This window comes from Thamnophis sirtalis, unplaced genomic scaffold (genome assembly GCF_051295495.1).
Source record: "Thamnophis sirtalis isolate CommonGarterSnake01/CBP01778 unplaced genomic scaffold, rThaSir2_p1.2 scaffold_3, whole genome shotgun sequence".
NCBI lineage: Eukaryota > Metazoa > Chordata > Lepidosauria > Squamata > Natricidae > Thamnophis > Thamnophis sirtalis.
In genome coordinates this window covers 157,573,296-157,634,243 of record NW_028261383.1, presented here as the reverse complement: position 1 = coordinate 157,634,243, position 60,948 = coordinate 157,573,296, and the positions used below count along the sequence as shown (strand labels likewise).

The following is a 60,948-nucleotide window of genomic DNA, read 5'->3' as shown; positions in this document are numbered from 1 at the left end:
TACAGCTGTCAAAGGGTCACCACCTTCAATATACACTGCATAAACATGACCCCCCAAAAATGTATGTACCCACATACCAGAAGTGGGTTTCTGCTGGTTCAGCCCAGATCGGGCAAACCGGTAGTGGCGACGGCCACCCGCCCAGATGCTTCTTTAATTCTGTTAAATTATTTGAATCCCACCACTGGATGGAAGGCTGAGTCAACCTTTAGCCTGGTGAGATTCAAACTGCCAAACTGCTGGCAGCTGGCAGTCAGCAGAAGTAGCCTGCAGCACTGCAATCTAACCACTGCACCACCACAGCAAATGAGAAAACAAAGCGAGTATGAATTTAGCTGTAATTATCGAAAAGAGCCAGAGAGCTCTAACAGTTGCCTGTCTTATAACCAACTCTCAGCTGCTCTCAATCAATGTGACTACAGTTGACTATATCAGTGGAATCAGTGACTTCACATGCAAGGACTACCATAAAAATAAAAATTTCTAGGCCACCTAAAAGATGAGGAAGTTTGCTACTTAAATAGCCAGGCAGCAGTTTTTCCACACAACATACAACAACATATAAGGCCCCAGATGAGACAGCAGTCTAGTGTTTAGTTTTTTGTTAATGATCTCATGAGCTCCATGAATTTGTTTACACGTGGCCGTTGCTGTTGCACCTTTTGTTTTCTATTTACCTGGTGCTGGGTTTTGACCTTAATTAAAATTTTGTTCACTAAGGTTTTTCTGGCCTGACATGCACAAGAACAACTTTCCACCTTACATTGTCGGTGAGGGAAACTCCGTTTATCCAAAACCCAGCAGAGGAAGCAAATTTGCCTCAAACCAATGGTGAGGCAGAGCCCAGCCTAGTGATCTCTAACACGTCTTGACTTCCTTCCTTAAAGAAAAAAAAATCAAACCACAAATAAAGCTGATGCTGAAAACAGAAGTTGCACAGCAAGACTCAGCCATGGCAGAAGGGAAAACAGGAGGTGCCGGCCTGTTTGCCAAGCGGGTTCAAAAGCAGTTCAGCCGAGCTCAAGAAAAGGTATTTATCTTGAAATGTTCTTTCACGTTACTAGTTTTATTATGACCTGAAAATGATATCGTCTTTTTTTGGATTCTCCTGAATTGTCCCACCAAAATTAGATAAAGTTGAAAGGGAAGTTGGGTTGCTCTTCGTTTCTGCTTTCTGGACATTTTGCATATTGTTCTGAATATTTTTCACATACTGGAACAAGCCGGTATGCATATCGTATCAGTATACTCCAATTTTATCTCAACAATAAACTTGTAAATCATGTAGGCTGGTCTAAGAAGCAATGATTGGGTCAGAAAATCATTCAATCATCCAGGACTGAATGAGAAACTGAAGAAAATGGATTTTCTCTAACCCTCCCCATCCTAATATAAGATCCTAATCATCACAACTTATCAGTTATCCTCTAAGCCACTCTAACGTTTTTGCTCTCCTTCTTTCAATAACATCGCAATTAAAGAATAGATTTTTCTCCTATATATCTGGAACAAACAATCTAAACCACCACTGTAATTATGACTGTATGGCCGGGAGGGGAGTAGTTTTCATATACTAATTAATCTACAGAAGGATTAGCACAGTTATGCTAAAAAGTTAAACTAGCCAAATCACTACAGGTAGTCCTTGACTTACGACCACAACTGAGCCCAGCATTTCTGTTGCTAAACAAGGCATTTGTTAAATGAGTTTTTCCCCGCTTTCCAAACCTTCTTGCCACCGTTGTTAGGTGAATCGTTGCAGTTGTTATGTTAAAAACACGGCTGTTGAGTGAATCTGACTTTGCTTGTCAGAAGGTCACAAAAGGGGATTATATAACCCTGGGACACTGCAACTGTCACTTGCAGTGTTGGCAAGCATCCAAATTTGATCACATGACCACAGGGATGCTGTTGTGGTCGTAAGTGTGAAAAATAGTCAGAATCACTTTTTTCAGTCTGACTTTGAACAGTCACTAATTCAAAGGATTGTAAATAAAGCGCTACCTATATTCCCCACCCCCACCAGAGATTTAGCAGCTGTCATTCTATCAAGCAGGATGGTGATCTTTTCCTGGAAAGTCTTGATCTAAAGCGGGCCCTCCTCTGGCAAAGGTTCTATCTAGGGCAGGGGTATCAAACTTGATTTCATTGAGGGATGCTTCAGGGTTGTGTTTGACCTTGGAGGGCCAGGGTGGGTGTGGCCAGCTTGACGTCACTCGTGTCGGAGGTGCCTGTGGCAGCCCGAGCGCTCTGCCAGCGAAAATGAGCTCCCGAGTTCCGTTTCCAGCTGCAACGGCCTCCTGAAACCCTCTGCCAGTGAAAACGGAGCTTGGGAGCCCAACTATGTTTCTGCTAGCAGAGGCACAGCAGGCCGGTCATTCATTGTTTCCAGGTCGGCCCCACTGGCCGGATCTAAGCACCCCGTGCGGACCTTAAGTTTGACACCCCTGTTCTAGGGTGAAGGAGAGAACCTTGAAAGAATAAAACAAATACACGTAGCATAAGCATTGCTATCTTGCAGGCAACAGCTGAGGATTCACGCACATTCCCATATAAAGTCAGTTTTCCCACAACTCATTTTGAAAATAATTTCATCTTGTAAGAAAGAAGAGGCATTACGTTGTCAGAGAGATTTTATGTGAAATGTTTAGAAATATATCGTCATGCATATACTATTTCTGTGACATGGGTAGCATGTCTATGTATGCTGGGCCTTCTCTGTGGCTGCCCCGGCCCTTTGAAACGAACTCCCCGTGGAGATTCGAACCCTCACCACCCTCCAGGCCTTCCGCAAAGCCCTTAAAACCTGGCTGTTCCGACAGGCCTGGGGCTAATGAGCTTTTGTCCCCCCTCGAATGGTATGGTTGTTGTGTGTTTTAAATTGTGGTATTGTTTTGTTCGTGTTCTTTTTCCCCCCTTATTTGTAAACCCCCCCCCCCCTTGACTTGGGTTGTGAGCCGCCCTGAGTCCCCTTCGGGGAAAAGGGCAGCATAGAAATATAATAAATTCAATTCAATTCAATTCAATTTATGCTATCCTGATTGGATGCCTTTTAGGAGCAGCATAGAATGTCAAACCACTTGCAATGGGGCATTTAAACAGAGGATATGCTATCCAGATTGGAGGCACTTCTGTATTTCTAGCTCTTTTCCTCTAGGAGCTCATAGCAGTTTGCAGGAGTTCTGTCTCTCTTTTCACTTTATCCTTATCACAAAGTCCAGCTGAGGAAGGTTGGATGGAAAGCCAGGGACTATCCAAAGTCTCATGGGGATTTCTATTCCCTAACTGTCAAATCAAATGTCAGGCTTCCTGGTCATAGTCCCACCCAGGTTTTGCCACTCTCTGCCTCTGGGGAAGCAAACTGTTGCTCACAAAAGCTTACGCCTTTGAATAAAATTTGCTAGTTGGAAAAGATGCTAACAGACTCTTACTGGTTTCTGGCCCAGGACCTTAGCCACTACACTACATAGTACTCAGGGGTGGGTTGCTACGGGTTCACCTGGGTTCGGAAGAACCCATAGCTAACATTATGGCCGGTTCGGAGAACCTCCAAATCCCACCCTTGGCTGCCCCCACTCCCACTCTGCCCCTCCCAGGAGTTTCCACACAGCCCATTTTGAATGCGAGGTAAGTGCAAGGCCTGTGCGGAGGCTCGGTGAGGGGAAAAATGGGCTTCCTCAAAGTTCCTGAAGGCCAGAAATGGGCCCATTTCTGGCCTCCAGTGGGTCTCAGGACCCTGGAGGAAGCACCCTCCCAGAGGCTTGAGGAAAGTTTCCAGAGCCTGGGGAAGGTGAAAATGCTCCCCACCCCCACATGGTGCAGGAGGCTGAGTAGGCCATGCTTACCATGGCCATGCCTAGCCAGAGAACCCGTTGCTGAAATTTTTGAAGCCCATCCCTGACAGTACTGGCTCTCAGGATTAATATTCCCTCCAAATCCATTGCTTTCTTCTAAATCATCTTAAAATTGCTATTACTTGCAAAAGAATTGGCACTGTGCGTGATTTCCCACCATGTCCACAACAACAACATACTCCAGCATCGCACAGCACAGCCTAACTGGCCTTGCCCCTCCAGAATTGTATAAAAAAAAGAAATCCGATCATCTGATGGTATAATAACTGGTAGGGGATTATATTCAGTCAAACAGAATTGAACAAAAGTGAGTAAATCCTGAACAGGAAAAACTCATAACGTATATATCTTTTCACATTCCCTTATGGCAGACGTGACCCGTCAAAAGCGCGGACGCCAAAAGCGCGATCGACAAAATCGCGCCTTTGACGTCATCACAGCGCGACGAAAAAGATCGAAAAATTCAAATAAAAATTAATAAAAATTAAATTAAAGCAAGCCGGTTCACATAAAGGTAAGGGTTAGGGTTAGGGTTAGGGTTAGGGTAAGGGTAAGGGTTAGGGTTAGCTTTAGAGCGTTAGCGTTAGCGTTAGGGTTAGGATAAGGGTTAGCGTTACGTTTTTCGTTACTTTAACGGTTAGGTTTAGGGTTAGGGTTAGGGTTAGGTTAAGAGTTAGGGTTAGGGTTAGGTTTAGGGTTAGGTTTGGGGGGGTTAGGGGAAGGTTTTAGCTTTATTTTTACATTTTTTCGATCTTTTTCGTCGCGCTGTGATGACGTCACAGCGCGCTTTTGTCGAGCGCGATTTTGTCCTACGCGCTTTTGTGGTGGAACCATGGCAGAACCTGGTCATCTGAGATCTCAAAGTCCACTTTCTACAATACTTTCGCCACACACACATTAGAAGCATAAACTCATAGAACTAAAGTGGTGAAACTAAAGTTCATTTAGCCCAGTCCCCTGCTTGGTGCAGAATATACTAAAGCATCTCTAATCATCCAGCCATGGGGTGAAAAACCTCTAGTGGTGAACTCATTGCTTCATCTAGCTGCCTGTTCCACTGGCTGCTACTTAGTATAGTCAGGAAGATCCCCCTGATTTTAGTCTGGATGTCTTTCTTTGCAGTTTAATCATGCTTTCTTGATGTAACAGAAGGTAAGTTTTCCATATAATCTATGTCATCAACCTGAAATTCAGTTTGGTAGCTCTATTCTCCATTCTCTGATTTCTTATCTATATCCCCAACAGAATTAATTGTGCTCAGGATCAGTGCATGTTGTCTGACGGGGGCAAGGAGGAGAGGCAGAATAGAGCAGTGTTTTTCAACCACTGTGCCGCAGCACACTAGTGTGCCGTGACATAGTGTAAGGTGTGCCGTGGGAAAAACACTTTATATATAGTCAATATAGGCACAGAGTTAATTTTTTTTTAACATTTTCTAATGGTGGTGTGCCTCGTGATTTTTTTCATGAAAAAAGTGTGCCTTTGCACAAAAAGGTTGAAAAACACTGGAATAGAGGAGCCGAGGTGGCGCAGTGGTTAAATGCAGCACTGCAGGCTACTTCAGCTGACTGCAGTTCTGCAGTTCGGCTGTTCAAATCTCACCGGCTCAGGGTTGACTCAGCCTTCCATCCTTCCGAAGTGGGTAAAATGAGGACCCGGATTGTTGTTGGGGGAAATATGCTGACTCTGTAAACCGCTTAGAGAGGGCTGAAAGCCCTATGAAGCGGTATATAAGTCTAACTATTGCTATTAGAATGGAAAACTAAGAATTGATGTGACACTTTCAGCTGACTTTCAGCTGACTAGCTGATACCTTAAGAGAAGTCTTTCTTTCTGCAGTATTTAGTCAGAAGTCTAACTTGTACAATGTGTTAAGATAAAGGAAGGTGTTGTGAAACTTTTCAGAAATTCAACCTTAAAGGCCTGAGAGACTTAAGGTTTTCCAATCTAGGCTGCAAAAATCTATCCATCCACTAGACGGCAGCAAAGGGGTACTGAATATCTTCACTTTTGGCCGCCATTTACAGCAAAAGTCTATAGTACAACCCCATTTGGGCATCAAAGAATAGCAAAAGTGAATCCTTAGACATCCTCCCTAGAGATGGAGAGTTGTAGAAATCCCTCAAGGAGGCTGAAACCATCCCTGTCTCTGATACTGAAGATGGTGCCCCCCCCCTTGTAGTTCATAGGATGACCATTTTATTTTATTTACTAAATTTACAACAAATGCCCAATTCCCAATGACTCTGGAGGACTTGTGAATTAACTTGTGTTTTTATCTGATTTCTAACTATCCCTTTCATCTTATAAGCTGCTTTGTTATTGGAATGAGAACGTGTTAATGGAATGAGAACATACAACTTTTGTTGCTGCTGATGTTGTGGTGGATTTTTACAGGGAATGTGTTTGGGAGGCTCATCCATCGCTCTTCTTAGTAGCATGCTTGTCATATTTCTATATTCTACTACAATGGACGTACCATAATCAGCTGTTGCAAATAGTTGAGAAGGGGCCTCCTCACTCATCTACTAAGGCAGTGTTTCTCAACCTTGGCAACTTGAAGATGTCCGGACTTCAACTCCCAGGATTCCCCAGCCAGCGAATGCTGGCTGGGGAATTCTGGGAGTTGAAGTCCGGACATCTTCAAGTTGCCAAGGTTGAGAAACACTGTACTAAGGATAATTGCTATGTGCCACCCAAACAGGAAAGGACAGCTTAGTTAGCATGTTTCGTTACCATATTTAAACAATAAAGTTTCCCTCCCTTGAGACTGGATTTGGATGACATACTAGCTTAGTTAATCACAAGTTACTCCATTTTGCAAACTGGATATTCCTCAAAGGAGTTACTTCAGTACAGCAACATGGGATAGGTGATTCTGATTCTATAGTGGGCAGGTCTTTACAGACTCCATATTTTATTGCTTTGCTTTAATAGAATTGGTAGCCCTAAGCTCTGCAAAACATTTTGAAATACAGTTCCCAGAGTCCTTTGCTCTAGGCTTTGACAACTGAGAGAAACTGAAGCTTAAGAAGCCTGTTTAATTGGTCATATTGGTCAGGTTAGCATCATGAAACCCCAATCATGTTCAGAAACAATATACTACTGAAAACCAGATGCTCAGGACAATGAACAGAGGAAGCCACATTTTCCTCAGCTTTGCTTTTGAGCACTTGGCTGCTGCAGAGCTTTCATTTAAGGGCTACAAGAATTCAGATAACAACTAAATACAGCAAAAAGATACAGCAGAATCTTCTACTGTTAACTATTGGCTGTCTGGATTTGTCCAGAGGTCGTAATTATGCATACCAGAATGTTCTACTGAATAGACCTTCATTTGTCTGCTGAGCCTGAGGCCGAATTCAGAAAGCACCATACTCTTAAAACATGTTTTCATAATTAATGCTTGGTTTGACTTTAATCTCCTCCGAAATATTCTGCTGGTCCTGATAGACACTGAAGGAAGTCCTTTTATAGTCGTAAAATGCATTTTACTTGTTTTTCTGTGTAAGTGTATTAATAGTATCGGATGCCCATGGGAGTGAAGGAAACCACAAGAAGAATGTTCCAGAATGCAGGGCTTGTCATCAGCATAGGGTGTGGGCCCTGCTGTGATCAAGCTAAAAAGAAAACCCCATACCTTTCCTTCCTCCCGCCCCCCCTCATTGCTACAAAAAGTAGCAATGAGTATTCCATCCAAGCCCTCATTAGATGCAAGCAAAATGAAAGAAAAGATACTCGCACACAGAATGCTGTGGAAATGTTCTGTTATTTGGCAAGGGGCATCCAATCTCTACTTCCTACCTTATTACTGTATTTTCCAGAGTATAAGACGCACCTTTCCCTCTAAAAAGAGGGTGGAAATGTTGGTGCATCTTATACACCAAATTTTTGGCCTCCCGAAACCCCGCCCTGCACCTCCTGTTTTTCGCAAAAATGGATGCGCAGAGGGTTTTGGGAGGCCTGTAAAGTGCTCATGGGGGCTGGGGAAGGCCAAAACGAGTGAAAAACAGCCCCATTTTTTGCAAAAACGGGAACTTGCAAAAAAACGGGGCATACAGAGGGTTTGGGAGGCCTGCAGAATGCTCCTGGGGGCAGGGGAGAGCCAAAAAAATGTTTTTTAATTTACCTCTTCAAAATCTTGGTGCGTCTTATACTCCTGTGCGTCTTATAGTCCAAAAAATATGGTAACTTGCAAGGCAGGAAAATGATCAGTGCCATCAAACACTGCAGTCTTAAAATTAGAGGAATGGGGTAGAATTGGTTTGCAAAAAATACAAGTAGTGCTCAACTTGCAACTACAACTGAGGCCAGAATTTCAGAAATTCTTAAGTGACATTTCGCCCATTTTACAACCTTTACTTGCCACGGTTGTTAAGTGAATCCCTGCAGCGGTTTTAGTTAGTAACACAATTGTTAAATGAACCCAGCTTCCACATTGACTTGGCTTGTTAGGAAGTTGCAAAAGGGGATCACATAACCCCAGGACATTGCAACCTGTCATAGATTTAGATTTATTAACATTTGTATGCCGCCCACTCCCTTGGGACTCTGGGTGGCTTACAGACAAGACAAGAAACATATATTAAAAAATTTAAAATAAGGATACAAGTATTAAAATTACAACAACATGCATACAGTTGGAGTGGGGCTGGATACTAATCAACAGCCCCAGGCCTGCCGGAACAGCCAGGTCTTAGTGGCTTTACGGAAGGCCGGAAGAGTGGTGAGGGTCCGGATCTCTACGGGAATGAATGATATGAATCAGTTGCCAAGCGTCTGACTTTTGATCACGTGACAATGGGAAAGTTGCAGTAGGGGTATAAATCGATCATAGCTTTGAGTGCTGTTGTAACTTTGAACGATCACTAAATAAACTGTTTTCAGTTGAGAACTACCTGTATGTGGCAGAATGTAGTAACAAGAGGGAGGGGTGCATTCCAGAGGAGTAAGAGGCAACTCAGCCCAGATATCATGCATGAGAGAACGAGAAGTGAAGACAGCCCCTCCCTAACAGTTCACAGATATATTGTAGAGGCAAACACAGTAGAGTGCTCAAGATTTGGCAAGATTTTGTCTGTAGGTATGAAATAAATAAATAAAAATAATAAAAATAAAAACTCATTGGAAGAATCTCCAAGTGTCATTTTTGTTTGGAGCCTGTCAAATCCGCTCTCTTTGCCTGGTGTGCTGTCCAAGTTCTCAGTGCAATCATGAGCTGTATTTGCATCTAACAGTATCTGTGTTGAAATAGACCAGGGATGTCAAACTCGATTTCATTGTGTTTGACCTCAGGGGGGTTGGGGGTGTGGCCAGAGTGGGTGTGGCCAGCTTGACATCACTCATATCAAGGGACCTCTGTGGTGGCCTGAGCTCTCTGCCAACAAAAAGGGGCTCCTGAGCTCCATTTTTGGCTGTGATGGCCTCCTGCAGTCCTCTGCCAGTGAAAATGAAACTTGGAGGAGGGGGCTGCAGTAGGCAGTCACAGCCAAAAACAGAGTCTGTGCTTGGCCCACCCGAGCTCTGTTTTTGCTGGCAGAGGCATCGCAGGCCAGTCCTTTGCTATTTCCAGGAAGTCCCTGCAGGCCAGATCTAAACACCCCACAGGCCGGATCCGGGCCCTGGGCCTTGAGTTTGACACCCCTGAAATAGGTCATTAATGTGGTTTCTTATTTGTTTATTTAAGTAAAATGTTATGCACAGCATGATACAGCATATGTCATGGGGTATATTCTTCTGGATCTGTGACTATCTATCATAGGCAGCAGGCCAAAACGTGTTGGAGTGGGGCACGTAAAACTATTTAGCCATTAAACACTAACAATGTTCTGCAAAATATGAGCTCTTACTGCAGAGAATTATTATTTCTCCACTGGATGGACCAAACCTTGTTTTGGAGAACAGAGTCCTATCACTGTGAAATGGCTCGTGAAGTTTACTCACTGAACTCTTCTTGTGCAACAAGAAATGGGAACTGGAAACTACTTTCAACATTACCTCTAAATGCTAGTTACTCTGGAAGTGCATGGCTTTTCCAAACTGAACCACTTCTCTTGATGTACTTCACTTTGTCAGTGACTACCGTTTTATCAAAGGACCATTTAACTCTTGCATTAAAAATGAAAGTGGCATGAAGAAGTCCATCAAGGCAGAACAGCAAAACCTCAAGGAGGATATAGAGATTTGCCTTATTCTTCTGTTTCAGAGTGGTTTATGCCAGCGGTGGACTTCAAAAATTTCAGCAATGGGTTCCCTGCCCGGTTGCTGGAGGGGCATGGCCTAATCTATGATACAGAGATATGCTTGTAGTTTTTCATCCGTATGTCAAGACAGTGTCTATTTTAGGGTTATCAGATCTGGGCTGCCAAAATGCAGATGACTAAAAGATAGCCACGAAAAGTTACAGAAATTCTTTGTATTGCCATCTAGTGATTATCTGCTAGCACTCCCCTGTTATGTAAACAAGAGTTACTCTTTTGGTAGATTAAAAAAAAGCCTGGGAGTTTGTATTATTGCCAGATGATAAGATCCCAGTTAAATATACCTGGCATTACACTCTTTGGATTATAGGCCTATCCATATGTTTTAACATCAAAGATCAGTTCATTTTACTTTTTTTTTAAAGTGGTGCTAATCTCTTTTTGAGTTAATTTGAATACAGTATAAGGAAGGTTGCATGGACAAACCAAGAGAAGGCAGGGATCTACCTACTCATTCCATGCTTCTTATCATATCCTCCATGTGGTACAAATATCTAAAAAAGAAAGAGTGCTGAAGTCATGTAGGCTATTCATGGGAACTGACAGCTGGGCATCGTGGTTATTCTAACAAGCTTCATCGCACATCTGTAATGGAGGGGGACACTTCGTTTCACATGGAAAATAAATGCATGCAAAAGAGTAGAGTGGGGTGCAAATGATTTCTAAAAGCTTCTAGCCTGGCAGCTCCTATATCTCTTTGCTGCCCTCTCCTGGTTAGCTGGGGTTTCTCAACTCAAATTTAGCACCTTTAAGAAAGAGACTCTGCCATCTCCTCCATATCACATAGAAAATTTGGAGGATCTATATAGGATTCCTGTTGGGTTTAAAGTTACTGTATGTTTATATGCCTGAATACCAAGATGTGTGGGACAGCTGATATTACTTCACCCTTTCTCATGGAAAGACTAATAGTTGGGGGCTTTTTGTTAGAAGCAGAACTTGACACAATTCTTTCAATGCAGTGCCATTAATGGAAACAAATGCACCACTCCATAGATGCATGTCTCTAAAAATAAGGTTGTGGTCAACTCACTGAATAGGTGAAGGACAAGATATACAATAACTGCTGCAGTTCTCTTTTCTTTCTCTGTCTCTTCCATAGGTTCTACAGAAACTGGGGAAAACCGTGGAAACAAAAGACGAACAATTTGAACAAAGTGCCTATAATTTCCAGCAGCAGCAGGTTGTACGATGGAACTGTGGGAGCATTTTCTGGAAATTGGGTGGGTGGGGGGTTGGATATACAAGCTTAGGTCAGGTTTACCTAGCACTTTTGGTATGCCAGAATCTGAAATGTCTCTATACCAGGTTTTGTTTAAGATTCTCAAAATGTTTTTATACAAGCTCAACCTGAAACTAAGCTGCTGTGAAAGCATCATGATGATGCTTTGTCTATAAATATGTGGGATGCCAAGTTTATGGTAATACAGTGAAACATATTTGGCAGAGACCTCTTCTCTGTAAGTTCCTGGATTGTAAGAACTTTGGGGGGGGGGGGTGTTCCTATAAAAACTCTAATACAATATTGCCCAAATTTGCCAGCTTCCAGAAGTATAACCTTCAATTCCTAGAATTTTCAACATTGTCCATGCTGAATGGGTAATTCTGGGAGTGAAGTTTACAGACCTGGAAATGACGGAAGTCCAGGAACAGTATTCTGATAGGAATGACATGCAGAAGTATACTAGAAGTACATCTTCCCTTTCTTTTCCCCCCCAGATTGAAGGGCAAAAACTCTACAAAGAACTGAAGGCTTTCCTCATTGCTGTGAAAGGTACAGAAAGCCCAAATTCTAGAATGACACATTTTCCAAGTTAAGCCAGCAGGTATCAGTTCTTAGCTGTAAGGCTCCTCTGTTTTCCCATCCCATCACTTATCTGATGAGACACTATCTGTAAAGAAAACAGATAGAAGCTTGCCTCATATCTCTGAGCCCTCGTTAAGGCCATTAACATCCTTCCATCAAGGTGCTTCTTGGCAGCATATATATCACTTTCAGGGGTGGACTGCTGGGGGTTGCAGGGGTTTAGGAGAACCTCTAGCTAAGATTCTGTGCAGTTCGGAGAACCCCCAAATCCCATTCCTGTCTGGCCCTGCCCACCCCACTCAGCCTCTCCCCAGAGTCCCCACATGGCCTGTTTTGGGTGGAGATAAGTGCAGGGCACACGTGGAGGCTCGGGAAGGGCGAAAAATGGGCCTACCAGAAGTTCAGCCTTTGACCCTTAATTCTTACACAAAATCCCTGTAAGTAAATGACCCAGGAAGTTTCATTACCGATATGGTTTCATGTGGTCTGTCACAAATGAGGATGAGAAGAACACTTTTAATTCCAATTTATGTACATTTATCTACCAATTAGCTCTCTTCACAAATACAGGATGGGAAGTTTGGGAAGTTTAGAAGCTGTACCAGTTGCCTCAGAATCAGTGGTGGGTTTCCATGTTTTTTTACTACCGGTTCGCTCATGCATGCACAGAAGCATCTGGGCAGGTGTGCGGAACTTCCTGCTGCTGCCGCTACCGGTTCACACGGTACCAGGAGCAGAACCAGGAGCAACCCACCTCTGCTCAGAATGTGGTTTTCACATTTTAATCACATGTAATAGGGAGATTAAATTCACCATGTAATCGCAAATTTCACCAAAGAGTTGAGGCTCCAGCAACTTGATTTTAAACCAAGGTCATTAATGAATGAAGATTTTTCCTCATTTTTCCAGTTCATATATCATGTTATACCATAAGAAAGCTTTTTTTTAAAAATAGTATGTTGCATGAATCCAGACAGTCCAGTTTGTAAACTGTAGTTTACCATAGTGGGTGAACCTATTCAGCTGTGGGTATTTAGCAAACCTTGGTTAAAACATGGCTTATTGTAATATGCAAATACAGCCATTGATTAGTAGAACATGCTGACTCAGATTAATAGTGATTTTTGTTATCATTTATTTTGACTTTACTAGGAATGCATGAAAGCTCCAAGAAAGTATCTGAAACACTGCAAGAAATTTACTGTGATGAATGGAATGGACATGAAGAATTGAAGGCCATAGTTCAGGTAATTATGATATATTCTAGGTATCAGGGCTGACTTTTTAAATTGAAACATTAGACTTCCCACTAGTTTCTAGTTGTAACTATTACAAGAAACCAACTCTCAGAACTTAGACTTCCATTCTTAATTTTCCAGTATTCTAGAATATCCTTGCAAATATGTAGGGCAGTGATGGCTAACTTTTTCCGAACTGAGTGCCCCCATATGTACCCCACCCCCTGTGCATGTGCATGCAGCCCCCCGCATGCACCCTGCCCCATGCATGCACACAGCCTCCCACATGCATCCTGTGCATGCCCACATGCCCCCCCGCATGCACTCCACCCAGAGGTGAGTTCCTACCGGTTCAGATTGGTTCAGCTGAGTAGGTAGTAGTTTGATTCTATTGGTGGGGTCGCCATCTTGATTTTTAGTTCTGCCCATTGCAAAAATGTAATTTTTCACGGAGCATGTGTTTGGCATGTGCCGAGTGAAGTGAGTGTACACAAAAAAAATTGCGTGCCAAACCAGCAGTAATGCCGGCAGCAACCCACTTTACGCGGCAGAGACCCCCCCAAAAAAACCAGCTGGCCTGTGAGAGGTGTGTGCTCATGTACGGTGGAGCTGAGCTGGGGCGACAGCTCACGTGCCCACAGAGAGGGTGCTGTGTGCCACTTCTGGCATGCGTGCCATAGGTTCGCCATCCCGGATATAGGGTATATTCAATATTTCAGTTCTAAATGACACTAACCATTCTTTTCTCTTCCTTTTGAATACTTTTTGTTCTGCTGCTCAATTAAAAAAGAAACCTAATGGAATAAAATGATCCAAAGGAGGAAACTAAACCAATAATTATTGTTTATTCCCAGTCTCTGTATAAAAGATTACTAATTTTATTTTTAAAGTGACTCTGTAAACTTCTAGGTTTTCATGGGAAAAAAGAATAACGACATAGGGGTTATTTCAACTGCACTTTGAAAAGTGTCTCCCTTTCCTTACAGAGCAATGATCTTTTATGGGAAGATTATGAGGAAAAACTGGCAGACCAAGCGATCAGGACCATGGACAACTACTTGAGTCAGTTCAATGAAATTAAAGTATGTATTGTACTTCTGGATTTGTGTGTAGATACGGCATCCACCGTCTAGAACAGGGGTGTGAAACTCAAGTCATCGCGGCAGTGTCAGGTGATGTATCGTGACTTTTCCTCCCTTTGCTAAACCGGACGTGGGCGTGGCCAGCGCGTGGTGCATCGGCCCGTGGGCTGTGAGTTTCATACCCCTGATCTAGAACAAAATTCAATGCCAAGAAGTTCAGTTTTTCCTGTTAAAATATTTAGAGTTTACATATAAAATTTGAACTTTTTTTGTGAAGAATTCATTTGAGCATTCTCTTCATCTAACTTCTTTTGGGAAAAAATATGTCACTAATCTCACAAGAAGGAGTAACTCATTCTTGAATCTTGCCTTTGTCTGTCTGTCTTTCTTTCTTTCTTTCTTTCTTTCTTTTTCCTTTTCCTTTTTTTAAATGCATGCATGTGTGTTCAGGCACTTTTTATTTCCATGCGCGCATGCACATCCATACTCACACATTTCTTTTTCTTTTATTTAAAAAAAATACTTTTTAGAAAAATATGGCAAAGTTTCTTCCCATCCTGACAGCACATTTCTTTTATATCCTGTTAAGTATTTTCTGTCTCTTTATTTCTGCAGTGGTATTTGTATCTAAAGAGCTTAGAAGTCAAGCAGGTAAAGAACTATAATTCTTTGCTAACCTGATGCCCCCCAGATGTGTTGGACCACATAAATTCCAAGCTGGCTGGAGGAATACATCAGGAAAGTGCCAGATTGGCAGAAAAGAAAGAGCATAAGGGAAAATGGTCTTTGAGGTCAATGGGAGAAGAACAATCTTAATCCTGTCCCAAAGGTGCTTTTTCAAGAGGCAACTGGACTTTCTTTGTTTTTCCTTGATGTGTTGCTCATGGATGAGAATGGATAACTTGGATGACAGAATCTCCATAGTTTAATCTTTAACCCTGATACCTCTAGTTTATGCCCAAAATGCTGGCCACCATTGACATCAATATTTATAAAATACATTCTAAACAATCATTTAATTGCCTTCTATAAATTGTATATCTTATTGTATTAATTTTTATGTTAATAATTCTTTTTTTAACTTATATTGTTATATTATTTTATAGCTTGTCTTACTTTAGCCATTCTCTGCTGCATAGGATATATAAATATTCAATGAATTCAATCTAATTTTCTTTTGCTGGTCAATGACTGAAATAAAATAACTATAAAAATAGGTGGACTACCTACACTTTTGCTACGTCAATACACCACCATCACAAATCCTGAATTATAAAAACCAGCATTCTGGAATCCAATGATGACATGAATTGCAAGGGAAAATCTATCAGAAAATGTAGACGTTCAAACTGAGCAGGGAAAACGTAGATAGCTTAGAGCAGTGTTTCTCAACCTTGGCAACTTGAAGATGCCTGGACTTCAAGTTGCCAAGGTTGAGAAACACTGGCTTAGAGTTTTGGTCTTTTACATATATTACTTGAATGGAATTTGTAATACCGAAGACACAGCCATAAATTTTTTCTCCCACATTTTCTCCCAGTCACTGAATGAACTTTCTGTAGGGATTCTCTAGATTATCTTACAAGACCTTGTGCAAAAAAAAATCCTTACCAATACCTTGCTCCTCTCCTACACACTGAATGGTGCCTTGAAGACTGATTACTTTGCAGATTCAGAAGAACTATTCAGCTATTCTTTTAAAACACTACACAAAGAATACTATTGTCTCTAGATGACCTTTGATGTGTTCTCTTCCTTTACAGGAGCGAATTGCCAAGAGAGGACGGAAACTGGTGGATTATGATATCAGCAGACATCACTTGGAAACCCTTCAGAATGCCAAAAAGAAAGATGAGGTTAAAATTGCTAAGGTAAAAATACCTCCTAATGAATCCAATTAGATTCAGACAGTTCAGATTCCATCTTTTTGGTCCCCGTCCTTAGGGTCAATATGTTGGAGGAATCTGGTTGGTGGAGGAGTTCTTGGTTCTAAGCAAAAAAGTGTGGCACTGACCTCCCCCTAATTCCTCCAGTATTGTTCTGACCTAGGCTTCACAAAATCACGTAGCAGACTCCTTGTCCTGACAAAACTTTTTTTTATTAAACTAATGTGAATTCCTCTCATTCATATCCAGCAAAGTCCTGGCAAACAGTCTTTTAAGGGTGAATTTACAACCACAGACCTTATCAGTCTTGGAGAGCTGCCAGGACGATATCTTCCAAACGCAATGCTGTACAAGGAAATACTTGGCAAGGAGTCTCTGAGAGCCATGAACAAATCTTCACCCTAATGAATTGAACTAATTGTCTCCTGCAAACTCCACTCCCCTTTCGCTCCTCTTTATTCCCTATGGGAGGGGCCATTCACTGTCCACCTGTGCCTTTACTCCCAAGTCAGCCCTTGTTTCTTAACTGTTCTCTTCTGATGGCAGTTCTGCACATGCGCACATCAGGAACAGGCTCCAGTTGTTCTTCTGCCCCACTGACTTCTGACTCCAAAGGCAGCTGATAACTGCCGGGTGGCCCTGCCCCCCTCTTTGCCTCCAATGCAGAGCACTTATCAGAGCCTTCCCCAGACTCCAGGACTGGCCCATGTTCCTCCCCAACCTCCTCACTGTCTGAGTCTGCCACCGGCTTTGCTGGTGGGCCACAACAAGTATGCCTAACCAAACATTTTAGACTTTTTTTTTTTTTTGCTTTTGCACTAGAGGAATTTCATGGAGAGACTAAGGGGACAAATGGATGAAGACATCACTCCTGAACTTCCTTCAGAAAGATGTTGTCTTGATCCATTTTGGGATTTCAGCTCTGGAGGTGGCAGATGTGCATTCCTATCCTACAAACATTTACATCAAAGGAGACTTTGCCAATTCCAAAAGAGATGTAGATAGATGAGGCCAGAGGAATAGCGGCTAAACGTACAGAGGAAATGGAACAATCAGTTGCTTTCCTCTACTTTTTTTTAAGTAATTTTTTTTATTTAAAACAAACACAATCCTTCTTTACATGCTGTAGAAAGTTGGTTACAAAAAGACTTTTGTGCATCTTTTCCACAGTCAACAAACATAATTCATATTAACTCAAGCATTTTAACTCAAATATTTAAACATGTCACCATCATCATATCTCCCTTTTCATTTGACTATAATTGTTTAAGCGTCCTTCATTATAAAATATACCAAAGTTTAATATAACCACATACTGGCCTTTCAATTACTATTTCTAAAATCCTCCACTGACACTAAATCCTTATGTCCTATTCTAGCTAAACATCCATAATATTTAATAACAAAGTTTTCTAATCCTCCTTTCCAAATCACTGTTTAAAATTTACATCCAGCTTCTATATTATACCCATATCTATATATACGTTGTTATTCTTATCCCTCCTTTATACTGTATCATAACATTTTCCCCCTAATAATCAAAACTTTAACTGTATCTAAGTTGGTTCCCTTTTTCATTAATCTTTATGTATAATCCAAAGGGATTTCTAATCTTCCTTACATGGGTATCATTCCATATTCATATCCAATTGTACTCATCATAACACTACACATTGTATACATTAGTAGCATTATCAATTATTTATTTAAACTATATCTATTGTCAATAAATTTCACTAAGTTTAACTAGTTTTAAATTATATTCTTCCATCTATCAACCTGTATCTTTCCAATAGCAAAACAGTCTCATATCTTCTGCCATTTGTGGTGCCAGTCCTCTAATCATCTCCTTGATCAACTTTGTATGGACTCCTCTTAGCAACTCCTTGCTTATAAGATCTCTCTTGTAATCTTGATGCCCTTCTTCTGTTTACTTAATCAACTTATCTTTGATTGTCAGTAGTGTTATCCATGCTATTGCTACTAAAATTTCTCTCTTTATATCCATAGATTCTTTGTTTTTTTCTTCTTCTGTATCTTGCCCTCTGGGATAAATTTCCCCTCCCTTTAATTCCTTTTCAGTATTCCATTCTTTCCATTTTCAGAGACCAGCCAATCACCATAAATATCAGCAAATTTAGTCTCTTTATATTCATTTTCCACTTTGATTTTTTGAGTTTTAACCACCACATTTTGCATTTGATAAACATCTTCAATTTCTTCATCATATTTTGCTGTTATGTGCTCTAAATCTTCCAGCTTTTTCTCTATCCTCTCATATGTATTTGATAATTTCTGTATTTCTGAGAATATCTTTTGCAAGCTCAAGGTTTCTGTTTGCTTTTGAAATTGTGCAATTCTCTCCAGCTAACAAACACAGCTACTCTAGCTTAGAAGGTTAAAAAAAATTAAACATAGATTTACAAAAATGTTTGTTTTCACTTTTCTATGGTTAGAGATATACTTCAAAGGAACATCTGTATGCTTCCCTTCTTATCACTCTCTATAACCAAGCAGTAAGACCTTGCAATGCCAAGCCAAAACAATCAGCAAAGAAAAAGAAAGTGTTCTATTTCAATACACAAACTCCAATACACAAACCCTCCAGCCTCCAAGCAGCAGTGTCTTATTAATCTTATTTCTTTTGTATCTTTTTTGTATTTCAAGTTAGAAAAAAGAGTCCAATCTTTAAATGAGTTAGAAAAACACCCACAGCAACGAAAGAGGAAAACTTTAGTCCATAGGTTACAGAAAAAATAGAAGAAAACTTAATCCACCCATTTAAAAAGGCTTGCATGAATTCCATCCATGAAGATAGCATTTAAAAAGTAAGATAACCACTGTCGAAAGCCATTCCAAATGTAATTCCACCGCTTGCTTCTTCTGTTCTCCATTTAAATTAATTGTAAGGGTTTTTTTATAGGCAGCCTCTTTTTAAAACAGTAAAAGTTCCTCAACAGCTGGAAACACTTTCCCTTTCTGTATCCTTCCATTTTGGAGCCGCCCTGACTTCATCGGCCTTGGCTGGATTTTTTGTTGCTGGCTTGAAGAACTTCTCTTGCATCGATCAGGGACTTTGCGATGTCCCTGAGATCAGCAAGACGGATTCTTCCTGTTCACCGTCTCTGTGGGACGGTTTAGGTCCGATTGGACCACCTAGCGGCAAAAATATTGGCTGTGGTCTCAGAGCATTGAGACCGCACGTCCATATCGTCGTGACGTTGGCTCCTTCCCCCCTTTCCTCTACTTTTTAAAAAACAGATTCTGTGTGCTTTATTGTTTCATTGGTCAGGAATTATCTCTTCAATTTTCAAAGAGGAAAACCAGGGGCAATTAATTGCTAAAGGAGCAATATAAGCAGAGATAAACAACAGAAAGAAAACGTTGTTCTGGTCCCATGTAGCCTGTGGAGGGGTGGTGGGGAAGCAACATGTAAGCAGCTTAAGAAAATCCAGAAGGCTGCTTCTGGTGGCAAGCAATGAGGAATAAAGAGCTACTGCCTTTTACTTCTTCTCTAGAACATTCTTTCTTAACTTCAGCAATTTTAAGACGCATGGACTGGGGAATTCTGGGAGTTGGTCCATGCATCGTGAAGTTGTTGAAGTTGAAAAACACTGCTCCAAGTGATTTGTTTTTCCTTATATTTTTGAGAAAGGGAAAACAGAAAGAACTAAGAGCTGAAGAAAAATTGAGTAGAGATCAATCTTACTCCAGCTGATCTCTTCCTTGTGTGTTGCCATGACTGTGTCCAAAACTCCCAGCTCACGTGGTGAAAGTGAGTTACAGCTCCAGTACATCTGGAAAGCATCAACTTATGGAAAGATAGAACGAAAAAATAGCAAGATGGAGAAAAGCAGCCCAGGGGCTCTACAAATCCCTCTGCTTTTCTGTGCTTCCATAATGTCAACAAATCATAGATAGGCTTACACACCGCTAACTTTTTGTGTAAAGAGCACAGCACAAAGAGACAGCATGAAGCCACCCAGTCCCACATCTTAGAAGTGGGTAGCTCTCAAATGCTTGGCGGCCTTGCAGTTTCTTTTTCCTCTAATTAATGTTTGGATTCCATAGGCTGAAGAGGAGTTCTATAAAGCCCAAACTGTCTTCGAGGAACTCAATAAAGAACTACGAGAAGAACTGCCGGTCCTTTACAACAGGTAATACACACTAGTTGCAACTGCAGAGGAAGTGCAGCTTTTATAGCATCATGTTTAAGATTGGGTTGCAAACCTACAAGTCTCGTCTTTGCACAGCTTATCTAGATTGCTAAATTCAGACTTGGGAGAAGTCTACTGGACATTTAACCAGCACAGGAAATAAGAATCTCTATTACAGACTCGACTGAAACTGTATTAAGATGCTGACTGCTCTCTGTCAACATGAGAGTACAATTCCCACTGTTTAAACCTATGGCTGCTGCTTCTGTCTTTTCTCATGTTCAAATGACTCTTTGCTCTGTGCTTCGTCTTCCTGAAGCCAAGTTATTTGGGGTTGTTGACATAGCTGACATCTCTACTCTGAAAATCTTTAGCTCCATCTCCACCATGCCTCTCGTAGGAAGAATTGGTGATTCAAAGGTCAAATATCCCCACAGACCACAAAAAAAGAGTTTAATTCTTCCTATGAGCCGAGGTGTTGCAGTGGTTAAATGCAGCACTGCAGGCTACTTCAGCTGACTGCAGTTCAGCAGTTCGGCTGTTCAAATCTCACCGGCTCAAGGTTGACTCAGCCTTCCATCCTTCCGAGGTGGGTAAAATGAGGACCCAGATTGTTGTTGGGGGCAATATGCTGACTCTGTAAACCGCTTAGAGAGGGCTGAAAGCCCTATGAAGCGGTATATGAGTCTAACTGCTATTGCTATTGCTATTCATGTCAGTGTTCAAACCTGGGAATCTATTTATGGACTGTGCAAGAGGCAACTGAGAAAGGAAAGATGGAGATGTAAAAACATTATTGGTGTCCTCGGCTTATGACCAGAATTGAGCCCCAAATTTCTGTTGCTAAGCGATAGAGTTTTTAAGTGAGTTTTGCCCCATTTTACAACCTTTCTTGCTGTAGTTGTTAAGTGAATCCCTGCAGTTGTTAAGTTAGTAACCACGATTGTTAAGTGAATCTGGCTTCCCCATTGATTTTGCTTGTCAGAAGATTGCAAAAGGTGATCACGTAATCCTGGGACACTGCAATTGTCATAAATATGAGCCAGTTGTCGAGTATCTGAAATTTGATCACATGACCATGGAGATACTTCAATGGTCGTAAGTGTGAAAAATGGTCATGTCACTTTTTTCAGTCATTGTAACTTGGAATGGTCACTAAATGAGGAGTTGTATGTCAAGGACCACGTGCACAACCTAACTAAGATGCCACTTAGTCAAAAGACCAACTCTCAATGGATGGAAGACATTTTTCCAGCGTCAAGGTTGACCTGAAAACAACAGTAGACCATCTTCAAACAGGCACAGAATTTGACTCCATGATTAAACTCAGCTCCTCAGCAACTTATTTTAAAAATATGTTGTAATTGTGGGAGAATGTACAGTTTTATAGATGCTCATATTATTATCTTGTCTTTAAGAATCCTTTTCTCCACCAATTTCTCACATGGAATATATTGAGCCATAGAATGTAGAAGCTGCTCCAAACTATAAAATAGCAGTAAGAGTGGGAAAGAGAAATAAGACTTGGGTGCTTCCCAGCTGAAATAACGAAGGTGACCTTCTAATGGGAATCATAGGAGGTCAACCAGACCACTGTCAAAAGTCTTTAGCTGCACCACTTTCTGCCTGACCATCCTGATCTATTTTTTTTTCCCCAATTCCTTCTCTGGTATTTGGCTGGCTGTTACTCCTTAACTCTTCAGACAGTTCCAAAGATTGTTTAAACAGAAAAGTGCAAGTGGCAGGATAAAGGCAGAGAATAAGTTTAATTTCTCCGGACTCTGCTGTGACAGCACATTATGGACTTTATACGAGTTGGGGTTGTATTTGGTGCTGGGAACGTACTGAGGCCTAATGGCCATAGGATGGCAGCATAATCGAGGTAAAGTGAATATTAGTTCTTGGTAAAGGGTGATTTGTTTAGAAGGAAACTACTAATGGCTTATACTAGAAGAAAGAAGACAACACAACAAACCCAAATGATTAGGCCAGGGGTGTCAAATTCAAGGCCCGTGAGCAGATCCAGCCCCTGGCATGCTTAGATCTGGCCCTCAGGGCTACCCTGGAAACAGCAATGGACCGACCTATGGTGCCTCGGCCAGTGAAAGCGGAGTTCTGGAGGGCCACAAGCAGCCTGACCTCCGTTTTCACTGGCAGAGGGCCGCAGGGGGCTGTTGCAGCTGAAAACTGAGCTCAGGAGCCCATTTTCGCTGGCAGAGCACTTGGCCACCACAGGCGCCCCAGACATGAGTGATGTTGACTTGGCCACGCCCACCCTGGCCATGCCCCCCCCCAAGGTCAAACACAACCCTGATATGGCCCTCAATGAAATCGAGTTTGACACCCCTGGATTAGGGTGTTCATTTCAACCCAAATTCTTCCATTTATTCCTCTTTTCTCTAACACCGAGTTCCTGAAATGTCTGGTGTCACCTCACTGGCCACGCTGTTGCCTCTTTCCACCTGCAATCAATGTTGGGGGATCATCAGGTTAAAGTCTCACATCCGAAAGCCAGTAGCAGTGCATTGGTTCAGGTGTCAAACCAAAAACAGGTTTAGGTGTGAGATACAAGTTCAAATTTTCACTCAGACTCAAATTTGGATGGGCAAGCCTAATTTAACCTCACCAAACTGTCATAAAATATTTCCAGATGTTTTTAGGAGAAAACACAACAGTGACATTTACAAAGTGCCCAGCCAGCATTCTAAATTAACCTATTATGTTCTATAGGAAGTTAGCACCCACCCCTTTCCTAGAAAAATGAAATATTCTGGGAAATATTGAAAAGGCAGAATATTATATTTCCCTGGATTAGAAATGGAGAAACATGTTTTTAGGCAGGAAACCGACTCACTCTTAATAGCTCCCACCTTTGTCAATGGGCCATTAAAAGGCCTGAGTCAGTCTATTCTACATAACAAAGATCTCCCCCTTCAGCTCCAGGGTGATGGGATTAAGTCATGATAGTATTAGCTCTTTACTCATCTCACCACAGGGCTCCTGGGAAGAAGCAATCCTCAACCAAACTTGGACTCAAAACACATTCTATAGAGTTGCCCCTGCATGGCCCCACGGGAGTCTGATAACCAATGCAAGTTCAAGTTCAAAGCCCAGAGAGGGCATAAAACCAGGGACTTTCAGCATCTCTGCCTCTTTTCTTCTTCACCCAACATCTTGAAGCATGTGACCCCCCCCCCTTTTCTATTCAGGCACTCAAGCCATGTCATCCTGTCCACCATTAAAACCACCTTTCCAAGTGGTCTCCATATTTTCCAGTGTCTTTTCCCCCACTTGGAACCAAACCCAGAAAGACATTTCTTCCAACAGTTCAATATACTGTGTTTATGATATTTCGCCACCCAGAGTCTTTGCAGAACAGCTTTGCCAAATGAAAGAATGAATGAACAGATGAATGAATGAAAATTAACTAATGGATTGGGACTTCTCTTGACCCAGTTAAGTGTGGAGTCCTTGGTGCTCTCTGAGCTTGCATGTTTTCTTGCAGGCATAGGTAACATCATCAGTGCATTGATAATGTTGCCTAATTTGGGCAAGAAAACAGCCAAGCTTAGAGAGCGCCAAGGACCCCTCACGTCAACCCTGAGCTACAAATATTCTCCTTTATTAGTAAAAGTTAAGTGTGTTGTGCGAACACAGCCATAGAAGCTATTATGCCATCCCTAGAACAGGCTTAACAGTTGAAGAATAAAAGAACTTCTCCCAAATCAAGAAGGAATGTAAAAAAATCATGGGAGTGATGCTGTTCTGTCCATATTTCTTCATTGCCTTCCTGACACAATGGGCTAACCCTTCAAGTAGACCAGACTTGAAAACCAAAATTAGGGATACTTTTAAACTGCTTTCATTTTAGGGTTACAGTAATAGAATCTTGCAAGTCTGAAAGCGCCTCCCCCTCCCTGCCTTTATCCTAAAGAGAATTAGGGAGGGTCACGTCTGAAACATTTTCTCAAATTGTGTTTTTGCTTTGATCTCATGTTTCCTGGAAGTGGTTCTTCTCTTTTTCCTCAGGGTTATTCTCACAGCCCATCACACAACATCATTATTTCATCCGTGGAATCCTCAGTCCCCTCAAAATTCTTGACTAGGCCCCAGTCCTCAAACAGCCACAAATTCTAAAGTTAAACTTAATTCCCTGAATATCTTGCGATATTCTTGTGATATTGCCCTTTCCTTCAGTGGACTGTATTGACTTAGAAGTAATTTTCATGGCTTTCCTATATGGAGACATTTCTCCCCATCCTAATAACCATTATTTATTCACACATCTGTTTCTAACAATTGTATTAGTCCTTGTACCATTATGCTGGTCTTCTGGTGCTGGAGAACAGAAACTGGGTTGTCTGAATATCAACAGCTGAGGCTGGGGCTTTGGTGCAGTTGCCATGATTTAATATTTTTATATGATTTTGGCGTGGACGATTGAATCTACATTTACATATAAATCTGGGTATGCTCAACTAGCATGATTTTAATTTTTTCCAAATGCCCTCACAAAAGAGGTATTCATAGAAACACAAAGGGGAACTGTAATCTTTTGTGTCAAATCCTCTTCGCGTCCGATAAGTACAGATGCAAACACAGACTTTGTATCTTGTGTTAAACCATCCTTTCTCTGACTATGATTTATTAAATATATTACATTTTAATATAGGATTTTGTGTTGATAGGGTTGATAGTCCTGAACTTACAACTGTTCATTTAGTGATCGAAGTTACAGCACTGAAAAAAGTGACCTACGACTGACCCTTGCACTTACAACCATGGCAGGATCTCCAGGCATGTGATTAAAATTTGGGTGCACGTATTTATCAGAGTTTGTATTTGCAACAGGTTGCAGCATCCCCAGGCCATGTGATCTCCATTTAGGACTTTCCCAACTACCTTCCAACAAGCAAAGTCAATGTGGGAAGCCAGACTTACTTAATAATCACTTAACAATGGCAGTGATTCACTGCAGTTGGACATGTCTCATTTAACAACAACCTTGCTTAGCAACATAAATTCTGCTTCCAATTGTAATCGTATGTCGAAGACTACTTATATACAATCTCCCATAACAATGAGAAATCCCATTCTCCCAGAAAGCTAACACACTGAGTAAAATATTCTAGCCTAATAGTCTTTGAAATACATTAGTTTGCTAGTTGAGAGGTGAGGAGAGAGGGTGGACTGCCAAGTGACTTATATTTACTCTGAAAAAGTATAATTCATGTTTTCTTGCTGCAATAAGTTGTTTGGCTCACCAGTGTGTGTTTTTTCCTCCTCGTTGAGTTGCTCAGCTAACCTAACATTGATTTGCTTATTTTGTCTTCATTCTTTCCTAGTCGAATTGCATGCTATGTGACAATATTCCAGAATATTTCCAATTTGAGAGATATCTTCTACAAGGAAATGAGTAAGGTAAATATGCAGGGGTGGAAAACATACAATTTATTTAGAAAAGACTCCTGATGTCTTTTTCCCATCCGTGCTTGTTTAGAATTCTCCAGTTGGCCAGAGAATTCTGGGCATCGAAATCCACACATCTTCAAGCTGTCAAGGTTGAGAAATGCTACCTTAGGTTATGCATGTGCAAACCCAGCAAATGGGAAAGCAATTATTGCTACTTAAGTGGCTAGAAACCAGGACAGAGCCAGATATAGACCAAATAGTAACCTTATCAATTTGTGAGCGGTTTGGTCACAAATTGACTTTTTTAATTTCACCACTAAAGGCATCATTTATCCTGTGCCAAAAACATGAGATACAAGCAGTGGTGGGATTCAGCCAGTTCGCACCACTTCAGGAGAACCGGCTGTTAACTTTTTCAGCAGTTTGGTGAAACTCTTAGAAGAAATCATTAGGACAGAGAACCGGTTGTTAAATTATTTGAATGCCACCACTGGATACGAGAGCTGATCAATGAGCCCTGATACATGAAACCTTCCTAATTTAGCAGCAGGAAAATTCAAATCCAGGAAGCCCCTTCTGGCACTTGCACAATATCTAGGATGTCATATAGATGACCCCACAAAAAAAGGTGCCAGGCTTTGAATTACACCATCAATGGACAATCCTGAATAGGCTTTGCACCTCACACGGCATCTGCTGGGACTCTCTGTATAAATGGGGCATAATATCCTCCTCTCTCCCCGTGTGACTAGTGGATCCCATATCAAACTGTAGAACACATCATAACCAGCTGTAAGCCAAGGGCATATACTGGTCCAGTATCTGATTTTTTAAAATATAAAGAATGCTGTGTTTCAATGATTAGATGACCGCGGGGTGCTTAGATCTGGCCCGTGGGGCCATTCTGGAAACAGCAAAGGGCCGGCCTGCTGTGCCTCTGTCAACAAAAACGGAGCTCAGGAGGGCTGCCCACAGCTCCATTTTCACTGGCAGATCGTTTTAGGAGGCATCACAACTGAAAACAGAGCTTAGGAGCACGTTTTCGCTGGCAGAGTACTCGGGCCACCACAGTCGCCCCCAACATGAGTGACATTGAGCTGGCCGTGCCCACACTGCCCCTCCCAACGTCAAACAGAACCCTGATGTGGCCCTCAATGAAAGAAAGTTTGACACCCCTGGCCTATACATTTGTATTTGAACATAAATCTTTTAACAGTTATATTTTGTGTTCTACTAATCTAGATGAAACGTTAGTATCTATTGCTAGTTCATGTATGTTATGCCATATGCTAAATAAAATAAATACATAACTGATCAGAATTACCCCCAATTCTATACATACAAACCCATTTATTTAGTTTTGTAAACTTCCTACAAATAACAAATTCTGAATCAACTATTCAAGTTGCCTCCTGCCTGCCCAGGTAAAGGCAAATTCTTTCTACTACTACTCTTCCCTCAACAGCTTCAGCTGTTGAATGGATATGGGAATGGCCAGCTTATACAGGCACTTCTGTTGATCACACTGATTAAAAGTCAAGGAGTCCTTGAGTGAAGCTCAGCTCAGTGATTTCTGGAATGCATCCATGTAGGAAAAACATGGAATTGATTTGTTTACGAGGCTGCTTGATCTGAGATGTTTTAATCTCTGACCCAATGATTTTTTGATCGTCTCCCATCCAAATATCCATTTCATTGTACCTTGCCCAAATTTTTAAGAGCAGGCAAATTTGGCTAAGAGTGCAATCTATAGTAGCCATGGACACGTAGATAGAACCAGTGGTGTGCTTCAACCAGTCTAAGAACTGGTTCGCTGAGCACCTGCTTTGCGCATACTCGCTTGCTTTGCTTGCACCAAACAGGTCCTTTGCGCACGCACCAAACAGGCACTTCACACAGTGGGTTTAAACAAAGCTAAACAACTTAGTAAAACAGCTGAGGAGCAGTAATCCGCTCTGTCGTGCCTATCAGCTGGGCTAAAAAAGGGAAATATATGTCAGTATAACGTAGGAGTGGGTGGGCGGGCCGAGGTGGCGCAGTGGTTAGGGTGCAGTACTGCAGGCCACTTCAGCTGACTGTTATCTGCAGTTCAGCGGTTCTAATCTCACCGGCTCAAGGTTGACTCAGCCTTCCATCCTTCCGAGGTGGGTGAAATGAGGACCCAGACTGTGGGGGCGATATGCTGACTCTGTAAACCGCTTAGAGAGGGCTGAAAGTCCTATGAAGCGGTATATAAGTCTAACTGCTATTGCTATTGCTACCTGAAGGTCAGAGTGAACCGGTTCACTCTCAGCTGATCTTCTGAGCTATTGGTTCGCCCAAACCGGTCTGATCTGGTAGAATCCTAACCCTGGATAGAACCCATTTTCTCCCATTATGTCAGTCTTTCCAGGCAGACCAAACAGGAAACACAATTGCATAAGCTATTTCTTTTTTTTTTACTGTAAAGCTATATTAATAAATACATTAATAATAGAATCTTACAAGTCTGAAAGTACAGTTCTCCTGCCATCTGCTTTACTGCCTGAGAAACTAGGGAGAGTCTGTTTTGAGCTGCTTGCTTTGCCCACTATCCAGTGGGTTATGCTGTCTCTTATCCCCTAGGTAGCATCTCTTTGCCCTGCCTTCCAAGGTCTTTCCCACATACCATTACACTCTAAGTGAGGATGATTCTCAAAACAGAAATGCTAGATCTACCAATCAAAAGACACTAAGCAACTCTCCCATATTCCAAACAGATTCAGACAACAGTGTGAAAACACAGCAGGGTTACAGTTGGGTGATAATGTCCTAGGGTTCACCATCAGCACTCTTGTAAAATATTGTGCATGGGGTCCAGAAAAAACATGGACTCTTCTATAGCAATAAGTCTTTCCTTCACATTATTGTATTTTTCTTCTGTGTGGAAATGTCTGCAGGTTAGTTGTGTCCTGCTAAACCCTGCAAAAGTGGAAGGATGTGATTTTTATGTAACATTCAGAAATTGATATTTCAATTGTTGAGCCACATGTTCCATTTTCACTGGGCGAAGGAAGAGTTATTATTTAGCCAATGGCACCTTGAAATCCTCATCGAGAATACATTCAGGAAACAGAGTTAATAAGTTGAATGAGTGACAACTGTAATAATAATAGATAGTGATAATAAAGTTGAAGATGATGATTATGGTGATGTGTCCTTGTGACTGTTGGGTATGAATGTTTTTTTCCCCTAATTCTTCCTGCTTCTAGCTAAACCATGACTTGTATGATGTAATGAGCAAACTGGAGAACCAACATTCCAATAAAGTTTTCATCATTAAAGGGGTCTCCAGGTAAGCGATTTCCTTTTTGCTACATATATGTTAGGAATCTGAGTAGCATCCCGGGAATGCTGGGGGGGACGACTCCCTCTCATTTCAAGTAGCTATCAAGTGATCTAACTTGTTTGCTTTTGTTATGGATTAGAAAATTTCGAACACATCTTCACTAAAGAAAATTTTCAACACATCTTCACTAACCACTTTATAATGCCTTGGTAAGGCCACACTTGGAATACTGCATTCAGTTTTGGTCACCACGATGTAGAAAAGATGTGGAGACTCTAGAAAGAGTGCAGAGAAGAGCAACAAGGATGATTAGGGGACTGGAGACTAAAATATATGAAGAATGGTTGCAGGAACTGGTTATGTCTAGTTTAATAGAAAGAAGGACTAAGGGAGACATGATAGCAGTGTTCCAATATCTCAGGGGTTGCCACAAAGAAGAGGGAGTCAAACTATTCTCCAAGGCACCTGAGGGTAGGACAAGAAGCAATGGATGGAAACTAATCAAGGAGAGAAGCAACTTAGAACTGAGGAGAAATTTCCTGACAGTTAGAACAATTAATCAGTGGAACAGCTTGCCTCCAGAAGTTGTGAATGCCCCAACACTGGAAGTCTTTAAGGTGTTGGATAGCCATTTGTCTGAAACGGTATAGGGTTTCCTGCCTAGGCAGGGGGTTGGAATAGAAGACCTCCAAGGTCCCTTCCAACTCTGCTATTGTATTGTATTGTACTGCATTGTATTATTGTAAAGAGATTCTTAAGATTATTTAGAAGAAAATATTCATAAAATCAAGATGTGATTTAAAAAAAAAAAGCATAAGTAGCAATGCTAGAGCAGCCGGAGAAAAAGCAAACAAACACAGAAGCCTGACGGGCATCTCAGCTTTAGTAAGATTGGAGAAGGAAGGAAAGAAGGAAGGAAGGAATGAAGGAAGGGAGGGAGGAATACTGGAGGGAGGGAGAGGAGGAGAGGAGAGAAAAGGAGGAGGGGAGAGAGAAGGAGGAGTGGGAGGGAGGAAGGAATGATGGAGGGAGGGGAAGAAGAGGAGGAGAAGGAGGGAGGAGTAATGGAAGGAAGGAAGGAAAGGAAGGAGGGAGGGAGGAGGAGGAGTGAGAGGAGGAGGAGGAGGAAGGAAGGAAAGATGGAGGGAGGGAGGAGGAGAAGGAGTGAGTGAGTAATAGAAGGAAGGAAAGGAAGGAAGGAAGCTTTTGCAATAATTTCAACCATACAGGTAGCTGATTCTATTACTTCTGAATCATTACTGAAAAAGGTAAAGCCTATTCTGAAGTTCAGTGACCATCAAAATAATGAGGTGGTTTTAGTTAGCTTAAAACTAAAAGTAATTATTAATTCCACAGGCTCTTCTTGAATATAACAGCACTTCTTCTATATAATTATCTTCAAAGGAGTCTTTTAATTAGATCTGGTACTGAATTTTGCCTATTGGCAAATTTAAACACTGTCTTGCTGTATTACTCACTTTCTGCCATACAGGTGAAAAGGAATCATGCAGTTAAAGGGGCATTGAGACCAGACAGCTGGCCCCTTGCAAAATTCATGCACTTTTCCTCATGCTCTATATATTGCATTCTTATACAACTTGTATGAGAATGAAGAGAGAGGTTGTTCCTTCCAGAAATTTTGACCTGTGTGCTTCAGGTGAAGCTCAATTATAATGACAGGTGCTCAGTTGCCATATCTGGAACCTCATATCCGTTTCTGCTCACAATAAGGATCTATTTTCACTGCACTATAAAAAATACTTACAATTTCTATGGAAAGCAAGTGTATAGTAAAATACATATTAGGTGTAACAAGGTTTTGAACACCTAGTGGGTAATACAAACTGGAGAGGGGAAAGCTACAGAATTTCTGATGGTTAGAATTCTACCTGAACGAGTTTCAGTGCTGTGAAGAATGCAGCATGTCTCAAGTAGCGGCTTTCCCAAGTTTTGGGGACAGTCGATACAGACTGTCCCCAAAAGTGACCTTTAACTTCCATACTGACTTAGGATGATGCGAGTTGTTGTCTAATGCAATCTGAAGGCTGTAGTGGGATCCTGTCAGTTTAACAACTGGTTTGGTGATCGCGCGCTTCGCGCATGTGTAGTTTTAAGAAAACTTACATTCTGCGTTACTGCTGGGGAGTAACACAGCTGAGGTGCGGCAATCCATTCTGCCGCGTGAATCAGCTGAGAAAATATAGGTCAGTAAAGTGCAGGGGCGGGTGGGTGGGTGGGCGGGCCCACCTGATCGTTGGAGCGAACCAGTTCGCTCCCAGCTGATCGTCGGAGTTACTGGTTCGTTCGCCCGAACTGGTCTGAACAGGTAAAATCCCACCCCTGTCTGAAGGGCATCGTGAGGTGACCTTTAATGAGGAATAGCCTTCAAACCACATGTTCTCCCAGCCATTTCCAACTGAACCGCAAAAATTAATTAAGTCATATAGCTGTTCAAAACTGACTGTGTAGTTTTCTGTTGTTTTAAAGTATGATAATGCTTTTACAATTCTTTTATTTGGCATTTGAAATGCCTACATGTGGCCTTCATTTGAGTATAAATGTCTAAAGAAGGCTTTGATTCTCAAATGGGTTGAGGCTGCAACTCCCCAAATTCATAACCGGAAGTGCAAAGTGAATTCCAGATGAAGATTCTTGGACTTGTAATCTCAAAATATATGAAGGCTGCCCGGCTGGGGAATGTTGAACTAATTAAATGTTGGATTGTTGGAGGTTGCATATTCAAATATTCTAAGACTGGCTAATGTTTGTTTTTCCTCCCACTGCAGCAACAGAGGCTCTTTGGTTATTTCATCCCCAGTAAGCCCAACTAGCAACTCTTTTCTACTAGCAGAGAATAGCATAAATGAGATCTCCACATCTCTCCTTGCCCCAGATGAAGAAACAGAAACTATTTCAGCCACCAAGGTGGCATCCACAACTGTATATGATGATGAAGCAAAAGAAGAGGTCAAAGGATTGCAAAATGAGGCTGGCCAGGGTGCCGAGTCAGGCTCTCAGGCTACTAGTGGAACAGAAGGCAAACAGCAAGAGACCCAACTGGAAGAGCTTGAGGCTGCTTCCGGCAGGACCCTTGAGGCAGTGGCAAAGAACCTTGCAGCTGAGATTTTATCACAGGCAATGGTTGAAGCTGCCGACAAGAGGCAGAGCCTTTCTACAGATTCCAAAGATCCTGAACAACAGCCCTTCTTGGAGAAAAACATTGAAGCCAATGATACACCTGGAACAGGGGATGGTTCCTCACCCCAGGCAAAGGATGAAATTCCAACTCTACTGAAACCCGACCTTGAGCTTGCCAAAGAGATCCAGGGTGAGATACAGATTGAGAAAGCGAATGGTCGGAACCACAAAGGGCCACCTGAGGAGAGTTCTTCTTGCCCTGAAGATGATCCCCAAGGTCTTCCCTCTTCAACCAAAGAGGAAGGAGACTCAGAAGAAGTCCCATCTGCAACTGATGAATCTGCTCCACCCAATACGGAGACAGATGAAATTAGCCACAGCTGCAGAGATGTAGAAGATGATAACAGTAGCAGTGAAGGAAGCATGGAAGAAATTGAGATTTCCCCCAAGGGTACCAATTCTCAGGTAAGCGATGAAAAGAAACCTCACAGTCCCGTTTTCCAATTGCTAATTAGACATTTAAAAAAGAAAAACTGCAGTAGCTGAAATATTCTAGCAGGGTATCTAAACTAAGTGTTGCAACAATGCAAGGATGCTTCTGCTCTGTAAGTAATTCAGATGAATAACAATATGATATTTTGCATATTAGACACATCGGTTTGTAGGGGATGGACAAAACAAAAAAAATCAAGAGAAAAATTAAATGCCACTGGCTGTCCAGCTCTTTGTTTAACCACAAAGAACAAGAAGGCAGGAAAACTTAGACACAATTATTTTTATTATATATGTATCAAAAAACTTGCATACAAAACACTTTCTCACAGTTCTTTTGGTCACCAGTTAATATCCTATCTTCTCTAAGCAATAGGCCCATCCTTTATTCTTCCTCATAGTAGTACATAGCCCAAAATCTGTTCCTTGCATTTCTGTGTCTGCAGACATTAACTTTCTTGGTCATTAAATTATCAACCATTTCCTATGCATACCCTCTTAGCTTGATCAAAAGCTTCCTAAACATCCATAATGGTTTCCTTAGCTTCCTCCAATTTTTCTCATTGAGATTGGTACAGGAAATAATTGCATTTCCAGGAACATATCATTTGAGAAGTTCCCAACTTTCTCACCCTCCCTTTGACCTGAGGATTTTGATATGTGAGATCCCACTTAGTACCTCTCTAAACTAGTTTGAAGTTGTCTCCTCTGAAATTTAGTTTGTATGTACGACTATGCTCCAATTTCACTTTATGTGGACCCTTTAAAGAGGGGATGGTGGCTCTGTGGCTAAGATGCTGAACTTGTCGATCAGAAAGGTTGGCAGTTCAGGGGTTCGAATCCCTAGTGCCAATGTAATGGAGTGAGTTCCTGTTATTTTTCCCAGCTTCTGCCAACCTAGCAGTTCGAAAGCATGTAAAAATGTAAGTAGAAAAATAGGGACCACCTTTGGTGGGAAGGTAACAGCGTTCTGTGTATCTTTGATGTTTAGTCGTGCCGGCCACATGACCATGGAGATGTCTTTGGACAGCGCTGGCTCTTCAGCTTTGAAACAGAGATGAGTACCACCCACTAGAGTTGGGAACGACTAGCACGTATATGCGAGGGGAACCTTTACCTTTACCTAGACTCTTTAAATGCAAGATGACATGGTCATTTCCTCCCAAGGCTCCAAATACTTTATTTTATTTTATTTTTCTGTTGATTAGGAAAGACCTAGGGATTCCATTCCCTTGGGTCTTCTCCAGCTGTCTAGGAAATGAGTTAGTCAACAAGTTCTCTGAAGGACCTTGAAGTCTGGGTTGAATTTCCTTTCCAGCAGAAATCCAATGAGTTGAAATTTCCCATTCTTTGTATATCTCTCTTCCCTGGAAGTTCTGTCATCAGTCCAGGAGGGAAGATTATGAAAATCTTCTGCCTGGCTTGCTGCTTGGTTATTGTTTCTTCTTCCTGGTATTCTTACTCAAATGCTCTTAACTGGATCCATATTTAAATTCCCAGATCTCCATATCTATGTCTACCTCCTTCACATACAATCCTGCTCTACAGTGTGCCCTAACCTTTCAATTAAGTTACATCATTTAGTCCCTGAATTCTACTCAGGAGTTTACTTCTACATTTCAGGAATGGTTACAAAATCATCTTTGTCCTCCCACATTAAGATGCCTTATTGTTTGTTCCCAATATCCCATGTATTGGCATGGAGGCAGCGAAAACCTTATGTCATATAGTATAACTTGATCTATTTCTTCCTGTATTTGTCTACTTATTATAGAACTGGATGTCTCCATCTCTGGTGTGTCATTCCTAGTTTCATTCCCAATCCTTGGCATTGCACTCTTTTCTGGGGCTTCCTCTGCGTTTTAAAACCCAAACACATTCAATTTTTCAAGCCAAGCGCATCCTTGCCAACGCATTCTTGCCAACACTCATGAAGACAGCTCATCGCTTGCCAGGAGAACCTCACTGCAGAAATACATTGTTATTGTTGTTGTTGTTCAGATGCTAAATTGTGTCTGACTTTTTGTGACCCCCTATGGACCTTAGCACTCCAGATCAACATCTCTCTCTTGCACACACACACACACCCCTCTTCAGATCACATCACACCAAGGGCTCATCTAGTTCAACTATTATTTTTCCTGGGCTAGTAGGCTCTGCAAGAGATTGCTCAGCTTCTTACAGTGGTCTGTTTTTCCTACTCATCTGATTATGCTCCATTCTTTCTTTAAAGTGAAATTTCTCAAGGCCATCTTTGCCTGTCAAATTTACCTCCATGTTTAGCAGCACATGTTTTTCAAAAGCCCAAGGCTTGGTGTTGTTGGAAGGCATGACCGACATTTTTTTTAAGGGACCATTACATCCCATGAGGAAAACCAACTAGTTTCCTAAAACCACAGAGCTTTAGTGTACTAAATCTGCTGCTTCAAACAATCATGTCAATCTTTCAAATTCACATTGTGCTTTTGATATCTTCAAAGGACTTGGGGTATCTCAAAAGCCTTCCATTCTTCTACATAGGACTGGTATTTGACCTCTTGGCTGCTGAAGCTCAGAGCTGTGTCAGGCCCAAAGCATAAATGAATGGACAGAAAGGAGTGGAGAATAACAAAGAGATAGATGGCTTCTAGCCATTGGAAAAACAATGTGCAGCTTTTCCCCCCCCTTAATGAGGTTTCTGTAGTTGGAACATAAGAAATGAATATGCTGGAAATGTGGGCAATGTGAAATCATTTTATTATACTTAGTGGACTCATAAAAACCTGGGAAATTTGGGGTTCAGATACACCCAGTGATACAAAAAAATAAAATCAACTTTCAATTGAAACCAGAACTTTTCTTGCTGGGATTAATGGATAGACAATTCGAAATGAGTCATAGACCATTGTTTTTGTATATGTTAACTGCTGCAAGATTATTGTTCACATAAAACTGGAAAGACTCTGAAACATATCCTCAATAGAGGAATAGTTAGTGAAGGTGACAGAACTAGCAGAGATGACAATGTTATCTTGTCTGATTAGGGAAAGGACAACAACCTCATTTATTAGCAACTGGAAACTTCTTATACTAACTTTTTGCTGAAGAGAGAAAAAATGAACTTGTAATTTTGATGATTAAAAAGGTTAAACTGTGTAAATAAGGAAAATAGGATGTAAACTTAGAGAGAAAGGGTAAAATGTAAGTGAATTTATAACTGCTAAGAACGTTGGAAGACACTGCCTTGTAATGTTTTCTTCTTGTTTCTTGTTTTATTTATTTTTTCACTGTTTTTTCTTTATTTCTTCTCCAAAATTTGCCTTGTTTTTAACCTTGTTTAAAAAAATTATATATCTTCCATCTAGATCTATCTATCTATTATCTATCTAATGAAAGAAGTAGAAAAAAATGCCCCTCCCCAAAGATCCAGTTTGAAACATGGTATCAGAGATTGTATTCAGTCAGTTCTAACTGATTCTGACGAACCAGTAGTGAAAATTTTGAGTAGTTCAGAGAACCGGCAAATACCCCTTCTGGCTGGCTCCGCCCCCATGTATTCACTGCCTCCCAAGTCCCAGTTGATCTGCTGGGTCTTCTTTTATTGCCCTGCACAGGAGAACAGAGCTGGAAAGCAGGTTATAGGGGTGGGGAGGGAATGGGAATTTTACAATATCCTTCCCCTGGAGTGGGGTGGAAATGGAGATTTTATAGTATCTTTCTCCCAGAGTGGGATGGTTAGGAAATGGAGATTTTGCAGTTTCCTTCCCCTGCCATGTCCACCAAGCCACGCCCATCAAGCCACACCACACCCACAGAATCGGTAGTAAAAAAAATTGACATTTTAAACACTCCTCTGGACTTTTAACTTTTACTATACTTTAATTAAACTTTTCACTAGCACTCCTATGAATATTTTGAACATTTGCCATTCACATTTTCTACCACAATAGTCTAGGAAGCTGATGAATCCTTAAAAGAATTATGAAATCCCTTTAAAATAATAACAATATCAAAGAAATGATGGTCTTTGATAAACCCCTGTATTTGCTAAAGATTTACCCATGTAGAAGAATTTTGTCTTGGTGTCAGGATGATAATGTGGGTAAAAGTAGAATGCAAATAGTTTTAAAGAAGGAGCTCCAGAGTCCTAACATACTATATCATATCCCCTGTCATCTTTTTTTTAAAATAGTAATCTTATTAAAAAATTACAAGTTCAAAGATAAAACTAATATAAACCAAGAAAACTAAAAGAATAAGAAAAAATAAAGTGCAGAAAACAAAAACAAAAAAATACAAAATGAAAGAAAAAATGAGAACACAATAAAAAAGAAAAGTAATTTTAAAAAGAAATGATTCTCATTCATTATAAGAAATACAGTTTTAGTAACTTATTTGTTTATTTATCAAATTTAGAAAGCATCCATCCCACTTAGAGAGTGACATATCAACTTAAAATAAAACAAATGATCTCTTCTCATATCCTCATTGTATAAGAAATCCTTTAAGCCTCATCATTCAATCTTGATCAGCAAAAATCCACTAAGGTTTACAAGAAGTTTAAAAAAATCTATTTTAATTTTAATAAATCAAATAAACCAACTTTATATTTTTTTTCCTTTTCTTTTTAACTATCTTGAATTTTAGTTCCTTCAAATAAGCCTCTAAAACATTTCTTTTTCATTTTTTGTCCCTTCTCAAAAAAACATTCAAAGTCTTTTGTGGATGGAAAACATTGGAAAATTATCCAGGTCACTCTGTGGTTATCTGTACACCCCTTTTAATTATTAAGATATCAGCCAATTTCTTTTGTATGTCCAGTGTAGCATCTTTGTTCATATCATTATTGTAGCCTGTCATTTTAAACTCAGTTTCAGAACAATCTTGTCTGATAAAATTGTGCCTCTTTCGTAACATCTTTTAAATGTAGTCTATCTATAGAGGTAAAGGTAAAGGTTCCCCTGCACATGCATGCTAGTCATTTCCGGCTCTAAGGGGCTCATCTCCATTTCTAAGCTGAGGAGCCAGTGCTGTCCAAAGATGTCTCCATAGTCATGTGGCCAGCATGACTAAACACTGAAGGCAGAGGTGGGTTCCTACTAGTTCAGACCAGTTCAGCTGAACCGGTAGCGGTATGCTGGCCTGGGTCACTGGAACCAGCAGCGACCCAGGCCTGCCACGCCTCCGAATTGGTTCCCTGGTCAGTGTGGCATTTTTTTTCATTTGTTAATGTTCTGCGCATGCACAGACCTATTTATAGGCAACTGTTCTGACCCCCCAGCCTGTGAATAAACACAAGCTTGGCTGTTTGCCACTGTTCAATTACTGAGATAATGAATCTTTTGGCTGAGGGCCCAGGCAACTCACGTTCAATAGAGTAGCTCTGCAGCAACTCAGATAGTTCAAACGAAGCAACGCACATAGTCCAAATGAACAGACACGACTAGAATACACAGATAGATTTTCTTAACTACTAATTCGAACGGTTGTTTCCTGCAAATGTCCCCTCCCAACGCCTCACCTATAATTTCTCTTGGGAGGGGCCAATCAACAACCACCTGTGCTTAATAATCTTCTGTGAGTCTGCCCACAGAGTTGCTGCTTCCGTTTATCAGCCCTTCTCAATCTAGCATCAGGGACAAACTGCCTTTGATCCTCCCCACTGCTCCATGACTCAGGCGCCTCCTGGTGGCCAACCAGCCTCTCTGGTCCCTGCTCTGAGTCTGAACCCTGCACAGGGTCCTCCACATCGTCCAGGACAGACTCATATGATTCCTCACTATCCAAGTCCATCAGCAGCTCAACCAGATCCTGCTGGGCCACAACAGGCAACTATGCATGTGCACGGAGCAAAATTGCATGCGCAACCCACCCCTGACCAAAGGCACACAGAGTACTGTTATCTTCCCACCAAAGTGATCCCTATTTTTCTACTTGCATTTTACATGCTTTTGAACTGTTATAGGTTGGCAGAAACTGGCACAAATTAGGGGAGCTCACTCTGCTATGCTGTGCTAGGGATTTGAACCGCTGAACTGTCGACCTTCTAATCAACAAGCTCAGCATCTTAGCCACTGAGCCACTGCATCCCTTATCTATAGAGCTAGATACTTTTAAAATGAACTTCTGGATCCATTGTTTAAAAATATCCTCCAATATGTCCAATGTTTAAATATTTTGTTTCATGCTGTATTAGTAAGTCAAATACAAGAGTTCTCCTTTAATTGAAATCTTTAGTCCCTTCTGGTTCCTTCTAGTGTCTCCCTTTCAAGTTTCATCCTGTTTTTTTTAAAGAAGATTCAAAACAAAAGCATTTTCCAATGCCAACAATTCTACATAATCCCAAATTCTTATTTCAAATGTCTTTAGTCTGTAGCTTTCCAAAATCAAAGTTCTCACCACTCTTTTACTGTATGCATGTACCTTGTTTTCCTGAAAATAAGCCCTCCCCCATTAATAAGCCCTCCCCAAAAATATTGCAACGCAGCAGCAGCCATGAGATGACCACGCTCACACCTCCTGCACCTCAAAAATATAAAGAACTCCCCAAAAATAAGGCTAAGTGTTTATTTCGGGATCAAAAGAAAATAAGACCCTGTCTTATTTTCAGGGAAACATGGTATGTGTATTTATAGATTTCTAACAGCTGTAAAGCAGTAAATACACACTTTCCAAAAAAATAATTAGAAAAATAAGTATGCAAAGCAAGTGTATTTTTGAAGATGCCAACTGCAGTGTTTTCCACCGAAATATGACTTTGAGTTGTGTGAATTCAAATAGCGCAATCATTTCATGAGATACATTAACTGCACTAATCGAGACCTACCTGATCAGAAATTATACTGAATCCCTTGATTTTGTTGGAATAATGACAATCTTAACATCTCTCATATACTGGAGATAAAAATATCCATAGAAGGGGTCTTTGCATATGCAAGTAAGTTTCCCACTGCAAAAGTTTACCTTCTAACATAGGAAGTATAATAGCTGGGAGCAGAGGTGGTATTCAGCAGGTTCTGAACAGTTCTGGAGAACCGGTAGCGGAAATTTTGAGTAGCTCGGAGAACCGGTAAATCCCACTTCTGACTGGCCCTGCCCCCATCTATTCTCTGCCTCCCGAGTCCCTGATTGGGAGGGAATGGGGATTTTGCAGTAACTTTCCCTGGAGTGGGGAGGGAATAGAGATTTTACAGTATCTTTCCCCTGCAATGCCATGTACACCAAGCCACACCACACATACCAAGCCACACCTATAGAACCGGTAATATTTTTTTTTTAATCCCAATGGCTCAAACAGAATGAGCTGAGTTAGCTAATTCATGCCATTCTCTCTCTGTGAGGGAGTAAGTCTATTTCTACATGCTGCTGATGACTAAATTATCACACAATTAATATACACACTGCAGTGTCTGACTCTAACAAGAAATTAAAGAGCCAGAATCATAAGGGGCTAAAACAAATTGATTCTAAAGAATTTGGGCTATCATGTTGGTTTCATTAGAGGCATTACAGTCTTTACTTAGTGAGAAACTTCTTTTGTAATAATTAAGCCTTTTTTCACCTCATCTCTAGTTGAATGTAAAAAGCCGCTTTGAATTTTTAAACAGGTATTTTTGGAAGTTTCCTAAGAAAGGAATCCCCTGCCCCTAGTAATAGTCATCTCTCCTTTCCATTTCCTTCAGGCACAAAGCTGGGATTGCATAATGATAGAGTTTTTAGCTATAATCTGTTCAATTTACTGCCCTAGTTTAAAATGGTAATCCATAATGGATAGCTCTAGGTGAGAATGACCTTAAGGCATGAGGGGAAGAGAAGCTGAAAATGATCAGACAAAAGGACAGGGGGTACCAGTGGCTTAGCAGTCAGAGAAAGAAACTTAGGAAGGATCCACCCTAATTGATCAGAATTTTAAAAGTGAGAGCGGGAGATTTGTACTTCAAGACTTACAGGAGTCTGTTAATGTAACTTTACAATAAAGAAGGATTATTTCGTTTCCTTGTGTTTCCTAACTAGTCTACTTGAGAGGCTGACAATACAGCATAGGAAGCCAAAAACAACCAAGCTATATGGATTAATAACAGGGGAGACCCTCATCTGAATTTTGTCTATGGAGATTTTAAGTCAGAGGTCACCAACTGGTGGTCCGTAGACCACTATGGTCTGAGACAGGGGGGGGTGGAGGGAGGAGAGATTGCGGTGTTTTGTTTTCTGTGGGAAATGGGTCCAAATGGCTCTTTGAGGGTTTAAGGTTGCAGAAACAGGCAGCCAAGCTAAATGCCTGAAGGACCCCATCCCGTCACAGGGGGTCCAGGCACTTCAGCGAGCGGCACACTGGATTCATATTAGTGGTCTGCAGGATTTAAAATTATTAACATAGTGGTCCCTGAGGTCCAAAAGGTTGGTGACCCCTGTTCTAAGTCATCCAAGTCATGGTTGTCCCAAAAGTACTTTTTCAAGAGGCAACTGGACTTTCTGGGCTTCTTGGATGAGAAGTGAAATGTCTTCAAAGAAAAACCAAAAAGTCCAGTTGCCTATTGAAAAAGCACCTTCAGGTCATCTGTATCTTATTTGTCTGTAAAATGTTGAAAGTTTTTAATTGTAAAAGACTGCTACCTCATCACTCCCCAGGGATCTGAAGATCAGGGATCTGAAGATCAGGGATCTGAAGATCAGGGATCTGATTCCCGATCTCCTTATACCTGGGCAATATCTTTTTCCCTGTCCCTTAAATAACCATATGGTCTTTTTGCTTCAGATCATTGCTAGTTTTTTCCCAGAAGCTAAAGAAGAGAATGAGAACAAGCTACCCTTGGGATTCCTATTCAAGGTAAGATGCAGCAATCAAAGAGCTGGCTTTTAGGCTTCCCCAGATAATGAGTCATAAAAACCCAGATATGAATTAAGGGAGAGTGTTAATTCCAAGCCTCGTTCACTGAGACCATTGCTGACTTTTTAAATTTTACTTTAAATATTATTTTTTCAGCCTTTTCTGTAGTAGTCAATTCAGAAGTGGGATGGATGGATGAAGAGCTGAGATGCCCTTTCTACCTGCCCTATTTTATTATTTTCGCATTTTATGTTTCAGGCTCAAGCAACTCAAGCTCATGCTTCAGAAGATGACAATCACCTTCAGTTTAGAGAAGGAGATATCATACTTGTGATATCAGACATTCAAGCAGAGGTAACATCTGAGGACTTGCTTGCCATGACAATTTGAAATACATTTTTAGGATTTAGGATTTTATTGAAAATTTATATGCCGCCCTTTTCCCTGAGGGGACTCAGGGCGGCTTACAACAGTGAAGGGAAGGGAGTGCAAGACAGGACTTAAAAAGAAAAAAAAAATCGTGATTAAAAGAAATTGATCATAAAAACACAACATTCACTCAACATTCGGGCGGGGTGAGAGTAATCCTATCCCCAGGCCTGACGGGATAGCCAGTTCTTAAGGGCTGTGCGGAAGGCCTGGACTGTGGTGAAAAGAAGGCTGTAATTTAGAAGTGGGCATCCTTTAGTTCTCCCATGTCATACTGAACTACAACTCCCAGAAGATCCAGCTAGGATGCTCAAACCCCTCTGCAACCTCCTACATGGGATTGATAGACACATTTATGATATTTATCTGCTTTAATGTTTCTCACTCCTTCTCAGTTCTTATGAGGTTGAGGCGATGCCTGAGCTTCTGAGCAGAGGCAATAGGAAGGAAACTCTTGGTCCAGAAAGATGAGCCACGTAGCTGGGCTGCTAGAGGGAGGGAAAGCAGTAGAGTTGAAGAAGAACACCAATTCTGTTCACCCTGTATGAGGGTATCTCTGCCTAGCAGAGATCTCTGCTTAGTAGCAAGAGAGAAGGAAAAGAAAACCAGGATTTGGACAGTTCTTGGAAGGACAGATCCCTAGATTATATTGTCACCCAACATATTGAAAAATATGTAGGGTGATGTAATAATATCCATGGGGAATATATGATATTGAAAAAATGCAGTGTGTATTTACCCAGTAACAAAAGCAAAGTAAAAACGGGGGCCAGCTATAAAATAACAGTCTTGGTAAAATAAATAAATAAAAAGTATTTCATATAAGGGAAAGGGAAAGATTCCCCTCGCACATATGTGCTAGTTGTTCCCGACTCTAGAGGGCGGTGCTCATCTCCATTTCAAAGCTGAAGAGCCAGCGCTATCCGAAGACATCTTCATGGTCATGTGGCCGGCATAACTAAACTTAGGAACCACCTTTGGTGGGACAGGCGCACGGAACGCTTTTTACCTTCCCACAAAAGTTGGTTCCTATTTTTCTACTTGCATTTTTACATGCTTTCGAACTGCTAGATTGGCAGAAGCTGGGACAAGTAATGGGAGCTCACTCCGTTACGTGGCGCTAGGGATTCAAACCGCCGAACTGCTGACCTTTCTGATTGACAAGCTCAGCATCTTAGCCCCTGAGCCATCACGTCCCTTAAGAAGTATTTCATATGTATGTGTTTAATAGTAATACCATTTGCCAGTAACTCATCAGGGACTTTTATATTAAGGTTAAAAAAAGTTCAGAGTCATGGCCCTTGGGCTAATTAACTAGTCCTCATGCACACTCATGGTAATTTTGAGTCCCTGAGCTAGGACAGTTCAGGAAAGGCAGCCACTATTCTGAACTGCAGAAGAGAGATGAAAGGAAGAGCACTTTCGGGAGTTGACTTCTTGGTCCAGTGTTGGACTCCGCATAGTATGGTATGATGTATACCTTGCCTTCTTCAAGTCTTGAACCTTGGGCCTTCTCCGGCAAAGCAGGACCTCTGTTTGACAAAAAATAAGGTGTAATTTGGAGTCACCTGTTCTGCAAATGTTCCTGCTGAAAATGCCATGCTGTTTAGGGGAGAGTACAGAGCTACTACGGCTGTTGCCATGTGGTTTCAGGTCTATTTACTTCTCTCTCTTTGCATGGTTGTGTCTGCTATGACCACAGTCCTCCATTAATCATTAACTCTCCCTTTAGCAGAAACAACACTGACCAGGTGTTTTCCTACAAAAGTAGCTACAGGTAGTCATTGACTTACAACAGTCTGCTTAGTGACCGTTCAAAGTTACAACGGCACTGAAAAAAAGTGACATATGACCATTATTCACACTTATAACTGTTGCAGCATCCCCAAGATTATGTGCTTTACATTCGGATGCTTGACAACAGACTCCGATTTATGATGGTTTGCAGTGTCCTGGAGACATGTGATCACCTTTTGCAACCTTCTGAGAAGCAAAGTCAATGGGAAAACCAGATTCACTTAACAATCATCTTACTAATTTAACAACTGCAGTGATTCACTTAACAAATGTGGGAAGAAAATGGGGCAATACTCACTTAACCCATTTCTCACTTAGCAACATAAATGTTGGGCTCAATTGTGGTCGTAAGTTGAGGGGTGTGTGTGTGTGTGTGTGTGTGTGTTTGTGTGTGTGTAACACCAGGCTAGAAACTGGGAGACCGTGAATTATACTCCCACCATAGACACAAAGACTGCCAAATGCTTTTGGGCCAGTCCCTCTCTCTCAGCCCTTGGAAGGAGACAAGGACAAGCCACTTTCAAATGTTGCTAAGAAAACTGCAGGGACTACTCAACCCTTATAAACATTGCACTGTTAGCATAATGATGACTATCACTTGTAATGCCCTACATTTAGCATCTTTGAAGACTTATTTTCTATGCATAAAGATTCAAGTCACCTTTCCAAATTTCTAAATTATAATGAACAGGAGTGTGCTTATGGAAAATCTCTGACTGAAGTTTGTTTACTTGTTTTCTTTTCCAGGAAAAAGGATTTTGGATGGGAGTAAAAGAAAGTGACTGGAAGGAAAATCAAGATATGCTGCAGAAAGGCATTTTCCCCCAGGACCTCATCAGAGAGGTCCCTCTGAAATAAGCTCAAAAGCAACAGAAGGAAGGAAGGAAGGAAGGAAGGAAGGAAGGAAGGAAGGAAGGAAGGAAGGAAGGAAGGAAGGAAGGAAGGGTTTTCTATAATTATTAAATCATTTTTTTCCTCCAGTCCTTCTGCTTCACATCAGTATAATACCATGCAGGTGGCAATATTTATATTATATGTGAATTGAATAATATGAGTTCCATCTATTATAAGTCAGAAACTGGCAATCTTTGAAAGAAATTTGTCCTTCTGAGGCCTCTGCCTCAGAAGTACTTTTCTAAAATGGAACATCACCATAAATAGTGCTATTATAGAATAGCTGATAGCCTACTTATACAGTTGTGGTTTCTGGACCATTTACTCACACTGACTCCTCAAGGAAGTCCTCCATTTAAGCTAGTTGCAATTTCGTTGCATTCATTTACTGGAAAAACTAATACAATTAATAATTGCAGTTCAATGATGCTTTTCTAAAATAAGTTAAATGATTATTTGGAGAATGGAAAAAGTAAGAAAGAGGATTAATTTCTATTCTGTAAGAATGAGAAACTTAAGGAAAATTTAAATGATGAGATGATCACTTTGGATAGGGATTTCACACATTAAAGTTCATATATAAAACATATTGCACAGAGAAAATATATACTGTATATAAGGGGGGAAAACTCCTTCCCCAGCATGTAATGAGACTTTTCTCCCATTTATGGGGAACCATTTAATTATGCCGTTTATCTGTTTGTGTTTGAAGCAGTTTGTTATGGAAAAATCTTACTGCTTTTTTAATTTTGTTTTTTGTATATATGAATCATTAATCAGGAGCTGGCATTATGGAATATAATAGAGGATATTTATAAAATCCTTTTGAATCCTGGCATTGCCTTCCATGCTCAACTGCTTCTGAATTCTTCCCTGTTTTCCCAAGATCATCCATTTTGTAATGTTGTCAAACATATTGTATTCTGTTTTCTCTTATTTTAGACTAGTGGCCCCCAACCTTTTGGGCACCAGGGACTGGTTCTGTGGAGAGATGTTTTTCTGTGGACGGTGTGTGTGTGTTTGTGTGTGTGTGTGTCTCTGTGTCTGTGTGTCTGTGTGTGGTTTTGCGTGTTGTCTGCAGCCCACAGATGGGGCTTTGCTTGTTTGCGTAACCCGTTTTTTGGCATGCCATGGCCTGGTGCCAGTCCACGGACTGGGGGTTGGGGACCCCTGTTTTAGATCACTGTTTTAACTAGAAATGTCTGGTTTGGACACCTACAAATGAGGCATTAGGATTACAGCTCTCATCTGTTGCTGGCTTGAAGCATTTTATTATGATCATGGATGGTAATCATTGATCAATCTATCTCCTCCAGCTTGATTGCTTGGATACCTTTTGAGAGGTATTGTAAATATATCTGTACCTGTAGTAGTTAATAAAAACATAATTCTTTTCTGCCTAAACACATAATAAAATACGTCTGCATTTCAAATTCAAACACGTGCATCTGATTCCTTCAACGCGGTGCTCTATTATATCTTTGGAGGTGTAATTTCTTGCTGACTTGAGGAGAAACTGATTTGGAGAAGATTGATCTCATCTATAGTACATTCAGAAGCATTTTTTTGTGGAGAGCTACTGAATGGTCCCCAAAACATTAGTACTACTTTGTATGTTCTGCTGACTACAAATTACATAACTTCAGAAAAAAAAGGTGGTTTGGGACTATATAAGAAATATTGGCTTGCAGGAATCACCCCAATCTTTAATTTTGGCAACCTCAGCAGCTTTGAATAAAGCACCTCCTGCTGAACTAAACTGTTCTGCTTTATTAGTAAGTGACACAAGAACATTATGGGCCTTGTCTGTCTTGTCGTTGTCGGCATTACAAAGAGTTAAGGAATAAGCATTCTGATGACTCGGCTGTTTATTATCAACGTAGTGAAACTGGAAAGGTGAGATGGGCAGGGGAACGCCTCAGCCTACTCACTAGAAGGCTAGGAAGCAGCTACAGGAAGAAAGTAGAGAAGAAATATTCCTGCTAGTGGAGCCGGGGAAGAAATTCAAGCCAATATCATTTTCCCACCAACCAGGATTGCTCCAATCAGGTAAGAACTGGTTAGAGAACCAATTGAACCCCAGGATTAATTGAAAATAAAATAGAAAATAAAATTATTTCTACATCTGGGATCGTGTAAATGGTCTGAACTATATGTTTACACATAAATGGAGCTATTGCTGCTCCGTAGCACGCTCTCCAGGCACACTAACAGGAATGTAAAATACAAACACCACTAATTTCGTACAGTGTGCTGGTTATCCAATTTCCCCAATCTTTTTCTTGTCTGCAGGTGTGGTGTTGTTGTTGTTGTTTTACTGAGATTCCCATAAGGACCAGCCACTTAAGTTTCTTAAGTGTAAGAAACTTTAGTTTCACTTAAGTTTCTTAAGTGAATGTTGGCATATACTTTTGATGAAAAGGGGATGAAACTTGTAGAAATAAAACATTAAGTGAGGGCTTTGATGCAAGACTTTTTTCTTTTTTCTTTTGTTCTAATTGCTTTTTGATATGGTGGGGTAGCGAAAGGGGAATATAAAAACAAATCAAGTGATTGAGTCCTTTGTAACCAAATGCAATATTTATAATTGCATGCTTTCCAAATCTGGCATCCATCAATGTGGATCATTGTTATTTCATGAATTAATGAGAAATATAAATAGGAAGTCAGACATTTGGAAGAATCACTAAGAATGTTTCATTCTATGGAACTGATTTCACTTTTCCTTAAAAACAACCTAGATGTGTGAGGATACTTTTAATATGCAGCTCACTTAATTTACATCAGTCATTTTAGATCAATCCCTTCAGTTGAATGATAAAAGAGTGCTGATCAATTATGCAAGCATATGATATCACGGATGCAGGAAAAACTTGTATTTTTGTTCTCAAGCTTACAGCTTTATATCTGCAGAACTGAATCCCTGCAATGCTTCTTACTAGTAGTGGCAATACGGTACTATTCATGTACAATTTTCTAAGATGCAATTGCAGCATTGTCTTCCTATCCACTCAAACGTATTTTTTTTCTTGAAAAAACTAGATTGTGAAAGAACAATAGGAAACAAAGGAAGAGGAATAAGAAGAGAGAAGTACTATGGAGAGGAAAGGAGACACACAATCAATTTATTAGTTAGTTGTAATTAATTGACGTAACCATGATACACAGTGGTAAAGGGTGCAACATTCTTAGCTATATTCACAAAATTAACAAGGAGCCAATGAGCAAATCTGCTTGTCTATACAACAGGTCCCTTGTTAAGATGTTTAGCTGAAATATATGCTACCACTTTGCACATCTGGATACAGAGCAATAGATAAGGAGCAATTTCTACACTGCAGATTGTTTACTTTCCTTGGCTAATAGTTTCCTGGATTTTTTTTCCAAACATATATTTGATTAGTTTGGGTTTTCCCCCCCAAAACTGTGTTAAAACAACCAGAATTGCCCCCCCCAAAATTGAAAACATTCCAATGAATATATGTGGTTTGCATATATCAACAATTTGTTTAACGAGCCAAATAATGCTGCTCAATTTTTTTCTTAGTGAATTGTGCTATTTGTCTATGTAGAATCTGAGTTCAAAAACATTTGGAAGCAAGCATATAACAAAATCATCCTCATCATTGGAATTCAATAATTCAAATCCAGCTTGAAATTTTGAAAGAGATACATATAAGGAAAATATCAGCTTTAAAAATCTGCTTTATAAAACTTTCTTGAAGGTCTTGGATCAAAGTTATAAAAATAAAACCACATAAAGGGATTCCCATAATTCAGAAAACTCTGTTGCTTTTCCTCCTAACCAGCATTGCCACATACCTTGACAGTGACCTAAAGGTCTTAAAATATGGGAGTGCTTTGCATGCAACTTTGAACTTCTGAATAAAAGGTGGAATATAAATCTTATAAGTAATGACTAAAGTGTTTAGATGGATGAAGATTAGTCTTTTGTTAACCTATGATGCTTCAGAGGAGGCTTTTATTCTATAATGTCTTTACTTGGACCGTGAAATTCCACACACACAAAAAGTGATCATCTTCATGTGTAATGTTCCATATTTCCACACTGCTTCTTCTATCTTTCCCCACCTCTCAACATGCCCTCTCACACACACTTTTTTTGTGAAAGAACAAAAGATGGAATACACTAGTTGTGAGATGAGATCATGGTAGGAGCTATTTGTCTGGAAGGAGCTCAGAGAGAATTAAGTCCATAGACCATAATTAGTACTTTGAAACAGGCAAATCCAAATGGGTAAGCAGTACTGCGTTCTGCTATGCGTTCTTATTTTCTTTTCCTGTTGGCATTTGGGAAGCTGCTTGGTGGGTCAGTTAGAATTTCCAATTAATAGTAGACACTTCATGTTTATCTAGTGCAGTGTTTCTCAACCTTGGCAACTTGAAGATGTCCGGACTTCAACTCCCAGAATTCCCCAGCCAGCGAATGCTGGCTGGGGAATTCTGGGAGTTGAAGTCCGGACATCTTCAAGTTGCCAAGGTTGAGAAACACTGATCTAGTGAATAGATAACAAGTAGGGTTAACTCAAAATTTAGTGAAAGAAGAAACTGTTTCAAGAGGTAGACTGGAGTGTGGCATTAAATTGAGGCCAAATGGTATTGGACCTGGGTACTTGAGAGACCGCCTGCTGCCAATTACCTCCAATAGACCGATCAGATCCCACAGATTAGGCCTCCTCCGAATTCCATCCGCCGGCCCATGCCGACTGGCGACTACCCGGAGGAGAGCCTTCTCTGTGGCTGCTCCGACCCTCTGGAACGAACTCCCCATGGAGATTCGAACCCTCACCACCCTCCAGGCCTTCCGCAAAGCCCTTAAAACCTGGCTATTTCGACAGGCCTGGGGCTAAAGAGCTTCTGCCCCCCTCCTCGAATGGTATGGTTGTTGTGTGTTTTAAATTGTGTACCGTTATGTTCGTCTTTTTATCCCCTGTCTGTACCCCTTTCCCTGACTGAATTGTGAGCCGCCCTGAGTCCCCTTCGGGGAAAAGGGCGGCATATAAATGTAATAAATCCAATCCAAATCCAAATGACCATCCCTTGCATCTTAATTTACAAATGGAGCAGCATGCTTGTTGTCTCTAAGATATAAAGCTCTCCAGATTGTCTAGTTTTTTGCATATGTATGTGTGTGCGTGCCTTCCAGTCAGTGTTGACTCCTGGCAACTACCTGGATAAATTGCTGCAGTTTTCTTGGCAAGATTTCAGAAGTGACTTGCCATTGCCTCCTTCCTAAAGCTGAGAGAGACTGGTGCCTAAAGTAGGATTAGAATTCATGACTTCCTGGTTTCCAGCCTGGAGCCTTAACCATTATATCAAAATGTCTCTCTCTTGTTTTCTTACGAATTGCCTATGCAGGATATCCCAAGAATGATATTCAGAAGGTGACTAGTCCAGAAGCTTAACAGGAGGGGACAATGATAGGACTGGAAACATTTATGTGTGGTAAAGTCTCAACTAGTCTTGAATAGCAGTTCCTCCTCCTACCACTGGGAATGGTGGATTGCTCTGCTTCTAGATGAGACTATAATTTCACAATCTCAATCAAGGATAGGGTGGGAGGATGATTGTTTCCAAACTTAATTTGTCTTCCATATTTTTCTGTTCTTAATACAGAACACTAAGTGATAAGAACACTTAGTAGCACCAATCTTTAAGTAGCAGAGCAGAGGACTCTTGACTCCAGATGTTTGTAATCTAGCAGCCGAAACAGAATGGCAGCTGGCACATTGTTCTTCATTTATGAAATATGTGACTTATATTTTTACCAGACAATCTGAAACCCAATAGCACAGTAAAAAGTGTATCTAATTCCTCAAAGATGTGCAACTCTACACTCTACACAATGAGAATTGTTTTGAGGAATACTAAGGGCATTATTGGTCAAATATTGGGATAAGTATAAAGGAAAATTAATATATACCGGTAATAAAAAATGAATAACCAGTTTAAATTTGCACTGTGGTTTTTCTCAGACCGGAGTGTAATTTCTTAGTAGGTGATGAGGGTTATATCTGCGATAGTATAACTTAAATAGATCATGCATCAATCATGCATGTAAAAAGCAATCAGTAATCTTCTGATTTTGGTAGGAAGGGCCTGAAGACTGAATGAGCATAATATGCATTTTTCCTGTGAACAAGATTTCTGTACCGAAGAATAAATTTTCCTTGCACAACATGAAACAACTTGATTGTATGCCTTACATATAACTTGTAAAATATTATAGACCAATTTGCTTTGGTTTTCTTTTATTAATACTAATACTCCATTTTAAGATTCTTTTAGATTTAATTGTTCACTGGACTTTAATGCATTGTTTATTTCCCAAGGTTTCATGTCCACCATCTCTCTTATGTCATTCACTTCATAAGACACGATCTCAGAGGTGATGAAGAATGTCCATGTCATTTTCTAGATAAAAAGAGATGACAAATTTTACCAATCTGGAGAGTTAACAGAACAGTGGTGTTAAAAGCAAACAATAGCAGCTTTAAATCCTGATCCAAGCCACAGAATCAATGGCTGCCTTCTTCAGGAAGATAAAAATATCATTTGTGGCTTTCTTTAGATACAATTAGCAATGGCATAATTACTGTAAACTGGCATGCATTTTTATAGTCTATGGATATGATTTTGTCTCTTGACACTACAGAAATTCTTAGAATGGCTTCATGTGTTTTGAACCATTCTTCTCATCAAAGTAACTTGTGAATGTTGTATTAATTTACTACCGTATTAGTATATTTAAATCATCCCTTGATCGTATTCTCATGGTGTTTCACAAAAATGAATAAAACAACTAAAATGTAAACAAAATGAAGCATTTTAAGTAATTACATTAAGTAATACTTAAATGAAGCATTAGAAGGCATATGGCTATTTATTCCTTACAGCACAGCATTGTTTAAACTGCACTTAAAATATCTCAGAAAATAAAAATGGTCTTCCATGCCAAAATGACCATTAAGTAGCATCACAAACTATTCTGGGTTCATTGTGGTTATTGGTGCTGGATAAAATGTCCAACAGAAGGGAGTATGCCTCGTGTTGCACACACTCACACTCTCTAATATATCATTTTTAAAAAGTGATGAGTTTTAAGACTTTAAGATATGGGGATGCCTTTCAAACATGTGAAATATGGAAATAAAAATTAACATGGATAAATGATTAATGGAAGGAAGCTAATCTTGCCGTTCCAGATTCCATTTCACATACAATGTCTTTTGAAAGGACCTTTCAAGCTAGTTCCCCTTTCAAGCTGTCCTGTGATATATTACGAGATCGGTACGTCCAATGAAGCTTTGTGGTCTTGCTATTTTCATGACACACCAAGCACAGTTTGTTTCTTAAAGCTCTGCAGCAGCGGCCTGATGATCAGTTTTTCCAATCTTCCTGCTCCTAACTTCCTGCCCTCCTCTCTCCTAGGCCCGGACCAGAAGGTGTGGCTTCTGGTGTGCATTTGTCTGGCTAATCTAGGCCTTGGATGGGGCTCGACAGGATCCCTCGGCAGTTCTGAGGTTTTGGGGACAAGAGGAAACAAGACCCGGCGGTAAGTGAGGCTTCTTACTCCTATGTTCCCTCCTGCTCTTCTCTGCCTCCACTTCCCGCCAAACTGGATCCAGCCACCATTGAACCAAAATAGCCCTGCAGAGGCCTACAGATAGGGCTAGTGTCTTATATGCTTCTGCCCTCCCTGAGTCATTTATTATAGGCTGGCTTCGCATAGCACGCTTAACTAGGGCAGTGGTTGCATTCGCACAACAGGCTAAACATGCACGGCTTAACCCGTAAAGACAATCTAGCCCCTGACGTTTATTGTATAGTTTGGGTGTGAGCTCAAACAGTGGGCTAAATGTGTGACCCAGTTAATGTCTGGGGTGAACCCAGTCATAGTCAATCCACATGCTCTTAGATCGCTTTTGATAACTGTCTCCAGAACAGACGTTTCCTCACCCCCTAAATATTCAGTTAGTCCTTTTGGGGATTGGCCCTTTATTTATTTATTTTTTGCAAGAAAATATGACCACTGACCGAGTGGTGGAAGTCGTGAGGCTTGTCAACCAGAAGGCTGGCAGTTTGACAGCAAGTACCGCATGATAGAGCGAGCTCCCTTTCCTGCCCCAGCTCCTGCTAACCTAGCCGTTCGAAAGCATGCAAATGCAAGTAGATAAATGGAGATCAATGGGAAGGAAACAACATTCCCTGTACTTTCAGTGTATAGCCTTGCTGGCCACATGACCACGGAAACGTCTTCGGACAATGGTGGCTTTCTCGGCTAGGAAACAGAGATGAGCACTGCCCCCTAGAGTCGGACACGACTGGCAGGGGAAACCTTTACCTATATTACTGTACCTAAAAAAAGCACTTACCTTTGAAAGGATGACATCCTCACTTGTAGTTAATTCCCTTTTCCCTGTGGAACATATAGGTGACCTAACCCAGTGACCCACTCCGAATGTTCAGTCTGGAAATAGATCTAGCCCTTCTTTCCTCCTTTTGCAGAATTCTTGGAACAGATGATGGGTTTTTCCCTGCAGTCATCCTTATCATTCTATGAGTCAACTGCTTTTTGCCATCTATCCTGATCTTCATCTCTTAGCTTTCACCTTTTAGCCTTTACCTAAACTAATAACTTCTTGCTGTGGTTTTCCTTGTCTTATCTCAGAACTGCCCTGTTCTCTTAATGTTTCTACTGTGCAGTTCTCTCATTGGATCCCATTTCTATATCTTTTTATGCCACTTATTTCTCATAGAATTTTTCTTTGTGATCTGTGAGCCCGTACATGTTGATATGATGAAAGAAATGTCCTTCTGGGCTTGGCTCCAAGTGGGGAAAAAGACACTGGAGACACGGAGGCTGCTTGGAAAGATGGTTTATTGTTGGACAGGGCCGCATGGCTTGAGCCCTGAACAGAAAAGGTGATCACATGCTTCAATGTTGGTGGAGAAGAAGAGAAGGGCTGAAGGAGGGGTTTGCTAGGCTTTTTATAACCTGTTTAGTCCCACCTCTCTGTTTCCTGTTCCTGTGTAAGAAATGTATTCTGATTGGTTGTCAGACTCCCATAGGGACATGCAGGGGCAACTCTCTGGGGCCTGGGCTGTGTTTTGAATCCAGGTTTAGTTGAGTTCTCAGATGCCATGTGGTCAGTTGAGTAAAGGGCCAATATTATCATGCCTTTACTCCCATCCCCCCTGGGGCTGCAGTGGAGAAGTCTTTATTATGTAAAAGGGACTAGCTTGGCCTTCTTAATGGCCCATTAACAGTGGGGATGGGCAGGAAGCTACAGGCAACTATTCTGTCTTTTAAAACATGTTTCTTTCTTTTCATATCCAGAGAAATATTCTGCCTTTTCAATATTTCCTAGGATATTTCATTTTTCTGGGAGAGGGCTGGATGATAACTTCCCACAGATACATTTGATTTTCATTTTTGTTTTAGAAATACTCCTTCTTCCATTCGTTATTAACTCTTCATGATAATCAGCCCCTTGGGTCCTTTGTTTTATTATCCCTGCTCTAAATGTATTACATGCCAGACTACTTCTGAAAATAATTTAAAAGCCTCGGTCAGAGCACGATACAGCAGTCAGAGACGTGATTACTTCTGGTTGCTCTGATAACTTGACAGTTTTAAAAGAACTTCACAGACTGTTTATTTGCTTATAGTCCCTATTCAAAAGTGCTGGTGCATGCTTTTAACCGGTACTCTCCTTCCTCCCTTTTTTTCTGTGACCTGTCAAAGTCACAGAAAAAACTGCACGGCTAATAATTGTTTAAAATTTTAATGAGCAGTAAGCTCCTTGGGGTGTGCTCCTTGGGGCGTGCTTCTTAGTAAGCCTGTTTAGAAATTCAGTTGCTATTACTTAACAGTTCTAGTCTTGCCTCAGGCATGGAAGCCAGCTGGGTGACTTTGAGACAGTCAGCTTCTCTCCAACATAAGAAAGGAACCAGCAAGAAAAATGTTGCCAAGAAAACTGCAGGGTTGACCTGATGGAGCTAATAAAGTCCATGGGGTGTACTTTTTAGTAAGCTTGTTTAAAAATGCAAGTAGCATTACTGAAGTTACCAGTCTGTGATTGATATTTAAGAGGAAGAGAAGGAGAAGAAGGAGAAGAAGAAGAAAGAAAGAAAGAAAGAAAGAAAGAAAGAAAGAAAGAAAGAAGAAAGAAAGAAAGAAAGAAAGAAAGAAAGAAGTTATTCATAATAGCATCTTGCACACTATGATCAGCAGTAATGATGAATTGATATATTTCTGTTGATAGCATTATGTGGATAATAGCATTATCTTTTGGTTTTCTTTCTTTTAGTTTCCTCAGCTTCAATTTTTTTTTACAATTTTAAAATTCAAAACAACTTAACAAAGAAGGGTGATGCCATGGAAGCTACTCCAACAACGTCATCAGCCACAGGTAAGTGTGCTCAGGAATAAGGGGATGATAAAATAAAAATATTCTTAGAGAAAGGAAAACTTGCTGTTGTAATCTGGTATAGGATGGAGAATAAGCTTATTCACAAAACAACGGATGTGGAAAATTATTTTTCCCCAGGCTCCCTGATTTCAGCAACTCAGAATATTTTATTGTTGAGAACCTGTGGATAGGATTTAAAAGTATATGTACAATATCTAACATATTTAGTCGCTTTATAACAAATTATGGTAGTAGTAGGAGAGAAGATGGTTATCTTTCACTGTTAAATCAAGAGGTGGAGGTGGCTGTAGAGGAAACAAAGGTGAACATACTCAGGAAACATATTCCTTCTAATTGGGCCCACATAAACACATAGTTGAGTTTAAACATGGTTTGTTGAATATAGCATATAAACCATACTGTAATACTCAACTCTAAGCTACAAATCATTGATCCATTCCATTTGATTTTGTGTGTGATGAGAGATTATTATAAGATAAAATAATACTTGCAAATCCAAAACAGTTGACTTCACCATTTGCAACTTAAGCACAATAGTCTTCTGATTTTTTAAAATTTGCCACTGCAAATAAAGTTATGCGATTTACTAATATCAATATTGCAGAGCGCAAGAGAACAAGATACAGATTTTCTCAGTTGGAGTCCTGACCAACATACTTCTAACCAATGGAACAAACATTTCCCTGGAGTTGGAATTCAATTCCCTAAGACTTCTGAGGATATGCAGATTTTAAAAAACCTGATTAAATATTGGAAGGTTAGCATATGTCCCATTATGGTCAACAGAGGCCAGAATCAGAAAGCGTAAGTCTGCCTGCCCATAACTAAAGAAACCCAGTTCCGATGGCAAGCTTCTGAATTTGAGCCCAGTTAACCCTACTGAGCAATAAATATCAACGCTTGGAATGGAAATCCTTTTTCAGTAATGACAGCTGCTGTTGCGTAGGCAGAGAGTGCTAAGATTTATCCTATAAATATATGCTGAACTTTTTTTTCAATTCACCTAAATTTGCTTATGTCCTAAATCAGTGGTTCCCAAACTTGGCAACTTTAAGATTTGTGGACTTCAACTCCCAGAATTCTCCAGCCAGCTCTGCTGGCTGGAGAATTCTGGGAGTTGAAGTCCACAAGTCTTAAAGTTGCCAAGTTTGGGAACCACTGTCCTAAATCTTTGCTCCACAAGGAAGGCATGCCACTGTTTTCTTCCCAAACATTCTCAATGCAGTCTCTAGACCAAAAGTCCCAGGTTTTGCCTGTCTGTGTGGGTGTTGCTATGTTGCTTTACCGGTTTGCTTCTGGCATTCTCAGAATCTGAATTCAGAAAAGTGAACACTGAAGTATTTAGAGAGAATGGTCTATTCGGCTGTGCAGTATTCCTCAGGTTTATCAATTATAGATGACAAGATAATAGACCACCTATGGTGTACAAGCTGTATGGCTTTGATACATGTTTTCCTGGACATACATGCAAGGGGAAGGCAACAATAAGGATATCAGCACCTAAAGGGATGCGGTGGCTCAGTGGCTAAGATGCTGAGCTTGTCTCTCAGAAGGTCTGCAGTTTAGCGGTTCGAATCCCTAGCGCCATGTAATGGAGTGAGCTGCTGTTACTTGTTCCAGCTTCTGCCAACCTAGCAGTTCGAAAACATGTAGAAAAATAGGGACCAATTTGGTGGGAAGGTAAGAGCGCTCCGTGTACCTTCAACGTTTAGTCATGCCAGACACATAACCATAGAGACATCTTCGGACAGCGCTGGCTCTTCGGCTTTGAAACGGAGATGAGCACCGCACCCTAGAGCCACAAAAGACTAGAATGCATGTTTAGGGAAATCTTTATCTTTACTATCAGCACCTAAAGGTCACAAATTACATTCTGTGGACATTTTGCAGTATACCAGTATGTAATTCACAACATTTGTACAATGGCTTACTTCACATTTTGGTTACCACCATGGCTTCTACTAGAAATCCAGATCAAGGAAGCTACATTATTGTTTAGCGTAAATTGTGAGCCTCTTGCCTGAATGATAAGAATGTAGATGTTTCCATGTGTAAAAATATTTAGAGAAATGCTTGGTTTTGGTCAATTTCCTTCCTCTTTTATCTTTGAAAACACAAGGAAGCAGTGTTTCTGTCAAGTTCTTTGCTGCTGAAACAGCCATGGGAAGGGAGGTCTCATACTTTATACTGATTGTAGCCCATTTAGTTGGTACTTCCTCTGTTCTCACTAGACTTGATTCATACATAAATTATTAGATTATCAGCCCGTACTGAGCCATGATTTTTAATCATAGTTTCTTGAGGGAGGCAAAACAGGCTATGTTCATAATAAGGCTGGTTTGCAAATCAGTGCTGCTGTTAGGATTAGGGTTAGGGTTGCCAAAATGGAAACCAAGTAAATCAAATAATGGCTTAGTACAGGGTTTCTCAATCTGATTGATTTAAAGACGTCTGGACTTCAATTCATTCAGTTCTGGCAGTTGAAATCCATACGTGTTAAGGTTGAGAAGCATTGACTTACTGCAGTGTGCAAATCTAGTAACTGATTCAGTGCTGATTTATATAAGACAATTATTCCGCTGGACGAATCTATAGCTATCCAGCACATTTCTTTGTGCATTGCAATGACGAAAATCTCAGAACTCTGTCACAGTATTCCTGAAACAATACTAGAATGTCAATCTCTATTCAGTTCTGGTATCATCCATGTTGAAAGTAGCGCATGATCTTAAGATAGTAGCCATCCCACTGTTCCTTCTTTGGCAAGTAGCTATAACAATTAGCAATAAATGTCACAGTATGCTTCAGCATCCCAAAGTTATTTGAAAGGCAGACAAATGTTATCTACTATTTCTAGTATAATTTCTTTCTTTGCTAATAAGAAGTCCACTCTTTGAGAGAATTGAGCAGTTCAGTAATCTGATTTTTATATGTGTATGTATCAGTGATGTGCGGTGAGGTTTATGGCTGGTGAGGCACTGACACACATTTTTTTAGACTTGTGGACTTCAGCTCCCAGAATTACACAGCCAGGCATGCTCAGTTCCGATTTAAAGCGACAGCATTTGTTTTTCTACTTTGTGAAATAAGTTTCCTTCTTTCTTTTTCTTCTCCCTTCCCCTTCTTCCTCCCTTTCTCCCTCCCTCCCTCCCCCCCTCTCAAACACACACACACACACACACACACACACAAAGTTGGATTGGAGGGAGTCAGGGAGACCACAGGAGGAGGCAGAAAGCCAGTCAAAGAGCCATACTGGAGCAAACACACTTTTCTCCAGCCCTGGGAAGGATCCAGCCCAGCTTCACTGATTACAGGTTTGAAAAGACAACGTGGCTCTGCCTGCAATCAAACTGCACTTGGGGAGGGAGAGCACTTCCCTCCAGCCTTTGCCCAAAGCCCCGCACCAGGAGGATGAAGTTTGAATTCTTCCCCCTCCCTCCGATCCACACGTACCTTTTCCAGCTGTTTCAGAGAGGATTTCAACCCTGCTCTTGCCTGCCATCATGAAAAGAAAAAAAAATGTAAAAGGAAAAAGGCTAGTTGCTGCCAGAGTCGCCGTGGAGTACTCTGCTTAACTGTTTAAAAAAGCCTCTAAAAAAGCCCCCTCTACAGAAGGAGGCAGGAGAATGGCGTGCCTCATCTACGTCAGGAATTTTTCGGCTTTTAACCCTTGCTTAACTCTGCTCGAGTGATCATAAAACGCCAGACTAGATGAGGCACGTCGTTCTCCTGCCGCCTCCTGTAGAGAGCGCTTTTTTAGACGCTTTTTTAAACAGTTAAGCACTAAGCAGAGTCATCCACGGTGACTCTGGCAGCAACTAGCTCAGCCTGACCTCAGCTCTTGCCTTTTTCCTTTTGCATTTTTTTTCATGACAGTGGTGAGGCTCTGCCTCCCCTGACTGCATGTCACTGGTATGCAGGGGTGGGTTTCGACCGGTTCGCACCGGTCCCTGCGATCCGGTTGGTCGCCGAACCTGGAAGTAAGTAACTTCCGGGAACGGCGAAGCCCCCCCCCCGCGCCCGCTCCTTACCCGGTTTTTACGAATTCTGCGCTTCTACGCATGCGCAGAACGCATACAGCGCCTGCGCGATCCTCCAGGAGCAGCTGGAGCATCGCGCAGACGCTAGTACGCATGCGTGCGGCGCGTGCGTGCGCGAGGACGCCGTGTGAGTGCGCGAGGACGCCGCGTGAGTGCGCGAGGACGCCGCGTGCGTGCGCGAGGACGCCACCAGCCTCGTTCCAACCGAACCGGTTGGAACGGGGCGAGAAACCCACCCCTGCTGGTATGTATACAAATACAGAGAGAGAGAGAGAGAGAGAGGGAAGGAGGGAGAGGGAGAGAAATGTAATAAAGATTGTGAGCTTTGCATGCATAGGAACACATCTATTTATTCTGCTTTTCCCCCCTTTTTGCTTCTTCTCTAACTCCATTTAACTTTCTCCAAACAATTACTGGCTGAACTGGCTGTAATGTTGTAGCATGTTTGCAATCATTCTAATGTCTCAGGAAAAGCTCAGAGTTCTTCAGAGCAGCCTATTTATTTGGAAATAAATGTTTCTTAAACAACCTAGGTTTTCACATCATGCTGAACCATTGTTGGCATGACTATTGTTTACTGAGTATATGACAGAATATAAACTGATCCAATTAAACAGATTACTACATTGTTGCTTAGCATATGATGCCAAACCAAGACTGCTTCCAAGACAGATTTCAAGTCAAAATTAGGTTTGCTTATTTGTATTGTTTTAAAACTGGTCAGTGTGATTTATAAACTATGGGTTACAGCTTCAATTGGATATAAACTTCACCTAGTTAAAAAAGTAATCAAGTTAAACAAATGCTAGCTTAGCATGTTGTACATACATAGTCTAAGCATTGTGTATTGTTAAACAGATGTTCATTTCTGCCCAGGTGAAAATGCTGGATAATCTAGAAAGGGACCTTTGCAAGGGACAGGATCAAAAGGCATAATTCCACACATCAATTTTAGCTAACCAGACATTAGATAGGTTGCTGTCATGCATAATGTTTTCGTTTGTGCCTTCTGATGATTTTGACAGGATGGAGAGGGTATAATTTAATGCTTCACAAATATAATTCAATTTTGCAGCAGGGGAAATGGGAGGAAAGGGTGAGGTGTGTATATGGTTGGATGCCTTGGACTCGGCCACAGTTTGGAAGGAATAGGTTGTTATCTGCAGCCTGGAAAACTTTGGTCTGGCTCAGAGGCCTTTATGATAAGATCCCTCGATGTCATACATTCTTGTAAAGAGTTTGGCTCCTGAATAGCTGGCAAGTCTGAGAAATCTTTAGAAATGAGCTGCTGGCAGAACATTTGTTCCTGCTGGCACTTCCACTGTTGTACATTATTAGATATTCACTGAGTAAGCCTGATTACCTAAGCCCTGAAACACTACAGAACAGACCTGTTTCTGCTTTGTAACTGAAGCCAAGGGTTGAAGGCTTTTATTGAGCAACTCTTCCAGCAGCTTCAGCGGCACTTTTCTTCCCCTTGCAATTTCGCCAGTAATTTTTTTAAAAAGGTACTTGTCCCTAATCATTTTAAGCTCTCACCTTGCAATTGTTGCTGCATATTATGCCTCAACATTTCATCTTATTTAGCGTACACTTTTTTCCCCCTAGAAAAGAAGTCTCTGTGTGTGTGTGTGTGCGTGTGTGCACGCGCATGTGCAGGATGCATGCATGCCTACTTCTGGAAGATGTAGTATATGTGTTAGAACAGTGTATATATTCTCATTCCTTCTCCAAGGAAATCATTGCGCCTTCCTGCTGTTCTTGTCAGTATAGCTCTGGGAAGTAGGTTAACCTGAAAGTTGTGGGGACAGGTGAGGGGAGCTTGTTGCAACGTCATCCTTTCCCTCTTCCATTTTCATGATAGAAAGGAATTTGAGTGTGGACTTCCT

The 60,948-nt window shown here is 40.9% G+C and overlaps 2 protein-coding genes across 2 annotated transcripts in view; both read left to right on the top strand.

Annotated features, from left to right (window-relative positions):
- Positions 1–941: 941 nt before the first annotated feature.
- On the top strand, positions 942–44,583 carry BIN2 (bridging integrator 2). The gene is made up of 13 exons (XM_087707886.1): positions 942–1,030; positions 11,217–11,297; positions 11,834–11,888; positions 13,074–13,168; positions 14,146–14,241; positions 16,005–16,112; positions 20,199–20,284; positions 25,630–25,705; positions 28,927–29,009; positions 31,790–32,606; positions 41,368–41,439; positions 41,698–41,793; positions 44,413–44,583. The coding sequence occupies exons 1-13, from the start codon at positions 953–955 to the stop codon at positions 44,521–44,523; spliced, it is 1,854 nt and encodes a 617-aa protein (XP_087564012.1). The 5' UTR covers positions 942–952; the 3' UTR covers positions 44,524–44,583.
- Positions 44,584–46,447: 1,864 nt separating this feature from the next.
- Positions 46,448–60,948, top strand: part of SMAGP (small cell adhesion glycoprotein) — a 16,780-nt gene continuing 2,279 nt past the window's right edge. The window contains exons 1-3 of the mRNA XM_087710554.1: positions 46,448–46,608; positions 52,012–52,135; positions 54,894–54,995. Coding sequence (XP_087566680.1) covers positions 54,962–54,995 — 34 coding nt within the window. The 5' untranslated portion in view covers positions 46,448–46,608; positions 52,012–52,135; positions 54,894–54,961. The remainder of the gene's footprint in view (positions 46,609–52,011; positions 52,136–54,893; positions 54,996–60,948) is intronic.

Excerpts from the sequence above, each read along its gene's own strand:
- BIN2 (XM_087707886.1), top strand. The coding sequence starts at position 953 with ATGGCAGAAGGGAAAACAGGAGGTGCCGGCCTGTTTGCCAAGCGGGTT. Across the intron at positions 20,285-25,629 it reads CTGCCGGTCCTTTACAACAG|TCGAATTGCATGCTATGTGA; the intron begins GTAATACACACT and ends ATTCTTTCCTAG. Across the intron at positions 41,440-41,697 it reads CCTTGGGATTCCTATTCAAG|GCTCAAGCAACTCAAGCTCA; the intron begins GTAAGATGCAGC and ends TTTATGTTTCAG.